Source organism: Ailuropoda melanoleuca, chromosome 3 (genome assembly GCF_002007445.2).
Source record: "Ailuropoda melanoleuca isolate Jingjing chromosome 3, ASM200744v2, whole genome shotgun sequence".
Classification (NCBI taxonomy): domain Eukaryota; kingdom Metazoa; phylum Chordata; class Mammalia; order Carnivora; family Ursidae; genus Ailuropoda; species Ailuropoda melanoleuca.
The window spans coordinates 24,817,791-24,889,097 of NC_048220.1; the positions used below are offsets into that span (position 1 = coordinate 24,817,791).

The following is a 71,307-nucleotide window of genomic DNA, read 5'->3' on the forward strand; positions in this document are numbered from 1 at the left end:
GGTAGGACCCTTTATGGATCTCTGTGGTCATTCACCGATCCTTCTACACTGGGTGACTCCTCCACACATCATCACATTCTTCCATTTCTCCTGGGTGTGCACTAGTTGTTACGGGAGAATCTTCAGAACTATAGCAAAGGATGGAATTGACATATTTATTAAGGATACTGACACCAAAACCAGTTTGCCTCAATTACCCTAAATTTTAAATTAAAAATTAAGAATATGCAAAGACTGAGTTAATTATTCCAGTTCTTCATGTTTCATATATGGTCCCATCTTTCCTGAAAATTACCTTCTTTTTGGTTCTGGAAAATTCAAGGTGGGAGTAGGTCATGGGCTAAACATTAAGGCTGATTTGTTCCACCTAATGAATAAAACAATTGTTTTTATTTATTTTTGGAAAAAAATCCAAAGAAAAGGCTCATTTTCCCCCCTAAACATCAACTTAATTAAAGAAAACCTATTTGGGACTTCAAACAGGGTTTCTCAACCTCAGCACGACTGACATTTTGGGCTATAACTCTTGCTGGAAGGAGGCTGTCCTGTATATTGCGGAGTATTTAGCAGCTTCTCCGGCCTTTCCGGAGAAGAGATGCTATCGGCATCATCCTCCTAGATGCGACAGTCATGATTATTTTCAAACATTGCCAAATGTTCCCCAGGGAGGAGGGCAAAGTCACCCCTGATGGAGAAACACTGGCCTATATTACCCAGAACGATATTTCTTTATAAATAAAGTAAGATTGAGAATTGAAGCTGCTTTTATCGGATTCTCATGGGAGAATGCTAAACTGAAAAATCAGTTTATCTATTTTGATGTCCCACAGAGACTATATCTACTTGTTCAGATCATCCCGTTCTACATTTGTTTTTAGAATCCATTTGATTGTCAAAAACAGGAACTTGCTTACTCCATTCCTAGGGCTCCGGCATGCCAGTTCACTGACGGTTTGATAATTTTTTCGACTATCTAGACATTTAGTGATCTCTCTGATTTTCTATATCCTTTGAGTCTGGGTAATTTCTCCGTTCTTTGGGAGGTATCTTTTGTGCTCTTAAAGTTTCTATTCCTCCTTCTATGTTATCATCTCTTCCAACTTCAGACCTAAGTGGAGCCCACGTAGCGACTCGGGAGAGGTTGGAGTCTCTGGTTGCTTTGATCACTATGTGAACACATATTTCAGGAAACAAAACTGTTGGCTTTGAGATTAGCAATGTGAGCATTCATAGGAATTCTGTAATCACAAATTGTTCCTTGCATAATATGCAGTGACTGCAAGACAGCAAACTGTTTGGGGGAGGATTTTACTAGCTGTTTGAAGTGTAGAATGGCTCTAGTATAGAAAATATTTAAACCAAATTGTTATGTCTTATGATGTTCAACAAAACACTCTGCAAACATTAGTTCTAAAAAAAAAAAGAAAAAGGCACCCTCCAAAGCAGGGTTATGGGCCCTTCTGGGAGTTGTAAACCCATGCAGTCTCCAGAAATATGTGCCTTCCAAGGACTGGAAACTTCTGAATTACCAACAAATAATGAGTGAGTGTGACAAAGAGTTAAAGCACACAGACTTGACTTTCACAAAATTGATGACATAGTAAAGAGGTTTAAGATGTAGACCTGAGACTGCACACCAATGGTCAATGGGCTAAATTGGGACCATGGATTTGTTTTGCTTGGCTTGTATAGGATTGGCCTCCTGAATGTCTGAGAAAGGGAAAAAAGTGAGATAGAATGAAAGAGGTGGCTAAGCATATAAAAGTGAGATTTTTTGCATTAACATCCAGATTTCCAGCTGTTTTTGAAAAATCAGAAGATCTGCTAACACTGGCCCTTATTCCGTTTCCCCATGGTGGCAGTTGGCTGGAGTGGGGCAGCAGCTGCCCCTTTGATCAGAATACGCACTGTCTGGTTCCCCACGTGGCCCACTGCACTTCCTCACCAGGCCCCTGTCCCATTTGAGATGGCCACATCTCATGCAGAGACTTTTGCAACATTTACTTAGTCTTTTCACTGTCGAAACAAACTGTGGGAGCCTGAGCAAAATAGCAGCGGCTCATTTGTGCGAGAGGATGCTGGCTCAGGCCATGGAGATGATGATAGCAAGCAGTGAGAAATCAGATTTGGCATATATTTTGAAAGTAGAGTTGGTAAGATTTCATGATGGATAGAATTAGGCTATGAGGGAGAAGATTTGGAAATGACTCCAATTTTCATTTTTACTTAGATTAATTGACTTAAAAAGGAAAGCTACAGTGGAGTACTGGAAAACCCGTGTTGAACTTTTAAAAATGAGAACAAAATTATAAGTTTTTCTTCACTAGTACTCTTCAAACTGGACGCCCTAGGTGGTACCACGTATCATATCAAATGCTGATGCTTTGGGGGAATTCTGAGGAAAAGAGCAAGGAAAAGAGCCCCAATTACTAAGGAAGAGACAGGTTCTTGCCCCAGGAGGCGGAGGGGAGGGATACCAGCCTTTGGGCAAGTCAGTGGCCTCACCTGTCCAGAAGCATGTGTGTATCTTTAACTATTGGGGTTGATCTCCCCATATAAGGACAGTCCTAATTTGGGGAACTCCAAGTTCAGGCTCTGCCAGAAGGGTTGGGGAGAGCAGAGGCTGCCAAGATTTCCATATGGGAGGGGTCTTAGGGGTGCATCTAGTAAGAAGCTCTCAGAAGTTTGTTTTGAAGCTTGTTTTCATAGAGGATTCTCTTCACTTATATAGTTACTTAAAAAATCAATGAAAGTAGCAAACTTGTGTCTGAAGATTTTTCTACAGTTTTTATATGACTGAGAAAACCTGCCATTGTCTCTATTGAGGGCAATAGTTTTATTTTCTCATAATGTGGGTTGCTTTGGTTAGTGGAGACTACTAGTGGCCATCGTGGCGTTGGGAGCGCACCGAATCCCACGCGTGGGCCTGGCCATTGCCACAAGAGCCTTGGGCGGATCTGAAGCCGGGCTCTGCCGCACGGAGCCAAGCGCGGAGGCTTCCTTCCTTATGGCCCCGCAGCGGTCACTCGACCTCGCGCGCGCATGCGCAGACCCCAGCGGCGTCCTCCCCGGCTCCTTCCCTCCCTCATCCGGGTCCTGGGCGAGCGGGCGCCGTGCGCGTGTCCCGCGGCCGAGCTGCTAATAAAGTTGCACTGAGGGGAAACGCGGCGACGGCGCCGGGGGAGTCCGTCCAGCCGGCGGGTGAGTGAGTGTGGGGCCCCGGGGTGGGCGAGCGGAGCCGGGGGCTGCAGCTTCTTCCGGGACGCGGCTCGCCCTCAGGTCCCGGTGGCTGGAGTCGGGCCGAGGCGGGGGCGTTGGGCCGCGGGCGGAACGGAAACCGCCCGGGCCTGCGGGGCGGGAGGTAGGCCGAATCCCGGCCTGCCGAGGTTCGAGCGGTCGAGGATGGGGCCGCCCGTACGGCTGCGGAGGCCTTACTGCGGTCAGGGGCGTCCCGAGGCAGGCCTTGGTCCCTGCGCCGCCGTTGCCGCCCAGACTGTGGAGGGAGGCGCTCCGGACGCTCTCGGGGCGGGGGGGGGGGGGGGGGGGGGGCTCCCCGGCCCCGCTTGGGTCCGGAGGAGCGGTTTGTTCTGCCTCATCTAAGCGCCACCCTCAGTCACACCCCTGGTAGGATCGCCGTGTCCGGTCGAGCCGTCTGATCTGCTACCCTGCAAAGCTGTCCAATGGCTTGATGAATCCGTGCCGCCGTCGCTTTGTGTTTCAGAGATAAGGATCCACGCTTATCGGTGGGAATTACACTCTGGGCACTTGTGACCTGCTACTGCACTCAACTGGTAGTTAGACCTGGTTTCTGCCACTTACTGTGCGAGTGTTCACCATTGCAAAGATTTCTTGTCCTTTCTTGTGAACTTCTGCATTGGTGCAAGGAGAATGCCAAGCTTTGCCTGTTTGCCGTCATCATATTCGGTCTCTGCCCGGTCTTTTACTTTAGTATCAGCGCTCAAATTCATATTCCGGTCTCTCCCCCTCCCTTTTCCCTCTCTTCCCCTTTCAGCTGCTGTTATTACGTGGAGTTTGGAGCCTAAGCTTTGAAAACTCCCATGTGGCGCCTGTCTTAAGTCGGAGCATGCTCAGTAGCCAAAACCAGATTTTGGTTGCAAAAAGAACTGGGGCGAGGATAGCCCGGGTATTTGGACGTGTGCCCAATTCCTAACGAAATGTTCCAATTCTGGTTTTGATGGCATTGGAGAATGGAGCTGTAGGCCATCCTGGAGGTGAGGAATGCCTGAACACCCTGGGCCAGATCTCTATCTTGATTGCAGAGACATTGTTTCCTGACCAGCTGGAGGTCTAGAAGGGGCGGGGGGCGGGGGGTGGGACATTCCTGGCTGCTTGTGCGTTTAAATGGGTGTGGTGCTAAGTATATCTTGTTTACCTTATCTTTCTGTGGAAAAAGTTTTGAAGTCTGGTTGGATTTGTCACATCATGCGTGTTGCCTAGCACTACCAGAAGTGCTCTTATCTAGCAACAAAGGCTGGTTAGGGGGACGTTGTGGCTTGGCTTCACAGAAGTTGAGAGGAAAGGGTGCTTGAGTTGCTGTTTTAAAAATTAAATTTAAGGGGGCGCCTGGGTGGCACAGACGTTAAGCGTCTGCCTTCGGCTCAGGGCATGATCCCAGGGTTCTGGGATCGAGCCCCACATCAGGCTTCTCCACTAGGAGCCTGCTTCTTCCTCTCCCTCTCCCCCTGCTTGTGTTCCCTCTCTCGCTGGCTGGCTGTCTGTCAAATAAATAAATAAAATCTTTAAAAAAAATTTAAAAAAATTAAATTTAAGTTCTTGAAAACTAGAGTACTTGAATATCCTTAGAGTCCAGATTGCCCAGAGCGAGTTTTCAATTTTAATTTGAAACCTGAAAGGCTCAAAAACTTTAGTCCCAGTAGATTTTGTGACATTGCAAGTACGGTGAAATTTCTGCTAGATGTCAATGTGGTAGTGGTTGTTGTAAGGAAAACAATACCTAGACACAATGTGACAGTTTCACAAGTATTGATCAGAATACTGTTAGGAAATTAGTGTGTTCCAAATTTAGTAAGTACGGGATTATTTACAGATTTGTACAAATTCTTTTCTTTTTCTTTAAGATTTTCTTTATTTAACAGAGAGAGAGAGAGACAGCCAGCGAGAGAGGGAACACTAGCAGGGGGAATGGGAGAGGAAGAAGCAGGCTCCCAGCAGAGCATGGAGCCCGAGGTGGGGCTCAATCCCAGGACCCTGGCATCACGCCCTGAACCGAAGGCAGACGCTTAATGACTGAGCCACCCAGGCACCCCCCTTTTTTTTCTTTTACTCTTTCTTTTGGTAGCTTTTTTTCCCCTCTGCAGTGAACCCCGAGATTACAAGAATAGGGAACGACTCATAAGAGACAATTTAACAAAATTTAACCTTCACAAAGGTGGTACATAATACGTTTTAGATTTTAAAACTTTAATTTTTGCTTTGATTGTTTGCATGATTACATCCTCCTTTCTTTCCCTCTATATTGCAGATCTCTCAGTCAGTGTGCAGTTCTTTTTCACATAGCTGTTTTTATTGCATAAATGTTACCATGTATATTTGTTACAAAAATTCACTCATCCTTTATCCTTCCATTCCTTTCAGATCTGAAATAGCTAAAATAGGCAATAAAAGTTAGGTGAACCTCTTCAGCTCGCTTTCCTCTTAGATTTTAAATGCATCTGTAGAATACAGTCTGGTAAAAAGGAGGAAAGCCAGCAGTGAACTGGGGAAAGAGAAGAATAAATTATTTTTGTAGGTTCTGTGCAGATTTGGTGGTGTTATCTACTTGTCTGGTTCACCTAGGTAGGCGCCACAGAAATGGGTAGATAGGTGTTGCATTTCTTTCCCCTCTGGCAAAGTCAGCTATTAATTTCAGTGGGAGACAGTAGCAGAATGTTGTTACTAATGAGGTTTGAATCAGATTGTTGTTTACTGTTGGTTATGTAACATGTTGCTGGAAGTATTATTAAAAGTTCCCTTCTACAGCAAGGTAGAGGCAAGTAAATTCTGCTTACTCTTCACGGGTTTTAATTTTTGGCTGAACCTGAAGGCACATTACACTATAACCATAATTATACCTGGGCAGCCTGTCTGTTTCCTGTTTTCATCGTGAACCCAAACATTATGATTCGCAGTGATGATCTTTTTTGTCCTTTGCGTTAAACAGAGGCAATATGTTTTCTCTGTCTACTGAAAACAGATTTGTAACTTGGTCAAATCAAAGATACTGGCTTTTTAGTGTTCTGAAGACTAGGCAGTAAAATACCAGTTTTTCATCTTAGTAATTTAAGTTGAAATACTAATACTATCTTAAAAAACATCTGTTTCACACATATTGTTTGATAGGGTTTTATGTAAATTTTAATGTTACAAGTAGTTTCTAGAATTTTTGAATTAAGAAAGCCCTTTTTGTTTATGACTTATCAGTGTTTATTATTACCAGATGTATATGTCGGTTTAGGCACTGAGCCACACATTTGGGTGAATTTCAGAGCCTGCTTGAGTATACTTTAGAATATAGCCACCTTTATTCCTTTGGTTTATCATACTTCACTGTTTTCTTCTAGAGGGTCCATGTTCCCTGTCTTCTCGTGTGTGTGTGTGTGTGTGTGTGTTTCATACTAACCACAAAGAAGAAGCCAAAATAGTTTATTTCTTCCGATGTTACCACTGTCTTACATCCCCTGGGTTTGCTGGTCTACTTATAAAGTCAAAGACATTGACGAAAATTTCCTTTTATAAAGGATAGTGGCAGCCTGAGAGATGATTTTTATCTCTATCAGTCCGAATATTCTGGAGAAGAGAGTTATCTGGAAGGATAGCACCCAAGAAGGCTGCACAGAGGTAGGGTGCTTTCCCACTTAAAAGATGATGCATGACCCCAGGAAGCCTGTCCATGTCTTCTCACACCTTGTTTTTATCCTTCCAAAGCTAATAGAGTAAAAGAATTGGAATCTAGATTATCCAGTTTATTGCCATTGTCTAGAACTGTGAATCTGAGAGGTATGTTTAGTAGTTGGAAGTTTAAGATATACAATTCTTTTTGAAGAATTGTTAAGAAATAGATTGTTGTTAGGACGATATTTCCCATTTTTGTACGTCACCTTCATATTCTAAAATTTTACTATTTTATAAGTTTGAAAAGATAGGGTAATTACATAGTAGGTTTTTCAGAAATAGTAAGCTGGTTCCTAGCTTTTAAGTTTTGGAGGGTTTTTTTTGTTTGTTTGTTTTGTTTTGTTTTGTCTTGTTTTGCTTTGGGCAGCTAGGTGGAGAAATTTTGGTCCTATCATAGTAGAGAGGCAGTTTAAGTGACTTTTCTTCCTGCTTTTATTGTAGTATTCCTAACTTGGTTGTGATAATATTTTAGAAGAAGGAATTCTTTATTAGTTCTCTATGGGCAGTACTATAATTGTAATTGATTTTGGAAGCTAGTGTTAAAGTACATTTTGTAAACAGGTTTTGCTCTTGAATTCTTTGGTATACCAGACTCTGTCTATTACGTATATACAATTTCCAGACTAGTATACTCTGTGAAAATTTGACAGTGGTTTGATGTGTTGTGAGATCCTAACTATATTTTTCCTTTTGATTTCTGTGTGTGTTTTGTTATTGCTGAAAATAACAGTAAGAAAAAAACTGATGTCACTATCCCACCTTTCTCTAAGCATAGCACCCGGAGTTCTGAGAAGTGTCTTACACTTTTCAAATTTAACTATGATCTCAGAATATGGTTGGTGCTTTCAAGACAAGTTTTGTTTTGTCAGTTTTGTTTTCATGATGTGTTAGGATCTGTCTTGCATCCTATCTGGTAGGCTGTATAACCTGAGATCTAGTTATTCTGGTTTGTATGTTCCCAGGAAAGGGGGTACTGTAGAAATATTTCAAAGCTAGTCTTCTGTTTTCTTTCCCTTTTTTCACATCTCTTTACCCACTTAAGCGAGTGCTTGCTTAATTCACTGACCATTTCCACTCTTTGGAGGTGGAAGGGTAAATTAAATGAATGATGACAGGAGCTGAAAAGGTACCCAGAGCCATATTTGCGCCCTTTTCTTCTTTGTGACTTGAACTCTGGGGGGTGCACATGAGGTATCTGGAGAATATCTTCCTAAAGCATTATGTATACAGGTTAGTGCTTTGTGTTCCTGAGACACATTTTACATTGTAATGATTTGGTATCTGCCCTTGACGATTTTATAATTTAAAGGAAAGCACTGTAATGATTGACCAGCTCTGTGTCTATTCCTGTGCCTACAAGCCTGTGCAAGTATACTCAAGCACATCTGGTAGTAATATAGGAAACCTTGCAGGCTCTGTGGGGGTGAGTATACATCTAGATCAGGCTCTGCTTAATTAGAGGACTTAGAAGAGCAGGTGAAGTTTAAAGAGTGATTAAAAACTGGGAAACAAAAGTCTGGATGTGGGAGATAAAAAAATAGAGACTTATGTGGGCACAAAGAGAGACTATGTAAGACTATTCTGTGAGAAGTGTCAGGGAACATGAGTTCATCTCCTGAATGGCTTTGAAATCCACTATGAGCACTTTTAGTATCTTTGGAAATTAAGAGCCATGATTGGGAAAAGTGGAGATTTAAGTTTCTCTACCGAAAGTGTTTTCAATGCCCATTTGATTGTAGCCCCTATTCCTTATAGATGTTCCCATAAAGAATGGGATTTCTGAATCTAGGAAAGCTTGTAGGCAACTTGCCCATGGTTTCTCTCTTCTGCCTGCTGCCATGGATGTGGCTTACTTACATGTTTTAGTAATTGTATGTCTGGATCTGAGATTGGTTTGACACTAGTGGTGCTGATACTTGGTGACTACTATTGATAATAGAAACATAGGGAAGGATTTTTTTAAAGCTTTACCCCCACCAGCCACAAAAAAGTTACCTTGGAGATGTATATATGTGTATGTATATGTGTTTATATATATATATATATATATATATATGTATTTATAGTCTATGTATATATAGGCAAGTGACTTTCCTCCATTGCAGGTGATCCTAAGGGCCCTGGTTCTGAAACCTGCTGCATATTTAGGACTCTTGTTAAAATGGTGGGAGTTAGGGCCCTAATCTCAAACCTAATGAATCTGAATTTTGTGGAATGGTTATAAGAAATTCTTTCTTTAGCATCTCCATCTGTAATTCTTTTCTACAGGTTTGGCTGAGATTTGATGGGTTGTGACCCTCATGGGCTTTTATTTGTGTGGGTTGATGTGCTCAGCAGGTTCTGTTTTGGCTGACATTGTTGGGTGAAATTTTTGGATTGGTTGCTTGCCTTTTATTTTGGATTGAAGCAGTTAGGTGTTGGGGCAGAAAGTGAGGGAGCTGTTTCTATGAATTGTTTTGTCAAGTCTGGGCATGAGCCCTGTGTGTGTCTGTGTCTGGGGAGGAGTGTGGAAGGTGGTTTGTGGATGTCTTTATGGGAGTTGATTAAGAGGTCCTACTCAAGTAGCTTGAGGTAAGAACAGGATCTTTGGATTTTTGATGTTCATATGATTTCATTTGAAATGGAAGCCTGGTAAAGCTTAATAACATTTCATTCATACATTTAATATATGTAAAATGTAACTCCTCATCTTCCTTTAGCTTTGCTATCAGCCTTCCCCCAAATCCTGTTCTTCCAGTAGTCGGTGCTGACACCTTGGAATCATTGTTGACTCTTCTGTTCTCACATTCCCCATATCTCTTCCATCAGGAGACTTACTATTCCCTAAAATGTATGTGAAGTTGTCTACTTCTCTCCACCCACTGCCATCACTCTGGTCTAAGCCATTATCATCTCTCACCTAGCTGACTGCATCTCGGAACTGGTCTCCCACTTTTACCCTTACTATTTATTCTCAACACATCAGCCAGAGTAATTCTTTAGTGTTGTTAGTCAAAACTGTCGTGTCTCCATCAGAGAACTCTCAAATGGCTCCTCATTTGACTTAACAGTCAGTGTCCTTGGGGCGCCTGGGTGGCACAGCGGTTGAGTGTCTGCCTTCGGCTCAGGGCGTGATCCCGGCGTTCTGGGATCGAGCCCCACATCAGGCTCCTCTGCTATGAGCCTGCTTCTTCCTCTCCCACTCCCCCTGCTTGTGTTCCCTCTCTCGCTGGCTGTCTCTGTCTCTGTCAAATAAATAAATAAAATCTTAAGAATTAAAAACAGTCAGTGTCCTTATATGCAGGTGTCTTAACCTGTTTAACCCCGTTTCTTATTTCCCCCTCCTTGTTCATTTTATTCTCAGGCTACACTGGTCTTGCAGTTACCAGAGTGTGCCGGTTATGCTCCCATCTTGGAACCTTTACATTGCCTGTTGCCTTTGCCTGCAGTGATTTTCCACAGAACCTGCCTGGCTTGCTCCTATTTCCTTCAAATTTTGACTCTGTTGGTACCTATTCAAGTGAGGCCCAGTTCAGCCACCCTGTTTAAAATCACACCTCTCCCACAGCACTTCCCATCTACGGTCCTCTGCTTTATTTTTCTCCATAGCACTTTTCACCTAACTATAATAATCAGTTGTTTATTGTCTTTTGTCTGTCTCCCTCTACTAGAGTGTAATGCTACATGAGGACAAAGGTTTTGGTCCCCTTTATTCACGTGTGTGTTCCCGGTGCCTAGAATGCTACCTCAAAAAATATACTTTTCAATGAATTACTTGAATAAATTTAACAAGTTCTCTGAATATGCTTAGTATTGTTTCTTAAAAATTACATTCTAGTGGGAGAGAAAAAATCAAGTAAGTCAACAAATAATTCCACATTGGTTCATAGAGTGAAGGAGATGAACATGGTATTGGATTAGGGATTGGGGGAAACCTACTTTATAAAGGATTATGGGGTGATCAGGGAAGGTCTCTGGGATGACAGCTGAAGCTGAAGCCTGAATGATGAGAGAGCTTGGAAATTAGTGGTTGAGGCTTGAGGAAAGTGGTTCAGGCAGAGAATGGCATTTGTAGAATCTCTGAGGTACAAAAGACATTCCAGTATAGGAAGATAAATGCTTTTGAAAGATGAATTGGGAGCAGAAGGTGTTTGCCCCTTGTTTCTCATTGCTTTTTAGTAAGAATTTTACAATGGCTGAAGTACAGCTGGACTTTGATTTGAAATTTGTTTTTTTCCCCTGACTAATATAAGAAGTATGTTTGTTTTAAGAAGTACAGAGTTGTCTGAAGCAGAAAGTGAGAAGAAGTACCCCAACCCTTCAGCTAAGGTCCTTTCAAAAGCTTTTTAGCACATTCTCTTTCATTCGTTAAAACAAATATTTCTTGAGCATATGTATCACAGGACTTTCAGCGATAAGTGAAAATAGTTATGGTTCCTCTCATTTATAGTCTTGAAGAATTTGCACTCTTTCGGGGTTGGACAGTTAAATGTGAAAATATAGGTATGTTAAGTGCTTCAAAGTAGCATGCTTTGTATATGATACATGCATTAAGTGTATCTAATAGGGGGATTTTACGTACACAGCAGCTAGGTCTAGGGAGGCTTCCCTGAAGAAGGGATGCTTGAGCCAAAATAGAATTAACGTGTGTGTGTGTGTGTGTGTGTGTGTGTGTGTGTGTGTGTGTTGTAATGTGTTAGATCCTTTTGTAATGCATGATCTTTCTTAAGTTTACAGTGTTTCATTTATGGCTAGATACCATTGCTTTTCTTTGTATTTATTAGGTACTCTGCATTATTGTCTCATCAATAGTTGGCAGTTTCTCGGAAGAATTTCTGGGAACTTAACACACGAGAATTTCTTGGTCTTATTGTTACTTTGGTTTTCTTTCTAGCTCTGAGGTCATCAGAGAAATGACAAAATACTTCAGTTGAGAGGGTTAGATAGTCAGGTCTTTGTAAACCAGACGTAGACTATAAAAGGCCAAGGTGATAGCGGATAATAAGTTCATAGTTACATTCTTAAGGACCTCCAGGTTCTGACATAAGAAGTAGCACACATTCCTGCCTGCTCAGTTACTGGCCTTCTGTGCTTGCTGTATATATATTTTACTCTTTATAATTTAATTTAATTATTTTATTTTACTTTTTTATTTAGAGAGAGAGCACTCTTGAGCTAGTGGGGGGCGGGGTGCAGAGGGATAGAGAATCTGAAGCAGGCTCCAGCACAGAGCCCAACACAGGGTTCGATCTCACGACCCTGAGATCATGACCTGAACCAGAATCAAGAGTTGGATGCTTGGGGCGCCTGGGTGGCACAGCGGTTAAGCGTCTGCCTTCGGCTCAGGGCGTGATCCCAGAGTCCTGGGATCAAGCCCCACATCAGGCTCCTCTGCTATGAGCCTGCTTCTTCCTCTCCCACTCCTCCTGCTTGTGTTCCCTCTCTCGCTGGCTGTCTCTATCTCTGTCAAATAAATAAAAAAATCTTAAAAAAAAAAAAAAAGAGTTGGACACTTAACCGACTGAGCCACCCAGGCGCCCCCCTCTTTTTTTACTCTATTTTAATCCCCCATCTTTGTTGGTTATCATATGGAAACAGAGCTAGAAGAAAATTAAGTGTTGTGCTAACTAGCATATGAAGTTCTCCATAGTACCTCTTCTTTTTTCCATTATTCAAGATCTCTGAGATTACAGATAGTGTTTTTTTCAGCCTGAGTTTCTGGCTTATTAAACCCAGTAAATTGTGAATAAATGAAATACCTACTCTCATAGATTCACCTTACTTCTGTTCGTTTGATCCTGCAAATCTACATATTGTGTCTCTCTTGAGCTTTAATTTCACATCTCCTTGGAGGTGTATCAGTGCTTACGCCCTTAGAGCCAGCCCTTCACGAGCACTTTCTTGCCTCATCTTGCCTATAACTAGAATTGCCCTTTTTAGCTTTTAAACCTTTACCTTTCTTACTTGCCCTTGTTTCTCTTGTAGGTGGTCACCAAGTCCTATTGATTGTTTATTTGTAATGCCCATCACAGCTCTTCATTTTCTGTCTCTACTGCCATCACTGTCATGGTCTGTGTACCCCTGAGCTGGTGTGCCTTCCCATCATAGTTGGATTTCTACCGTGTTTTCCCTCTACCTTCTCTACCCCCTGGATTAAGTCTCTTCCTTGGTTATTTCTGACTTTTTGAATTCCTCTTGAAACATATCTTTCTGCTTAGAACTCTGCACTGCACATAGGGTTTCTTCTAGCAGCCTGGCTGTAGCCTCATATTCATTCTTCCCTGTTTGGCATCCATTCTTTGGTGGTGCCTTTCCCTTTTGTTTCACAGACTGGCTAAGTGTCGTCTTGCCTCATTTGGCTTAATGATACTTGGTTTTCCTTATTCTTGTCCTTTATTACCAACTGTATTGTGAGTTATAGATCGTCATATTCGTATTTTGATCTTGTGATAATTGTTCCCAAAATTTGTGCTAAAATGATGAGCAGTTATCCACACCTCATCCTTAAGGCATTTCTTCCCCTTAGTGCAGTGCCTGTGGTTGGAGGGGAGGGACCTGGAGCTAGGCAGAGCTATGTTTTTTTGTACATTGGCTAAGCCTTCCACTTTGTCACTAGCCATTTGCAGCCCAGTTATTTTTTTCTTCAGCAATCTTATTCACAAGTATGTAATCGCTTTACCTTTTCCCCCTCACTTCCTGTTTTCCAGTTATATTGGGATAATTCCTCTCCCTTTCTGTTATATTTATGATCCCCCTAAATCTCAGTTTGAACGTGTTTGATCACTAGATTTAATTATTCACTCAAACTGCAATATTGATGAGAATTAAATGGCTCACCTTACACAGGTTGTCCCGTGTATTTCCTAATGGGATTTTAGATTTTGGGGGAATCTCTGGTTTTAAAGGTAGAAATAGAAATTCCCTGAAACGTATTTTGGGTATGTTCAGTTTAGTTTCTGTTTTTTGTTTTATTAACTAGCCCACACTGCATTACCCTAACAAGACTTGGCTTTTAAGGAAAAGGCTCATTTTGACACTTAGAATTGTAAAAGGTTGGTTTAATGTGGCCTCAGAGCAAAAAAAGAGAAAACAGAATTTGTCTTACATCCCTGACTATTTTATACGGCTTTACTATTTGTAAATAAATATTAAAATGTTAAAAATGTTAAATAAATTTATCTGTTATCAGTTCGAAACAGCTTTTTAGGGATGTTTATTGCAAAAGAAAATAATTCCCTGGTTTTTTATTTTGTTTTTTTTTGTTTGTTTGTTTTTAAAGATTTATTTATTTATTTATTTTTTTGACAGAGACAGCGAGAGAGGGAACACAAGCCAGAGGAGTGTGAGAGGGAGAAGCAGTCTTCTGCAGGGCTAGATCCCAGGACCCTGGGATCATGACCTGAGCCGAAAGCAGACGCTTAATGTCTGAGCCACCCAGGCGCCGCAGTAATTCCCTGTTAAGTTCCTTAAAGTGTCCTTGCTTTCTTAGGAATTAAATATATCACCTTTAAAACATAGCAAATATGTATTATTCCCAGTGGTGTACCTTAGGATAGCTTCAGTGTGTTAGATGGCCCAGGGTGAGGATGGCAGAGGCGCGAATAGAATCTGCTCAGAAGCCAGGTCTCACGTATCTGGCCTGTCAAATGCATTTTCCTTTCTACTTAGAGGAGAGCACAGAGGGAAGCAGTGAAGAATGTGGGAGAAGCTATGAGGAATGAAGAAAGTGGAGGCAGGAAAGAAGAGTCAAAGGAATGAGAAGAAAAGAGAAAGGAGGGTGACAGATAACTGGTGGGAGGTGATGGGGAACAGGAGATGGGACTTTGGGGGAGGACAAAAGAAAAAGCTGCATTATCTCCTTATTTCTTCTAAGGTGTAGTTACATTTTTTTCACCTTATAACATCTCTGAAATTGGGATGTGTCTTATATTCGATGGTATTTGAGTGTTGGTTTTGGCCAGGTGATAGTTGTGATTAGTTGTCATTGTGTGGGCATGAACTCTGCCTTTCTGTTCCTGTTGTTGTCATTTCTTCCATTCACAACCTTTGGGAAGATGAAGCAAGTATCAGATGAAGCACCAGTGTGAGAACTTGCAGGATGGGTGTCTGGCTTGAGTGACGGTCCTAGAGTAATATTGGAGCACTCTTCAGACCTACAGTCTTGTGGGCAGAAGGATGATAATGTGAAGAAAAGTCTTAGGTGATAAGAAAGCACTGTATGATAGTTTAATTTGCAGCTTGTTCTTCCTTCAAGGTTAATAAAATACTAGTAGATGGCTTTGTATATTTGTTGAAATAAAGTAGCTCAGCTATATTTTAAAAATCTTGGTCTGATAGCAAGATGTTTATGATTATTATAACAGTAGTAACTGCAGTAGTTACTATGCCAGGCCCTGAGTTAAGTGTTTATCTCATTTAATTCTCGGAACTGATACTTACTATATAAAATAGAAACAGAGGTTTAGGGGAAATGTTAGATGCATGATGTGATTAGACGTCAAATCTGGTGTTTTTATGTGTTACAGTGCATATATTATTATTTTTTTTTTAAAGATTTTTTTATTTATTTATGTGAGTCAGCCAGCGAGAGAGGGAACACAGCAGGGGAGTGGGAGAGGAAGAAGCAGGCTCCCAGTGGAGGAGCCCGACGTGGGACTCGATCCCTGAACGCCAGGATCACGCCCTGAGCCGAAGGCAGACGCTTAACAACTGCGCTACCCAGGCGCCCGAGCGCATATATTATTATCCCTGTATAGATTAGCCTTACTGTATATTTCTAGCCAGTTCTTTAATACTACCGCCTATGACTAGCAAACTGAATTTAGTATTTTCTCATCCTGGTAGATAAAAACTCAGATTTTGTACCTTTACCCACAGTTGCTTTTATGCCTGTGATAAAGCTACTTCACCCATCTTGTCTCTCCTCCTCTTCCCTTCCCCAAAGGGCCATCCCCTACATTTCTTTTACCACTTTATACACCCTTAGGGCATCTGCCATTCTCCATTGTGTATTGTAGATAGGTATGGGCATATTTTAATTATCAATTTGTAATTCTTTTAAGTTTGGGTCTGGGCCTGATTGATCTTTCAGCCTTTTAGCTTCTGGTTTAGTGGTTTGCCCTTTTTAGGTGCACTCAGTAAATGTGTGTTGTGTAAGTAAGACTCTGAACACTGGTTATATATGTGCCTCAGTAGCCTCCGAAAGCTTTGTAGAAAGGGAACACACAGGAGGACCACGTTTAACTGCCCAGCGATATATAACCTCTAAAGACTGAAGTTATTAAATCGAGCCTTTTGGGACTTTTCTCTATTACTGGGATAAGTTTAGAGGTACTATGGAAAGAATCCTATGAGTGGTTATGTACACAGCTGACTGAACTGAGAATAGGTGTTCATTTTATATAGTGAAAGGCAAAAAGGCTATGAAAAATTGAACCAACTTTTCGATAAGAGATTCAAAATGAAACCTTTTGGTCACTGGAAAACCTGTTTTCAAAGGTATTGCGTGTTTTCTTGGAGTTCACATAATATATGCTAATATATACAGGCTAGAAAAAGTATAGTATCTTACCCTTTTTTTTTGTATACATAATGAGAAATTTTTTCGTAACCAAGGACTCAAGTGAAGATAGTGAAATGAATCTATTGCTATACCCCAAGCACTCTGATACTTTCATTTCAATGTGGATCAAGGTGTTATTTTGAATCTGATATATCCTATGAGAAAGTTTACAGGAGAAAATTGATCTATCATATGGGTACAATAAAACAGTTTTAATCCCAGTATAACAATTTTATTTAGAAATCTAAATGTTAGGGGCGCCTGGGTGGCACAGCGGTTAAGCGTCTGCCTTCGGCTCAGGGCGTGATCCCGGCATTCTGGGATCGAGCCCCACATCAGGCTCTTCTGCTATGAGCCTGCTTCTTCCTCTCCCACTCCCCCTGCTTGTGTTCCCTCTCTAGCTGGCTGTCTCTATCTCTGTCAAATAAATAAATAAATAAAAATCTTAAAAAAAAAAAAAGAAATCTAAATGTTAAATATTAAGAAAGTGGATGAGTGAAATAGAGTTGGTCTGTTAAAAGTGTGTGTGTATAGTGTGTACATATGTGCGCACACACAGACATATGCACACACATACTGTCTTCTAGTGATTACTGTGGCAAAAATGTCCTAATGAAAATTTAAAAAGCTTTGGACTAAGGCTGCCATAATAAACGTAAATTTTTACAATAGTAGTAAACAGTCTTTCATACCTATTGACTTAGCTCAATTGAGAAAAGAGAGGGTTAAAGTAGATGAAGAAATTAATAAGATATGTTAAGTGGTACAGAAAATCAATTTGAAAATGAGCGTATTGAACAGGATTATTCTTGGTCGCTGAAACTGTATAATCTTGTGATAACATAATGATTTGAATATTTTGGAGAAGTCAGAGTTATGGAGAACAATAGAAAAGATCTTTAAAGAAAGAATATTCCTTGGTGGGAGGCTTTCTTTTTAGGAGGCAGCGTATATAGTATCTAAGAGTGTGGGTGGAGCAGGACTGCTAGGGTTCAATTCCTGGCTCTATTTCTTATCTATAGAAATAAGCAAGTCACATTTAATTTCCCTTTGCCTGTTCTGTCATCTGTAAAATGAGAATAATGTAATTTACCTGATATGGCTGTTTTGAGATTTTAATCATTTTTGGTCTCTCAGTGTAAGGTCTTAGGTGCTTCACATATTGTTCAATAAATGTTAGTAGTTTATTACTATTACCATCATTATCATCATCATCAAAGGAACTGATTTTTAGAAAGGAAGCTGTTGGATTCCTTGAAATAGCTACATTCTTTTAAGAAAGCCAGATGTCCAGAAGTTTTCATGTCTATAAGTAACTTTGCAAGATCATTGATGCACTTTTGTCTGTTTAGTTGGTAACAATGCAGACCATGTCCCGTGCTTTGTACAGAGAATTTCCAGCACAGCGGTGGAGAGATTCATAAGGATAACTAAGTCATCAAGAAAAGGTCATTGTCATGTGTAGGTTTTCCTGAACTGATGATAATTGGTTCTAAAAAAGCGCATTTAAAATTAAACCATTTAGGGGCACCTGAATGGCTCAGTTGGTTAAGCAGCTGCCTTCGGCTTAGGTCATGATCACAGGGTCCTGGGATTGAGTCCCTTGTCTGGCTCCCTGCTCAGTGGGGAGCCTGCTTCTCCCCCTCCCTCTGCCTCTCCTCCTGCTGGTCCTCTCTCTTTCTGTCTCATATGCTCACTCTCCCTGTCTCCCAAATAAATAAAATCTTTTAAAAAAATGAAACCATTTAAAATTTGATCAGCATTTTAAACTAAATTGTGAATAATTGGTACTTTATCTTCAAAAATTAAAATTTTAGAAAAACATTAGGTTATAATTGTAAACATGTATTCTTACAATGAACAAAGAATGAATCAAGTTTGATGGATAGGCCTATATTTAAATTTTTTTTTTGTTTGTTTTGTTTTTGTTTTTTGAGAGCGCTTGAGCCGGAGGTGGAGGTGGGAGCGGGGGTGCAGAGGAAGAGAGAGAATCCTAAGCAGGCAGGCTTCATGCACAGTGTGGGTACTGAGGCGGGGCTCGATCTCACAACCCGGAGTTCATGACCTGAGCCAAGATTAAGAGTCAGACACTCAACTGACTGAACCATCCAGGCACCCCTAATAGGTGTAATTTTTTTCACAGTAATTTAATAGCATGATAGGGCATCCTTTATGTTTGTCATTTGTGCTACTAACATAAAGAGCATTTGAATTTTTTTACAAAAATATCCATAAAAAATAAACATTGATTTTACTAAGGACCAGTATTAATCCTTTGGTAGTGAAGCTGTTCTCTTTCCACAAAGAGAGGCTTGCTTAATGTAATAGTGGTGAATTCCCCAGCTCATTGTTCCTCATCACTGCAAACTCACTGCAGGCATACCGTCCATCTTGGCCATATTTCATCATTCCCGTGCCCATGGGTCTCTTGGAGGGAAAGGGAACCACAAATCTGAGGCTTATGCTGCTTGCTGTGCTATGAGTGATAAAGTCCTTTGTCTCTGGCTCAGGAGTCTTGTGGCCTTTGTCAGAACTCATGAAACAGTTAACAGATTAATTTACTTGCTTGGGGGGCTGGTAGGGTAAAATTAAATCCCAAATGCTACATTGTTGGGCACTATTTTAATAAACTTTGTGAAATCTCTTTTTTTTTTTAAAGATTTTATTTATTTATGTATTTATTTGACAAAGAGACAGCCAGCGAGAGAGGGAACACAAGCAGGGGGAGTCGGGGAGGAAGAAGCAGGCTTCCAGCGGAGCAGGTAGCCCGATGCGGGGCTCCATCCCAGGACCCTGGGATCATGACCTGAGCCAAAGGCAGATGCCTAAGGACTGAGTCACCCAGGCGCCCCTAAACTTTGTGAAATCTTAACCATATTTTGCAAACCTCTCACTTTCACTGGTGGTTTTAAGTAGTTATGGTGAAGGAGATGGTAGTGAATGGGAACCACTTTTTTTAAGAGATCAGTTCACTAACACTTTTTTTAAAGACTTTTTTTTATAAATCTTATGTGTATAGCTGAGTGAAGTTTTACTTATGTGTACATCTGTGTCTCGTCATCCAAATCAAGTTGTGGAATATTTCTTTCTTCCCAGAAGGCTCTCTCTTGTCCCCACTTAGTAACTTTCTTGTCTCTGATGACATAGATTTTTCCCTGTTTTTCAGAAGGAATGATATAATGTGTAATCTTTTATATTGGACTTCTTCATTATTTTATCTCTGTGATATCATGCCTATGCGACTCCTCCGTGTTTTTCATATGTTAGTTTGTTCTTTGACATTGCTGTGAAGTATTCTATTCTTTGAATTTATTACTATGATTTATTGTCCCACTCCACTGTTGATGGATATTTGGGTTATTTCCAATTTGGAGCTAGTAAAAATAAAGTTGCTCTGAACATGTACTTGCTTTTGATGACAGTAGCACTTGTTTTTGTTGGATATATCTGGGCATGGAATTGCTGGGTCATAGGGATTTATGTGTAATACAGTGGTATTTCACCGTTTTCTTTAAAAAAATTTTTTTTGATAACTAATAATGTTGAACCCATTTTACCATCTAATGGCCACTGTGATATTTTCTTACGTGAAATGCCTGATCAGTTCTTTTGCTTATTCATCAGTGAATTCTTATGATGAATTTTGTTCCTTTTTTTTTTTTTTTTAACTTTGTAAGGTAGGACTTAGATAATGAGTACTTGGATTGCTTGCTCATACCACTTACACAGTTTGCAAAGTTATAAAATATTTTTGGAAAGAATACCATGAGAGGTTTCTAAGATTTTTAATCATTTAAAGAGTTGAGTACATGGTTTGTGCCTCCTTTCCCAGTGCTAGTTTTAAGAAAACATTAATATTGGGTCTTAGGTTTTTGGACTCTCACCCATTCTTTTTTCTGAAACTGGTCTCTTGAGGTTGAGCTAATGACATCCTCATTTACCAGTCATTGACCTTTTCTTTTCTTACTCTTTTTTTTTTTTTTTTTTAANATCTTATTTATTTACTTGACAGAGATAGAGACAGCCAGCGAGAGAGGGAACACAAGCAGGGGGAGTGGGAGAGGAAGAAGCAGGCTCATAGCAGAGGAGCCCGATGTGGGGCTCGATCCCATAACGCCGGGATCACGCCCTGAGCCGAAGGCAGACGCTTAACCGCTGTGCCACCCAGGCGCCCCTCTTTTCTCACTCTTTTTAAGCTCTGCCTTGTGTTTGATATTCTGCAGTACCATTGTATCTAATTCTAAGCTCCTCCTTTTAACAATACTTCATTGGTAACTTTTTTCTCTTCAGTACTAGTCAGTGTTCCCTAATATGCAGGTGTTAACGTGCTGCCCTTTTCTTTCTCTTGAACCTATTTTTTATTACTGTTTCAGCTCTTTGTGCAAAATCTTAAATCTCTTTCTCATCTTTTCCTTGCTAAACCTGTATCTCCAGTCATGACCCTTTTCCAGTAGAGTTAACCATCTTTTCTGCTGACTAAACTACTTTCTGAGTGTCCTTAATTCTGCTAATGGAATTATCATCATCTTAGTCACCTGGGTTAAAATTTGAAGTTATCTTTAATTTCAAGGTACAGTTGATAGAAAAATCAATGACCATTCATTAAATACTTCTTTAGTATGTGGTATGATGCATGGAATGGTGCCAGGTGCTGAAGACTTCCCTCTGGAAGGATTTTGTATTCCCTTTGCAAAGTTAAGATATGTTGTTATCACTGTCTTATTAATATTTATGATATTCAGTGACCATAGCCTTTTTAGAATCCAGTGGTAAAGGAGTTCTTCACCAAAGGGGGTGGCCTTGAGCTTATCGTTAAGGATGACAGAGATTTTTCTTTGAAGACCCAGATGGGCAAAAGTACAGGAATTTGGGGTGGATCAGAACGTGTATATAGTGGTATAGTGGTGGGTATGTTAGGTTCGTACTAGATCCAGGCTTTTTTTTTTTTTCCCAAGAGAGGGAGTGGGGAGGGGCAGAGGGGGTGGGAGAGAAAGAGAGAATGTTAAGCAGGCTCCATGCCCAGTGTGGAGCCCAATGCAGGGCTCGATTCCACAACCCTGAGATCAGGACCTGAGCCAGAATCAAGAGTTGGGTGCTTAACACATCCATGTGCCCCAGATCCAGCCATTTTTTTGAGTCTTGATTCTTCTTCCTTTGAATAACTAATGATCATAATTCATGTTTGAATAGTGCTTTTAATTTATAAAGCATCTGTTGTGTGTGTGTGTTTACACATATGTGCACACATATTTTATTATTCTTTAAAAGATTTTAGAGAGAGAGGATGTGTATGTGAGCAGGGGGGGTGGGCAGAGGGAGAGGGAAAGAGAATCTTAAGTAGGCTCCACGCTCAGCATGGAGCCTGGTCTCCGAGATCTCATGATCCTGAGATCATGACTTGAGCTGTGAAACCAAGAGTGGGATGTTTAACGGAGTCACCCAGGTGCCCCTACATATTTTATTACTTCAACATTTCATTCACTTAGGAACTATCATCCCTTTTTTACAGAAGAATCAGACTTAGAGTGATACCGGTCATGGTCTTGTACCTTGTAAAGGACAGAATCTGATCATTTTCTCTTTTCATCACACTACTTTTTAAAAATTAAAAATTGTGAATATTTTGAGTTACGAAGTATTTTAACATAGAGAAGAGAGAATATAACAATGACGTGCCAAATATTTTAAAACCAAATTTGGTTTTAAAACAGCTGAAGTTTGGGCGTGATCCTGGCGTTATGGGATCGGGCCCCACATCAGGCTCCTCTGCTGTGAGCCTGCTTCTTCCTCTCCGACTCCCCCCTGCTTGTGTTCCCTCTCTCTCTGGCTGTCTCTATCTCTGTCGAATAAATAAATAAAATCTTCAAAAAAAAAAAAAAACAACAAACAAAAACAGCTGAAGCTCTTCCATTCTTCATCCTTTCCTTAGCAGTGGCAACAAGGACTCTTTGTCCTGAGATTGATATGTATCATTTTTACCCATGCTTCTGTTCTCTTACCATATCTGTGCATATCCATAAATACAATGTTTTAACTTTCATACGGTTGCTCTGATAAAGGAATGTATATTTTTCTGAGTTGCTTTTCTTTAGTTCACTCACTCACTACTTGCTTGCTCACTCACTTAATAAATAGGCACTATTCTCAGTCCAGGGGAATTTGATGATGGATAAGGAAGATGAAGCTACCTGCCTACTAACATTTCAGTGAGGAAGACGTATATTAAGTAAATAAAATTGATATGTTGATCGGGTTAGGATAAATAGCATGAAAGAAAAGTGAGCAGGATCAGGGAGTAGAGAATGATGTGGGAGTGTGATGTATGCTATTTTAGATAAAAAGTGGCCAGAGAAGTCCTTTTTCAAAAAGTGACATTTGAACAGCTGAATTAACTGAAAGAGTAAGCATGTTAAATAAGATCAGGGAGAATTCCAAGGGAGGAGACATCAAGTGCAAAGGTATTAAGGTAGAAATGACCTTGGAGCACTTGAGAAATGGAAAGGAGTGATTCAGTGCAAAGTTAGGTAGGAGAATGGTAAGAAATTACTTTGAAGGAAAGGCCAAAGGCCAGATCTTGTAGGCCCTATAAAGTGATGTTAAGGAGTTTGGATACTAAGTGTAATGGGAAGCCACTGAATAATTTTTGAGCAGAGGAATAATTTGACATATTTGTAAGATTACTTTCATACTAGAATTCTATATAGTAGAAAAGAATGTGGAAGCACTTTCTATATTGGAATGGGAAGATCTTGAGCATATATTGTTCATATGTTTTTCCGTACCTTTTTCTTTTTAGAATACCACTGTGGGAAAAGAGGTTTTATGTATATTTGCATTTGTTTGTATTTGTGTTAAATTTCTCTGTAAGGACATGAAAGACAGTCACAAAAGGATTACCTGTGAGAAGGGGAATTGATTGATCATGGGGAGAAAAATGGGAAGGAAACCGAGGAAATTTTGTATATGTCCAGAAAAAATTTTAAAATCATGCAGAAGTGTGTGCACATCTTAAGTATTCCACCAGCTGAATTTTCACAAACTGAGCTTTCCCGTAGAGTCACCCAGAGGAGAAGCAGAACTTTACCAGGTTGACAGAAACTTAGGTTTTTTTTCTAGTTAATACCCTTCCTTTCAAAGGGAAACCACCATCCTGACCTCTAATACAGCATGTGTTAGTTTTACCTTGTCATTGTACTGTCACTCGTAACTCTGTGCTATTCACAACAATTTGTTTTAAATTATTTACTATTTTTATTTTAGTATTATGCAAGTAATGCATTAATAGATTCCCTTTGTGAAGAAGTTAATACAGAAATACATAAAACAAAACACAAGGACCCCTTTCTCTTGCCTTTCCCCATTCCATGCCTCTCCCCCATTCCATGCCTCTTCCCAAAGGTAACTGCAGTTACGAATTCAGTATGTAGCCTTCTAGTCCTTGTTCTTTGTGTACACGCAGAAGTAACTTTCCCCTTTTTTTTTGGTTAATACATAGTATGGTTAGTACTTGATGACAACGATGAAGATAGTGGGATTAGTAATTAACATATATTAAGCACCGTCTAGTGGTTAACTACAGTCTGGTGTCTGGTCTTCAGAATTTTCTCCTCTTGTCCCTTTCCTCAACTTATTCTCTCCATTGTTCATATATTCTTTCTCCCACACACATGGCGCTATCCTGTCTGGTCTGCATTATGTTCCGTGTTACTGGATAAGTTAGCCAGAGCTGTCTATTCTCTATTTTAGGAAATGCTCTAGTCATGTTTGCTTACATATTTTTTGGTGGTTGTTGTGTCCCTGTGCCTCTGAAATTTCTCTTGTTTTAGGCAAGTCAATGATATTTTGGTTTACTTTGTTACCTTTACTGTCTGGCCCAGATGGCTTTTATCCTATATCCTTGATGTAGCTCCAGCTGAGCTCAGCTCTTCCAGCATGTAACACTTCACAGTCTATGACCTGTTACTGATAAATACACTTCCAGTCTTTCCTTATATTTCTTTAATTTTGCCTGCCTGGTAAAAATTATCCCAAGTAGGGTTGGGAAGTCCATCCACACAGGAGTATTACTTTACTTCTGCACACCTTTGCACCCATGGTTCTAGGTTCTAACCATGGTTCATAGCAGTCTGGATAGCCAGTGCTGGTTGATCAGTATCCAGAGCAATGCTTGGCACTTCTAGGTCTCAATAAGTGTATGTTGAGTGAATGAATCTGTTGGGTCTTAAGATGAAATATAATTCGGTGTGACTTTTTTTTTTTTTTTTAAGCACCATCATGGCAGTTCACAGGGTATGGCACATAGCAAGCAATTAGTTAGTATTGGTTGAATTTAACTCAGTTTTATTTTCATTTATGTTTACCTGGGTTTTAACTGAACATACATATTCTTTTCTGGGAAGATTGATCCCAATCCAGAATGGTCTTGATGCCAGAGTTTGGTAGAAATTGTTAAAGGCAGAGCTGCAGCATTATTTGCAATTTTAGGCACAAGAAAAGAAGCCTTTTGGCTTCCAATTTGTTACTGACATCCTTTTTCCAAACATTACTCCTGCTGTTTCACTAGCTGCTCATTGTCTGTAGTTGGCTGTGTAGTGACCACAGGGAATTGTACCCATTCTTATCAGTGCAGTGCTGCTGCACATCACTTCCTCTTGTCATCATCTCCAAGAGCTTCATAAGCACGCAGCGGGGCGCTCTGCTGAGAGCAGGCTCTTTAACTTAACAGGCCTAAAATAGCAGAGAAGGCAGTACGGATTATAAAATTACAAACTGTCCTTTTCTGGGTTAAACTTTGAATTTATTCTCTTTAAATCTATTCAGCATTTTTAGTTTTAAAATTAGATACTTCCCATTTTTCTGGCAATTATGTGTGCTATGATTTATCTGAGGATCTGTTATCTCTTATGAAAAAACTGATACAAAGCTTGATAAAATTTGCATCTAATAATGTGTCTTAAATAGGACTAAAGCTTTTCCCCAAACCTTATAAGTCTGTGAAACACTTTACGGAGAATAATGACCTTAGAAAAGAGATTTCTCTGAAGACTTTTGTTAACATTAGGACATAACTGTGTTCAAAATTGACATGGCATGTGCATGGGTTTCAGTGAAGAGAAGTACTTCAGAATCAAACCTTAGAAGGGCGTTTGGGGGCTTATTGGCCTGAGGAAAGGAAATGAAAGTCTAGAGGCTTATTTGTTAGGAAAGTATGTAGGAGAGGAGGTAGAGCAATCTGTTTTTGCTTTTGGTAGTTGTTTGGCATTGCCAGTGAGTTATTTGTTCATGTTATGGAGAAAGGAAGTGAGTGGTCACAGGACTTTAGGGAATATTTCTCTTTCTAGACTTAGGCTTTTGTTTTATTTTGTAATGTTTTTCTACTCTTATTTAAAAATAACATACCTTCCGGTTATATTGATTTAGATGTATGTTAATTGCATTCATTTAAGTTAGGGGTCTTATCCTTTTCCCTCTTTCTTTTTCAGGACTTGAACCAATGAAAGAATCTTATGGCGCTTATGAAGATAAATGTCACTCCTCCCTTTTTAATTGGAACTTCTGCTTAGAACCTGTATGTGACTTTTCATCTGTGAGCTGTTCTTTGAGTGGCCACTGACTTTGAGTTGCAAGAAGGTCTCTGAAGATTTATATCAAATGACGTCAATGGCCAGCTTGTTTTCCTTTACTAGTCCAGCAGTAAAGCGATTGTTGGGCTGGAAGCAAGGTGATGAAGAGGAGAAATGGGCAGAAAAAGCAGTCGATGCTTTGGTGAAAAAGCTAAAAAAGAAAAAGGGTGCCATGGAAGAACTGGAGAAAGCCTTGAGCAGTCCAGGACAGCCGAGTAAATGTGTCACTATTCCCAGATCTTTAGATGGACGCCTGCAGGTTTCCCACAGAAAAGGCTTACCCCATGTTATATATTGTCGTGTTTGGCGCTGGCCTGATTTGCAGAGTCATCATGAGCTAAAGCCATTGGATATTTGTGAATTTCCTTTTGGATCTAAGCAGAAAGAAGTTTGTATCAACCCATACCACTATAAGAGAGTGGAGAGTCCAGGTAGGTTTTATGTTGAGAAGAATTACAAAAACTTGTCTTTTCCTGATTTACATTTCAGTGGATTTAGTAATTAAAAAGCTGTATTAGCCTTGTGTTTCCTTCTTAAAAATTTTAATCTTGAAAAAATAGTGGATTTTGAATTTAGCTTTTTATATATAGATAAAATAGCTCCCAAGTAGCTAATTCTAATTCATGTTCACTGTAAGCAGTCAGTCATATGTCCACGAATCAGTTGGTCGGTTGTATGCATGCTGTGCCTTTCCTCTGCATGACATGTCTCTGTTTTATCTAAAACCTAAGCTCCATATGTGTGCTCCATCCCACTCCTTTTTGTCTACTCAAGAACTTTGTTCATACAATTATCACCCCTCTCCCTAGGATTGCATTTTCCCTCTCTGTTAGACTGTTTCTGTCAGCACATAAGCATGTCATGCTACTGCCCATCCTAAAACAGAAGTTAAAGAATTCTGGTCCCGACCCCATTCACATCCCCTCACCCCCAGTCTCCTGTTTCTTTGAGTCCTTTTATAGGAGTCTCCTTTTTTTTTTTTTTTTTTTAAATCTTTACGTTACTTTCCTCCCATTCTTTCTGGACACCCCACTGCTTGGTCTGTCTTCTCTACCATTTGACTTGTCAAGATCACCGGTGACTGCCTTCTGGATGGAGGGGTCATTCTCAGTCTTCATCTCACTTGCCTTTTCAGTGTCATTTGAGACACTTGCTCTTCTTCTCTCCCACTCACAACGTTTGCTTTATTGGCTTCTGAAACATGGCACTCTTCTGCTTCTCCTCCTCCACAGGCTCTTTTTGCTGAGTCTCTTTACTGGCTTATTTTCCTGTTTTCACATGACTCAGTCCCTAGACCTTTTCTACATCTATATTTTTCCTCTGTGGGCTCTCATGCTGTCACGTGTCATAAAACTAAGCTCATGCTCACATTTTGAACTCCAGAGTGAACTTCTCCTTTGAGTTTAGACTTCTGTATTCAGTTGCCCTCTTGACATCTCCACTTGAGTGTCTCATAAACATACCAGATATAATATGTCTAAATAGGACTTTTGATTTTTTCTTCCCACCAAGTCCTCTTTGCCTCCAGTTTTCCCTGTTGAAGTAAATGGCATCAGCATTCATGTAATTGCTACCAAGAAGTCATTTTTTATTTCTCCATCTGAAGTCCTCATTTAAATTATGAGCAAATGCTGTTTGCTGTACCTTCAAAATATATCTTAATAATGTCCCCTTTTACCATCTCTGACATCACTGTTCTAGGACAGACCATCATCATCTTCCACCTTAAGCAGTGTCCTAATTGGTCTCCCTGCCTCTTTTCTTTCCCCCCAATCCATTCTGTTTTCTGCACAGCAGCCAGAGTGATCTTTAGAAAATAGCAAATCGTGGGGCGCCTGGGTGGCTCTTCAGTTAAGTATCTGACTCTTGGTTTTGGCTCAGGTCATGAGCTCAGGGTCGTGAAATTGAGCCATGTCAGGCTCCATGCTCAGTGGGGAGTCTGCTTGAGATTCTCTATGTAAAATAAATCAATCTTAAAAAAAGAAAAAGAAAAAATACCAAATTGACGTCTGTGCCTGCTCAAAACACTTAAGACTTTTATCACAGTTAGAACAGATTTCTACAAGCCCCTACATAACCTCTCTTTAAACTTCCTCTGTTCCGTGGACTTGCCCTACTCCTGCATCTAGATTTTTTTTTCTTTTCTGTTTTTTTCTACTTAACTCTCTCTCTTAATCTTTTCATGGTACATTTTCTCACTCCATTCAGTCCTTGCTCAAATACCCCCATCACTACTTGATGCCGTGTTAGATATTTATTTTATTTATTGACTGATGTAAGCAGGAACTTCCTCTGTCTCATTCTATACTGTATCACCAGTACTTAGAATAGTAAGTATTACCTGGCACTTAGTAGGTGGTGCACAGTAAATATTTTTTTAATGAATGAATTATGTAAACTGAGATACTAGTTGGGTGTATTAGTTATCTTTTGCTGCATAACAGATTAAGTAAGTGGCTGAATACACATTTATTATCTCACAGTTTCTGTGGGACAGGAGTCCAGACATGGCTTAACTTGAGTCCTTTGCTAGGCTGTATTTAAGGTGTTGGTCAGGGCTTGGGTCTCATGTAAGGCTCAGCTGGGGAAGGATCTGTTTCCCAGGTCATGTGATTGTTGATGGGATTCAGTTCCTTGTGGGTTGTTGGACTCTTCTTGCTGGTTGTTGACTAGAGGCTGCCTTCATTTGTTCGCCACCTTTTTCATAGGGAGCTCACACTCATGGCAGCTTACTTCTTCAAAGACAGTAAGAAGAGAGAGGGTCTTCTTGATAGAAGGGCATTATATTCTTATACCATGCTGTCACCTTTGCCATGTTCTGTTGGTGAACAGTCAGCCAGAGATAATACCTTGAAAGGGAGAGGATTATGCAAGGGTGAATACTGAGAGGCAGGAATCATGGTGGCCACCTTAGAAGATGTCTCCCATGCTGGATTTCACATGGAGATAATAAAAGCCTGGTATGGTGAAAAGGCTCAGGAAATAACATTGGATATGGAGACTAGCTGAAAGAACGGCCGTGATGGTGCTGTCAGGGAGAAGAGACCCATGCATGAAATTTTAGTATATCATGGTTAAAAAAGAAGATTCTGAAAGTTCCCAGAGAGAAAAAACAGGACATATAGAAAGGACTGGAAGTGAGAATGTTGGGTTTCTCAGAGCAGTTCTGGATTCTAGAAGACAGTGAAGCGGTACCCCTAAAATTCAGAGAGAAAAAGTTTATTCTGGAATCTGCAGACAAACAAAAGACAAGGTATTTTCATATATGCAAGGACTAAAAATTTATCTTCCTTTTACCCCCCCCCTTTTTTAAAAATTCTTATTTATATGAGAGAGAGAGAGAGCAAGCGAGCAAGCAGGGGGAGAGGCAGATGGAGAGGCAGGGAGCCTGATGTTGGGTTCCATCCCAGGACCCTGGGATCATGAGCCGAATCCAAGGCAGACATTTAACCGTCTGAGCCACCCAGGTGCCGCCTTCCTTTTACCCTTCTTAGGGAACTAATAGAGCAGAAGGTCCAGAAAATGGGTTCCAACAGGAGAGAAGAGAAGGGAAGTCTAAGGACTTGAGATTTCTAGGAGACTTAAGGGGAGCTACCAGTCTAGATCATAGAAGGATGAAGGGTCCAGGGGAAAAAATGAGTTAATAGATTGTTTATTTGTGGCATCTGGAAAATAGTAGGAGTTTAACAAACCTGTTAGACTTCTGGAAATATTAGTGGTGTGTACTTAAGATTAAGCAAATGAAGACAAGTCAATAATCAGCTTTACTTAAAGCACTGTTCAAGAAAAAAAATATAATCATAGTACATACTTGGCTCAGGAATGAATAATATTTGTACATATAATAAACACCAGATGTTGATTTAACCAACATTTTTTATGTAAATTTATTGAGGGGAATGGGAATGGGAGTGGGGTAGAATGACATAGGAAAACTGTTCATTTGCCACAATAGCAAATCAGTAAGTGATGTCTTGGCAAATTAATAATAGCAATATAAGCATATTATTTAGCAATGCGCAAAGTAAATATCAGAAGAGGTGGCTAAGAATTTAAATTTGTTGTCTCTGGAAGCAGTATGGGAGGAGGCTTAGAAATTGCCTTGTTTGTTATCTCTTGGAGCATCTGTCTTTTTAAACTATGTATTTTGGATTAAAACAGTCTTTAAAAAGTGATGTGTGTAGATAATAAGAAGTCAGTGATTTTAGCTCTGCCCCTAAAAAAAAATAAAGGTATTACTGGATTATTCATTAGTTATTTCACTTCGTCTTTCAGCTTGCTAGCCAGCTAAACATAGAATTCTTATTGTCTTATGCCTACTATCCAATGGCAGCTGTCCCATCATTCTGTAAAGGGAACAGCAGTTGGTAATACACAGTAGAGTGAAACAATTGTAATCAGATGTTAACCACATAATTACAACACCGATTCAGTACGATGAAAAGAGACAAAAAACAGTACAAATACTGACATAGAGAGCCTCTCGTTCCTCAGGTACATCCCTAGTTCAGGCAGGGAAGTATGACCTAGTTAACTTAAAAACATTGATTTTGTTGCTGCTGAGTGATGTCCGAGTCAAAGTGAGATTTTTGGAAGTAAAATTACATTGACAGATACTGAAAAGTTGTAAAAGAGATGAACTGATACAGTTAAGAGTTTAAAGAAATTATGTTTGTTTCAACTTCCTTAGGGAGGGGTGGTCAGATATTTCTATGTGATTGGTTGAGTCTTCAGAAAAACTGAATGTTTGAATAAAGTTAACCTTTTAAAAAATAGGTCTCTTAAAATATTTAGGCTTTGTTGGATATATTTTCATTATGACCATGTTTAGAAAACTGATTTTGAATGGAAGACTTCTACATAGGAAATACTATTTTCACTAGGGAAAACTTGACTGAAGATTCAGCATAAAATGTGAAATCTCTTAAACTCAGAAGAAATGTTCAAAATTGGAAACACAGAGGCTTTCTGGGCATTTTAATAGCTGACCTCAGCGTCACACTCTAATCTCAGCTCCTAGTTCAGTGTTCAGGCCAACTGTGAATATGCTTTCTTATCTCCCTCCTGGAGTCTCCCCATCTCCTGCTCTACTATCCCTGCACCTGGTACTCCCTGTTCTTTAATGTCCAGTCAGATGTAATCTTTTCCAAAGTGTTTTGTTTGATTCTTGCTAGCTGGAAGTGCTCACCTCTGTTGAACTCTCACTACATTAAATTCTCTGTGTTATGATTGTTTTTAAATATGTCTTCTTTCCTGAATAGGAGAGGTATCTTTTCTGGATTTTCTGTTTTCCAGAGCTCTTTATACAGGCCTAAATCCTTAGAGTGCTTTTGGTTTAGTTATTATGTAAATACACATTGAAGGTTCTACAAAGCAGCCCTTCTGAAAGTAAATTGGTTTAATACGTTTACAGTTTTACTGAATCCTTTCTATCTACCCTTGAATGTGTATGGGATATTTGCTTTAGTCTTTGCTGACAGATGAATTCTGATTTTTGTCTTTCAGTCTTACCTCCAGTATTAGTGCCTCGTCACAATGAATTCAATCCACAACACAGCCTTTTGGTTCAGTTTAGAAACCTGAGCCACAACGAGCCGCACATGCCACAAAATGCAACGTTTCCAGATTCTTTCCACCAGCCCAACAACACTCCTTTTCCCTTATCTCCAAATAGCCCTTATCCCCCTTCCCCTGCTAGCAGCACATATCCCAATTCCCCAGCAAGTTCTGGACCAGGAAGTCCATTTCAGCTCCCAGGTAAGAATTTATTTTGTTGATTTTATTGATTAATCAGCAGTTGTTTTCATACTGCTGGCCCTCCGGGTGAATTGTTACATGCTAGGAGGTAGCTATTTTTGACTCTGTGTTCTTTGGTAATTATTTGATTTCCAGAAGAGTTGTGGATTTCATTTTGCCATGTACCATATGTTTTTTAAAAACGGAAGTAGCCGTATTTTTCACAGCAATAGAAAAAAACAATCCTAAAATTTGAATACAACCATAAGAGATCCAAGAATAGCCAAAGCAATCTTGAGAAAGAAGAATCAAGCTGGAGGCATCACACTGCCTGATTTAAAACTATATTGCAAAACTATAGTAATTTTTTAAACAAATTTTTAAAAATATGAAGTATAATTAACTATGATTTTAAAGATACCATAATTAAAACAGTGTGGGATTGGCATTAAAACAGACCTGTAGGTCAGTGCAGCAGAAGAGAGAGCCCAGAAATAAAGCCACACTTTAGATAAAGAGTTAATTTATGACAGAGGAGCTTAGAATATACACTGGGAAAGGACAGTCTCTTCAATAAATGATGTTGGGGAAATTGGACAACCACATGCAAAAGAATGAAGCTGGACCACTATCTGACACCATACACAAAAATTAAGTCAAAAGGGATTAAAGACTTGAACATTAGACCTAAAACCATAAAACTCTTGGAAGAAAACATAGGCAGCTCTTGACATTGGTCTTGGTGCTGATTTTTTGAGTTGATCCCAAAAGCAAAAGAAGCAAAAAACAAACAAGTGGGACTACATCAAAAAGTTTCTGCACAGCAAAGGAAGCCATTAATAAAATGAAAAGGCAACCTACTGAATGGGAGAAAATATTTGAAAATCATATATCTGATGAGGAGATAATGAGCAAAATACATAAAGAACTCATACAGCTCAATAGCACAAAAACAAACATTCCAATTAAAAAGTGAGGACCTGAAAAGGCTGCCTTCCCAAGAAGACATACGCATGACCAACAGATACACGAAAAGGTGCTCTGCGTCATTAATCATCAGGGAAATACAAATTGAAACCATAAATGAGTTATCTATCACCTTATACATGTTAGAGTAGCTATTATCAGAAAGACTAGAAATAATAAGCGTTGGCAGGGATGTGGAGAAGAGGGAATCTTCATGCGGTTGGTGGGAATGCAGATTGGTAACAGCCACTGTGGAAAACAGTATGGGAGTTTCCCAAACTGAGGGTTGATGACAGGGAAGGGCTCGGAGGTAACTGGGTGATGGACATTAAGGAGGGCACGTGATGTAGTGAGCACTGGATATTATATAAGACTGATGAATCACTGACATCTTCCTCTGAAACCAATAATATATGTTGATTAATTGAATTTAAATTAAAAAAAGAAAAACAGTATGGAGTTTCCTCAAAAAATTAAAAATAGAAGTGCCACATAATCCAGTAATTCTAGTTTTTGGTACTTATCTGAAGAAAACAAAGACACTAACTTGAAAACATATGCCAGTCCCAGGTTCATTGCAGCATGATTTATAATAGGAAATGGAAGCAACCTAAGTGTCCATCGATGGATGAATGGATAAAGAAATTGTGGTGTATTCAGCCATAAAAAAGAATGAAATCTTGTCATTTGTAACAACATGGCTGGACCTTTAGAGTATTAAGCTGAATGAAGTAAGTCAGGGAAAGACAAATACCATATGATTTTTTTTAATATGTGGAATCTAAAAAAAAAAACAACAAAAAACCCAGATCATAGATACTGAGAACAGTTTGGTAGTTGCCAGAGGCAAGGGGTAGGAGAAATGGATGAACTGGTTTTGTTTTTTTTTTTAGTTGAAATAATTTGAATGTTCTAAAAACAAAACAAAAAAAACACAAAAAAACCAAGCATTTTTGGAGAGATGATCCTTTAAGAATAATAAAAAAAAATACACTTTCTCTTTTCATCCTGTCATCTTTCTCTCACTGCTTGATTTTTCTTGATATTCTATATTACTGTCCAACGGATTGTCTGTATTTATATTTTGTCCTTTCCTTCTCCCTATCTTGACTATACACTCCACGAAAAAGGGAATTTTAGCCTCTTTTTTTTTTTACTGCTACATCCCCTGTCCCTGTATCAGAGCCTGGTATACAGTAGACCCTCATTAAATATTTGTGAAATGAATGGGTAAACTTACAGAAATACATACATTTATAACCAGCTATGCAAAGTGGCTGCCACTGCAACTTGAGAGGGAAGCCAATGGTGCTAACTTGAAAGGCTTCATAGGGCGTCCTATATATGTGAAAGGCAGAGTGTTCTAATAAGTTATCAAAAACCTGAAGACAAAAAGACTGTGTTTGATGGTTATGACGTGGAGTAGGTAATCTGGAAAACTGGAAGTGTATTTAGGTATCATTGAATCATTTATTGGCCCAAACACCTAAATTATGTACTTCCAGGCATTAAAAATAAAAGTTCTACCCCCCCAAAAAAGAAGTAGCCATATTTGACTTAAATATTTTCAAATAATTTATAATATGAAGTACCATTTATTGAGTGCCTTTTGTATAACTGGTACTGTGATGAAAGATACCGCATTAAATTTAATCTTCAGAACAACCATGTGAGATAGATAGTACTCCGATTATACTGGTGGATAAAGAAAATACTCGCTTCAAGAGTTTAAGTACCTTCGTGGGGTTTCTGACCTAGGTTTCTCTGACTCTAAAGACTGTGCTTTTTTAAACTTTACTGCTTGTCACATCACTATAGACTTTGGAAAGTTAAAAGGCACCCCAGTTATCTTTAATTAGGTAACCGATGAACTGGTTTGCCTGGAGAAAGTTCATAAGTAGATTTTATAAGGTGCCCAGATTTTGTTATGGGCGTGTCATATATGGATGCATCATTATGTTACTTTGTCAAGAAATATTTGAATGCCTACTGTTGCAGGTGGAGTCATATGTCAGTATATTGTTTCTGGTTTCTTTACTGCATCAGTTGATTTTTTTTTTCCCAAGAAGAATTAAGTATTGACTGTTTAACTTGCTGTTAGGTATTTTTTCCAAAACTAATTTTCATACTTTGCCCTAGATTCAGTCTGATTACAGTTCTGTGTCAAAATAGACTTTGTACAAACCTTGGAGTGAAAGGTAGATATTATTCAGTGTTTATAGTTACTGAGACAAAGAAATATAGCTGTAGCTTTTGCAAAGGTTTTTTTAACTATGAGTGCTGGAACTCAAAAAGATTTTCTAGTTCACATTCAGATTTCCTAAGAATTACCAATCATTGTAGTAGGGCATGGCAGCTATTTTAGAATGTTGAAAAGAGTTAGACGCCTAGCTGCTGTTCATGTTGGTATGTTTTGTAGGAGTATAGCTTTTAATCTCCGGTGTTAATTAACAACATACAGTGTGTGATGATGGTGATAATTTAAAAGTATCTCTGTAGAGATACACTCAAACTAGGATAATCTGTGTCCTGCAGATTGGTTTGTAGTTGTTGCAGTTTCTCCCAGCTTATGATTCTAAGCACATAAAGACAAAATTCTTGACCTTGAATTCTATTTTAGTGAATTTTAGCACTGATCTTACTATCCTGGATTGGACCGAATACATGAGGACCTTTAGCATGTTTTCACTAACTAACGGGTGTGCTGTCTTTTCTCCTTTTCTCTTGCCTCAGGTAGCATCCTACATTTTTGTTTATCTATAATGCTCAGTGACAAATCCTGCTGGTGATCTTAGGAGCTTTTTAATGCTTTTAGAATACATTAAAGCAGGATGAAGATATTAACTATTCTTTTGGGACTTTAACTTGTCTCATTTTCTTCTTCTTAGCTGATACTCCTCCTCCTGCCTATATGCCACCAGATGATCAAATGGGTCAAGATAATTCCCAGCCAATGGATACAAGCAATAATATGATTCCTCAGATTATGCCCAGTATATCCAGCAGAGGTAAGAGAAATTCTCATCATAATTTGTTGTTGCTGCTATTTTGTTTGTTTTTTAACTTCTTACCACTTCTTAAAAACAACTTTATTGAAGTATAATTTATAAACCATAACATTTATCCATTACAAGTGTATGAGTCAGTGATTTTTAGTAAATGTATAAAGTTTTGCACCGTCATCACAATCTAGTTTTAGAAACTCTCACAATCCTTTAAAAAGACACCTTGTGCATATTTGCAGTCCATCCTTGGCTCCTGTCCTCCTGTCCTGTCCAGTTCCAGAGACCCTCTAATCTGTTCTCTGTGTATACAGATTTACCCTTTCTAAACATTTCACATATGTAGAATCACATAACATGTCGTCTTTTGCATCTGGCTTCTTTCACTTAGCGTAATGTTTTCAAGGTTCTTTCATGTTGAAACATGTGTCAGTAGTTTTTTCCTTTTTATTGCTGAACAGTTTTCCATTGTATGGATGTAGCACATTTTTTTTAGCCATTCACCAGTTTGTGGACATTTGAGTTATTTCTAGTGTTTGGCTAGTATGACCACTACTGTTAGGAACATTTGCATATAACTCTTTGTGTGGGTTTTGTTTTTATTTTTCTTGGGTAAGTACCTAAGAATGGAATTTGTGAGTCAATATGGTGAATTTAACTATTTGAGAAAAACTGCCAAATTTCTCCAAAGTAGCAGTGCTGTTTTATATTCTCTAACATCTGAGGGTTCCATTTTCTCCACATGCTCTTATTTATTTATTTTAAAGAGATTTTATTTACTTGAGAGAGAGAGAGAGAGAACACAAGCAGGGGGAGCAGCAGAGGAGAGGGAGAAGTGGGCTCCCTGCTTAGCCCAACGAGGAACTTACTGAGCCACCCGGGCGCCCCGTCTCCACGTGCTCTTGATACTTGTTGTTATCAGTCTTTTTGAATGTACCCATTTTAGTGGGTATGAGGTAGCGTCTTATTATGGTTTTAATTTGCATTTCCATTTAATTTGCATTTAATTTTCCATCATTTTCTTAATGAGTAATGATGAGCATTTTTTTTTTCTAAGATTTTATTTATTTATTTGACAGAGAGACAGCCAGTGAGAGAGGGAACACAAGCAGGGGGAGTGGGAGAGGAAAAAGCAGGCTCCCAGCGGAGGAGCCTGACGTGGGGCTCGATCCCAGAACGCCGGGATCACGCCCTGAGCCGAAGGCAGACGCTTAATGACTGAGCCACCCAGGCACCCCAATGATGAGCATTTTTTATGTACTTACTAGCTGTTCATATATTTAAATCTTTTGCCCATTTTTAATTGGGTTGTTTTCCTATTGAATTGTAAGAGTTCTTTATATATTCTAGATAGAAGTCCTTTATTAGATGTATGATTTGCAGATCTTTTCTCTCAGTCTGGATTGTTGTTCTTTTTCTTAATGTCTTCTGAAGCACAAAAGTTTTCAGGATTTTGTTTTGTTTTGTTTTTTGTTTTTTGTGGGTTTTTTTGGTACACCTTTATTTTCTCTTAAGTTGAAATCCTTGAGGGGTGCAGTATCACACGGATTCTGTGGCAAATGGCTTTAGCAGGAAGGTTGCTTGGGAATTTGGCGCAAACCATGCTGCTGTTTCCATGAGCATGAGTTACTTTTCCCCACATTACTCTGGTTTTGTATGGTTTGCCACAAGGAGTCACTGTATTGTTCTTTGCTTTGTACACAGAAGCACATCTCTTGCCTAGAAAAGAGTTCAGTTTCATTTCGAGCATAAACACCTTCAATTTTAAGAAGAGTTGTGTGCTCCCTCTAGTTCTGGAGACCTCACTTAGAGCCAGCAAAAATGGTGCTGGACCACAGCCTTCCAGACGTATTTGTCATTTTAGGAGTCCTGTTCCCAGCAGGCCTCTACAGGCTACAAGATGGCCGAAAGAGCTGAAAGTTTTTAATTTTGATGGGGTCTGGTTTATCACTTTTTTCTTCCCTTGTTCATGTTTTTGGTGTTGTATCTGGGAAATCTTTGTCTATCCCAAAGTCATGAAAATTTTCTGTTTCGTCTTCTAAAATTCTATAGCTTTAGCTTTTACTTTTAAGTCTGTGATTTATTTTGAGTTAAGCTCTCTGTATGGTAAAGATCTAAATTCGTCTTTGTGCATGTAGACATTCATTTGGTTCTAGCACTATTTTGTTGAAAAGAGTATCTACCATTTCTCCATTGAATTGCCTTGGCATGTTTTTCAGAAATCAATGGAATAAATGTAAGAGTTTATTACAGGACTCTCAATTTGTTCATTGATTGGTATGTCTATACTTCATAGTCTTAAATACTTCCTAAAGCTTCATATTTGAAAACGAGAAGTGTTATTCCTCCAACTTTGTTCTTTTTCAAAATTGTTTAGCACTTCTTCATTCTTTGCATTTGCGTATCATTTTAGTATTGGTTTGTTAATTTCTGCCTCCCAAAAATCCTCTCCTTGGATTTTGATAGAGATCACGTTGAATCTCTAAATCAGTTGGGGAGGTTTGCCGTCATCTTCATCAGTGCACAGGTGTGGTATGTCTTTCCATTTATTTAGATCATCCTTTGTTCAGTGTAATTTTTTTATACCTTTGCTTCTCTTTATAGATGTATTCCTAAATGAATGGAATTTGGTTTCTTCTTAATTAAATATATTGAAATACTGTTGATTTTCATATATTAATCTTGTAACCTGCAGCCCTGCTGAATTCATTTATTAATTCTAGTAGGGATTTTTTGTGTGTGCGTGTTTATCTGGATTCCTTAGGATCTTCTAAATGTAAGAACATGTCACTAACAAATAGCATTTTTTTTTTCCGCTATCCAATCTGGTTGCCTTTAATTTTTTTTTTTTCTCTCTCTCATTACAGGGCATGTATCAAAAACCTATAGTTATCATCATCTTTCATGGTAAAGACTGAATTACTTTTCCCTTACAATTGGGAACAAGAGAAGGATGCTTCCTCTCACTACTTCTGTTCACCATTGTTCTGGAGGGTCTAGCCATAAACTATTAGTTCTATTCCTAGTTTGCTGAGAATTTTTACCATGAATGGATGTTGGATTTTGTCAGAAGCTTTTTCTGCATCTGTGGAGAGGATCATATGAGGTTTTTTTTTTCTAGTTAATAAGTTGTATTACATGAACTTATTTTCTGATGTGAAACCAGGCTTGTATTCCTGGGATATTCCCACGTGGTCTTGGGGTATAATTCTTTTTAATGTATTTCTAGATTTGATTTACTGATACATTGTTGAATATTTTTGCTTGTATATTTGTGAGGGAGGGATAGTGGTGTGTAGTTTTGTTGTGATGTCTTTATTTTAACATTGGTATCAGGGTAATAATGACCTCATGGAGTGAGTTGGCAAGTGTTCTTTCCTATTTTTGGAAGAGCTTATTTGTATTATTTCTTCTTTAAATATTTGATAGAATTTAACAGTGAAGCCGTTTGGGCTTGGACTTTTCTCTGTGGGGAAATTTTTAATTACTGATTCAGTTTCCTTAGCTGGATCAGTCTATTCAGAGTCTGTTTTTTCTTGAGTCAGCTTTGGTAATTTGTGTCTTGCTAGGAGTTTGTCCATTTTGTCTGAATTGTCTAATTAGCTGGCATAAAGTTTTTCATAGTATATTTTACAATATTTCTAATTTCTGTAGGGGTTAGTGGTGATGTCTTCATTCCTGGTTTTTGTATTTTGTATCTTGGTTTAGCTAAAGGATTGTAAATTTTGTTGATCTTTTGAAAGAACCAGTTTTTCTCTTTTTCATTGATTTCCAAATCCATTCGCTATTATTTTCTTTATTCTGCTTACTCTACTTTTAGTTTGCTTTTCTTTTTATAGTTCCTTAAGGTGAAATCTTAGGGTATTGGTTTCAGTTGTTTCTTCTTTCTAAGCGTAGGAATTCAAGACCACTCCTTTAGCTGCATCCCATAATTTTGGTATGTTTTGTTTTCATGCTTAATTAGTTCAGAATATTTTTAAATTTCCCTTGTGATTTCTTACTTTGACCCTTGGATTATTTAGTAATACATTAATCAGTTTCCACATATTTTGGGATTTCCCCAGTTTTTTCTGTTGATTCCTAATCTCATTCCCATGTGGGATTACAAAGCATTGAAATAACTTTGTATGATTCCAGTTCTTTTTAAAATTTATTGAGAATTGTTTTATATGTGTGTTTTTGTATAGCCTGTGATCTAAGAATGGTTTTTAGATTATTAAAGAGTTGTTAAAGAAGAAGAATATGTGACAAAAATAATATGTGGCTTGTAAAACCTTAAATACTTGCATTCCAGTTGGTCGTGGTATTTAATCCTTTTTATATGTTCCTGGATTTGGTGGACAGAAAAGGTTTGCCAACTCCTGGTGCAGCAGTGGTCTGTTTTAGAGACTATTCCAGGTGCATTTGAAAAAAAAAAAACACCTGTGTATTTTGATACTGTAGAGTGTCATAAGTTCTGTGGATTTTAGTTAGATCAGGTTGGTTGATAGTATTGTTCAAGTCTTGTGTATCATTGCTTATTTTCTTTCTAATTGTTCTGTTAGTTGTTGAGAGTGTGACGTTGCAAGTTGGGATATCCCCAGCTGTTATTGTTGGATCATTTATTTCTACTTTCATTCGTGTTGGTTTTTGCTTCATATACTTTGGGGGCTCTGTTGGGAAAGTGAACAAACAACTCAATATCATTAAGTACACCCACAGTGTCTTGCAATCATCAATCACCAGTGTCCGTTTCCAGAACTTTTCATCATCTTGTATGGAACTCTCTACCCATTAAACAGTAACCCTCCTCCCCTTAGCCCCTTGATAACTACCATTCTAGTTTCTGTCTCTATGAATTTGCCTATCTAAGTGGAATCATACAGTATTTGTCCTTTTGTGATTGGCTTTTTTCACTTAATCTTCTCAAGGTTTATTCATGTTATAGCATGTATCAGAATTTCATTTCTTTCCAAGACTAAATGTATTCTCTTGTATGCATATACTACATTTTGTTAACCCATTTGTCAGTTGGTGGACATTTGGGTTGTTTCTACCTGTTGGTAGAAGAGTGAATAATGCCATCATGCACATTGTTGTACAGGTATTTGTTGGACTCTGCTTTTTAAATCATTTGGTATCCTATGCCTGGGAGTAGAATTGCTGGATTCTGTGGTAATTCTCTTTAACTTTTTGAGGAACTACCAAACTGTTTTCCAAGGCAGCTATACCATTTACACATTAACACTAGTAGAGCTTTTTTTTTTTTTTTTTTAATTAAAGATTTTATGTATTTATTTGACAGAGAGACAGCCAGTGAGAGAGGGAGAAAAGCAGGGGGAGTGGGAGAGGAGGAAGCAGGCTCCAGCGGAGCAGGGCGCCCAATGTGGGGCTCGATCCTAGGACCCTGGGATCACTCCCTGAGCCGAAGGCAGACTGAGCCACCCAGGCGCCCCAACACTAGCAGTGCTTTAGAGTTCGATTTCTCTACATTTTTGCCAATACTTACTAATTTCCGTGTTGTTGTTGTTGTTGTTTTTAAATAGCCACCTTAATGGATGTGAAGTGGTATCTGGTTCCAAAGTCACTGTTGGTTTTTTTTTTTTGAGATTATGTTTATTTATTAGAGAGAGCACCAGTACGCACACATGCACAAGGGTGGGGGGGGCAGAAGGAGAGGGAGAAGCAGACTCCCCGCTGAGCAGGGAGCCTGATGTGGGGCTGATCCCCAGACCCCAAGATCATGGAAGGCAGACACTTAACTGACTGAGCCATCCCCCAGGTGCTCCTAAAGTCACTTTGCTTTGAGACTTTAATCTTTTTAGTCTGTAACAAGTTAAGGAGAAGTAAGGTACTGCCATTTTATACATGTCTTAAAAGAATGATGTTTTTGTGTGCTTGTGATGATACTGAAGGAGTGAGTATTTGTCATACTTTGCTTTCCCGGGAGCCCCACATTTCTAAGAACAGTTAAATTTCAGCCCTCCCTAGTAATCTTGTTAATGTGTCAATACTGTCTTTGCTTTTTCAAGGTCTAGAATTTATCTTAGGACTTTTATCATACTAATTTTCTGATAATTCATAGAATCTACCTTAATCTAGAGCAAAATGCGACTAGATGTGAATCCCTGTACCTCTCCCTGCTCACTTTGCAGCCTCAGGTAGCATTTAAAACCTCTCTGCTCCTCTTTCCCCATTTTGTACATTAAACAGAAGTTTTATACAGGAATTATTGGTTGTTGATTGGATTAGACACTATGTGTAATGGCCAAAGCTTACTGCGTATCAGGGAATAACCAGTAAATGGTATTCTCATTCTTCTTCTGAAACTTGGGACTGGATTTACCTCCCTTGTCATCTTCCTTACCTTCTTTGTCCTGGCTGTCCAGAGATCAGAGTGCAGCTTCGTGGTGCTGTCTGTTAGGCCCTTCTTGCACTATCATTTGTTGTAGCCAAACAGCTGAGTCCCTTTAGGGAGACTTGGCACTCAAGTCTTCTGACCCTCGTTGATATCTTTTTTCACCAGAGTTTCCTCTCGTTTCAATTCTATTTTGTGTTTTTTCTGTCTCTTTTATTTTGACAGAGAGGTGACAAAAGGGACATCACAGTTAAACTGCAGCGCCTTGAATTGCCAGTTGACAATATGTCCTATGCTTTGAGCAGAAGCAGAGCTCTTTTTTTTCTTCTTTTCTCTGAACCAAAATTGTCTTTTTAGTTTTGCTTAGCAATTTTTTCTTGACAGGCTTCTGCTCATTCTTGGCTCAAGCTTTCCTGACACTATTCTTATAACTGCTTGCAACTCATTTGTATGTGTCTTTGGTTGTGGGCCCCTCCCTGTTCCATCTTTTATATAAACTTCTTTATATTGTGAGCCCTTAGGACTTCTCTTTATGGGTCCACATTCGTTTATTTTTTCTGTTCCTCCTTATCTGAATTCTTTGCAATGGAATAATCAAAACTGAGTCTTAAAAGTTTATCAGTTATTTTGTACTGCCTACCTAGGCCACATAGCCATTCTTGAGGGTTTTTTGGACATTTTTAATTTCTGCCTTTTTTGAAAAGAAACTTGAGGGTTCCTGACTTTTCTTTCTGATTTCAGCCCCAAGAAAGATAATCTACCAGCACTGGGTGGAAAATTTACATGTGTCCTTCCCATCCATTACGTCCATTATGAATTGTTAACTTTACAATAATAAGAGTTTGGCCGGTAGTTTATTTTGTGTATATATCTTTTTCCATAGACAGTTCTGGTGCTTAACATTAGAATGTATACCACCTTTTACCCAAAGTTCATGCTCACTTAGTTGTGTTTTTTTTTTCTTTTCTTTTAGTTTTTGTAAAACAGACTTTATTTTTTATATGAGTTTTAGATTCACAGCAAGTAAGAGTGGAAAGTACAGAGAGTTCCCATGCACCCCCTGCCTCCTCATATGCACAGCCTTGCCAGCTACCAAAACCCTACCCTGGAATGGTACATTTATTACAGTCTTACCTACCTTGACACATCATTATCACCCCAGATTGATGGTTTACATTTGGTTCATTTTTGGTGTTGTACGTTTCATGGATTGTAACAAATGAGTAATGACAGGTATGTACCACTATAGTACTGGTGGGATACAGAAGTGTATCTACAGTATACTGAATAGTTTCACTGCCCTAAAAATCCACTGTTCTCTGCCTGTTCATTCCTCACTCCTTCTAACCTGCAACCACTGGTATTTTTACTGTGTCTATAGTTTTGCCTTTTCCAGAATTTCATCTGGTTAAAATCATACAGTATGTAGCCTTGTCAGATTGGTTTCTTTCACTTAGTAACATGCGCTTAAGTTCCCTCATCCCTTTTCGTCTTGATAACTCATTTCTTTGTAGAGCTGAATAATATTCCATCATCTGGAATTTCCCACAATTTATCCATTCACCTGCACAAGGACATCTTGGTTGCTTTCAAGTTTTGGCAATCACAGATAAAGCTGCTATAAACATCTGTGTGTAGGTTTTTGTGTGGACGTAAGTTTTTAGCTCCTTTGTATAAACATTGAGGAGCATGTTTATGGATTCTATGGTAAGAGTATGTTCAGTTTTGTAAGAAACCACCAAACTGTCTTTCAAAGTGGCTGTTCCATTTTATATTTCCACTAGGAGTGAATGTGAATTCCTGTTGCTCCACATCCTCACCAGCTTTTGGTGTTGTCACTCTTGATTTTTGGCTGTTCTTCTGGGTGTATGGTGGTGGTTTATTGCTACCTTAATTTGCATTTACTGATGACACATGATGTGGAGCATGTTTTTTATATGCTTATTTGTTATGTATATATCTTCTTTGATGCGGTGGCTGGTTATGTCTTTGACCCATTTTTTAAATTGGGTTACTTACTTTCTTGTTGAATTTTAAGCATTCTTGGTATATTTTGGATAATAGTCCTTTACCAGGTATGTCTTTTATACATGTTTTCTCCCAGTCTGTGGCTTGTCTTCTTAATCTGTTGATAGCGTCTTTTGCAAGCAGAAGCTTTTAATTTTTTAATAAACTCTGGCTTATCAGTTCTTTCATGGTTCATGCCTTGGTGGTGTATCTAGAAAGTGATTACCATATTCATGGGTCATCTAGATTTTCTGCTATTTTGTCTTGTAGAATTCTTACAGCTTCATGTTGTACATTTAGGTCTATGATTGACTTTGAGGTTATTTTTGTGAAGGGTGTGACGTCTGTGTGTAGATCAATTTTTTTGCATGTGCATGTCAGTTCTTGTAGTATTTGTTGAAAAGACTGTCTTTTCTCCATTACTGCCTTTGTTCCTTCATCAGAAATTGGTTAACTGTATTTATATGGGTCATTTTCTGGGCTCTGTCTTCTGTTCCTTTGATCTGTTTGTGTATTCTTTTTGCCAGTACCGTACTGTCTTGATAACTGTAGCTTTATGGGCAGTTGAATAGTGTCAGTCTTCTGATTTTGTTCTTCTTCAGTATTGTGTTGGGTATTCTGGATCTTTTGCTGCCCCAAATAAACTTTAGAATCGGTTTGTTCATATCCACAAAATGATTTGCTGGGATTTTGATTGGGATTGCATTAATATCTGTAGATCATGTTGGGAAGAACTGACTTCTTGGCAGTATTAAGACTTCCTTTTCATTAACATAGGCTATCTCTGCATTTATTTAGTTCCTCTTTGATGTCTCTCTTTAGGGTTTTATAGTTTCTTCATATAGATCTTTTACCTGTTTTGTTGGATTTTTACCTATTTCTTCTTTTGAATGCTAATATAAATGGTGATGAATTTTTAATTTCAAGTTTCACGTGTCCATTCCTGATATATAGCAAAGTGATTGACTTTTGTATGTTAACCTTGCATCTTGCAACCTTGCTATAATAGCTTTATTAGTTCCAGGAGGTTTTTTTGGTCATTTTTTTTAGATTTTCTTTTTTTTTTTTTTTTAAAGTTTATTTATTTATTCAACAGAGATAGAGACAGCCAGCGAGAGAGGGAACACAAGCAGGGGGAGTGGGAGAGGAAGAAGCAGGCTCATAGTGGAGGAGCCTGACGTGGGGGCTCGATCCCATAATGCTGGGATCACGCCCTGAGCCGAAGGCAGACGCTTAACCGCTGTGCCACCCAGGCGCCCCTTTTTTCAGATTTTCTATGTAGACAGTCATGTCATTTGTGAACAAAGACAATTGTATTTCTTCCTTTCCAATTTTTGTACTTTCTATTACCCTTTCTCTTACTGTATTATCTAGGACTTCTAGTAAAGTGTTGGAAAAGGAGTGGTGAGAACATCCTTAACTTGTTACTCATCTTGGCAGGAAGTCTTCTAGTTCCTCACCATTAAGTATGAAGTTAGGTGTAAGTTTCCTGTAAATGTTCTTTATCAAATTGTAGAAGTTACCCTAGCCTGCCTGAGAGTCTCACTTGGTTTTTTAGTTCATAGTTTTGTTTAGAATAATTTTACAAATACTGGTATAGTTAAGTCTTTCAGGGTGCTGATACAGAGGCTTGTTTTACAAATTTAAACCTTGATTAGATTGTGGAAGAAAAACAAAATGTTAAAACACACCTGTTGAAAAACTTAGGAGCACAGCAAAAGCAGTTCTAAGAGGGAAGTTTATGGTAGTGTGTGCCTACTTGAAGAAACAAGAAAGATCTGAAATAAACAATCTAACCTTACATCTAAAGGATCTAGTAAGAGAAGAACAAACAAAGCTCAACTTAGTAGGAGGAAGGAAATAATAAAGATCAGAGCGAAAACAAACGAAATAGAGATTTTTAAAAGACAATAGAAAAGATCATTGAAACCAAAAGTTGGTTCTTTGAAAAGATCAGCAAAATTGACAAACCCTTGGACTCATGAAGAAAAAAAAAAAAAGAAGAGGCCCAAATAAATGAAGTCAGAAATAAGAGAGAAGTGACAGCTAAAACAACAAGAGAGAAGTGACAGCTAAAACCACAGAAATACAAAGGAATATAAGAGACTACTATGGAAAATGGTATGCCAACAAATTGGACAACCTAGAAGAAATGGCTAAATTCCTAGAAACATGTAAATGACATGTTTCCAAAACTAAATCAGGAGGAAGTAGAAAATCTGAACAGACTGATTGCTAGTAATGAAGTTGAATCAGTAATCAAAAAATTTCCCCAACAAAGAAAAGCTCAGGGCTAGATGGCTTCAGAGGTGAATTCTATCAAACATTTAAAGAAGAGGTAATACCTATTTTTCTCGAACTATTGTAAAAATAGAAGAGGAAGGAAAGCTTCCAGATTAATGCTACAAGGCCAGCCTTTCCCTTACACCAAAACCAGACCAAGACACCACAAAAAAAAGAAACCTGTGGGCCAATATCCCTGAAGAACTTAGATGCACAAATCCTAAACAAAATATTAACAAATCGAACAGTAAATTAAAAGGATCATTCACCACAATCAAGTGGGATTTATTCCACGGGTGCAAGGGTGTTTTAGTATCTGTAAACCAACCAGTGTGATATATTACCTTAGTAACATATGAAGGATAAAAACCATATAATCATCTCAGTAGATGCAGAAGCATTTGATGAAAATCATTATCTATTTATGATAAAAACTCTGAACAAAGTGGATTTAGAGGAAACATACCTCAATATAGTAAAGACCATATATGACAAACCTACAACTAACATCATACTCAGTGGTGAAAAGCTGAAAGTTTTTCTTTTAAGATTAGGAGCAAGAGGGGCGCCTGGGTGGCTCAGTAGCGTCTGCCTTCGGCTCAGGGCATGATCCCAGGGTCCTGGAATCGAGCCCCGCGTCGGGCTCCCTGCTCTGCTGGGAGCCTGCTTCTTCCTCTCCCACTCCCCCTGCTTGTGTTCCCTCTCTTCTCCTGGCTGTCTCTCTCTCTCTGTCAAATAAATAAATACAATCTTTAAAAAAAAGATTAGGAACAAGATAAGGATGTCCGTTCTTGCCCCTTTCTTGCATTCTACATAGTACTGAAAGTTCTAACTGCAGCAATCAGGCAAGAAAAAGAAATAAAAGGCACCCAGATTGGAAAGGAAGAAGTGAAGCTTTCATTATTTGCAAATTACATGGTAAAATCTTGAAGAATCCACCAGAAAAACTACTAGAACTAAAAAATGAAATCAGTAAAGTTGCAAGATCAACTTTAGATCAGTTGACTAGGATAGAGAGCCCAAAAATAAGCTCACACTTATATGGTCAGTTAACGTGCGACAAGGGAGGAAAGCATATGCAATGGGGAAAGACAGTCTCTTCAGTAAATGGTGTTGGGAAAACTGGGCAGCTACGTGTGAAAAATGAAACTGGACCACTTTCTTATACCATACACCAAAATAAACTCAAAATAGACTAAGGACCTAAATGTGAGACCTGAAACCATAAAAGTTCTCGAAAAACATAGAGCCGTGATCACTTGGACATCAGCCTTAGCAACGTATTTATGGGATATGGCTCCTCGGGCAAGGAAAACAAAGGCAAAAGTTAACTGTTAGGACTACACCAAGATAAAAAGCTTTGTAACAGTTAAGGAAACCTTCAGCAAAAGGAAAAAGCAGTCTGCTGGATGTGAGAAGGTATTCGTAAATGGTATCTCTGATAAAGGGTAATATCCAAAATAAATGAAGAACTAACACAACACCAAAAAAACCCTAAACCAAACAATTTGATTAGAAAAATGGGCAGAGAACCTGAATAGGCATTTTTCCAAAGAAGACATACAGGTGGCCAGCAGACATATGAAAAGGTCTTCAGCATCACTCATCATCAGGGAAATGCAAATCAAATCACAGCGAGATGCCACCTCACACAAGTCTGAATGGCTAGTATCAAAGGACACATAACAAGTGTTGACGAGGACATGGAGAAAAGAGAATCCTTGTGCACTGTTTGTGGAAGTGCATATTGGTGCAGCCACTGTGGAAAATAGTATGCAGATTCTTAGAAAATTAAAAATAGAAATACCATATTATCCAGTAATTCAACTACTGGGTATTTACCCAGAGAAAACGAAAACACTAATTTTTTTTTTTCCTAAAACACTAATTTGAAAAGATATATGCACTCCTGTGTTTTTTGTAGCATTATTTACAGTAGCCAAGATATGGGAATAACTTAAGTGTCCATTGATAGATAAGTGGATAAGGGAGATATATACGCAATGGAATATTATTCAGCTGTAAAAATGAATGAGGGCTTCCCATTTTGCAACAAGATGGATGGACCTAGAAGATATTATGCTAAATGAAATAAATCACACAAAGACAAGTGCCATATGATTTCACACATATGTGGAATCTAAAAAACCAAGCAAACGACCAAATAAAAAACTGGAAACATAGAGAACAAACTGGTGGTTGCTGAAGGGAGTAGGTATACGAAACAGGAGAAGAGGATTAAAAGGTACAAAATTCCAGTTACATATTAAATAAGTTATGGAGATGAAAAGTACAGCATAGAGAATAATACAATATAATAATGTATAGTGTTGTTTGGTGACAGATGGGAACTACGTTTATCATGTTGAGCACTGAGTACTGTATAGGAGCATCTAGTTTTTGTGTTGTACGACCTGAAACCATTATGGTATTGAATGTCAACTCTACTTCAATAATAAAAAGTTTAAAAGAAAAATAAAAAAATAAAATAAATGTGATATTGCCTATCCTTGTATTTCGGTAAGTTTTAAAGTCATCATATTCAAGGCATTACTGATTTTTTTTTTTTTAAAGATACAGACTCAAAGCCAGGGAGGACAGTGAGACTTAAGTGAAATAGCTGAAAATATTTTTCATGGAGTGCTTGGGTTGGCTTAAAGGGAAACACATAAAGAATCTGGGGCTTCTAATTCACTCATTAATCGTTTTTTCTGTCTGGTTTGTTTATAGACGTTCAGCCTGTTGCCTATGAAGAGCCCAAACATTGGTGTTCAATTGTCTACTATGAATTAAACAATCGTGTTGGGGAGGCTTTTCATGCATCTTCTACTAGCGTGTTAGTAGATGGATTCACAGACCCTTCGAATAACAAAAGTAGATTCTGCTTGGGGTTGTTGTCAAATGTTAATCGTAATTCAACAATTGAAAACACGAGGCGACATATTGGAAAAGGTAATTTTGTCATTTCCCTGCATTCAGTTGAAATCAGTCATTTATTGTGCTCGCTCTGTACCGTGAGTTGTGTAAGGTTCTGGAGAATACCATGAACCTGAGGCGTGGGCTGTGCACTCAAGTTGCAGGTGCTTGAGAATGTATTAAGTCAAGACCTAATCAGTCCTCTTTCCCTTATCCTGCTTAGTTTTTCTTCATAGTACTTAGGATCTGAAGTCATACTATTTCTGTTTTTATTTTTTGAGTGCCTTCTTGACTAGAATATAAACTTTACAGAAATTTGCTTTGTTCACAGCATTATTTTCAGCAGCTAGAATAGTGCCTGGCTCATAGTAAATACACAACAAATATTTGTGGAATATATGAATGCTGGTGAAGGATTAGAATTTTTTAATTATGGTATTTTGAGTTGAGGTGCCTTGTAAGAATTTCTGTTATGTTGGAGGAGCTGGGTTACAGGTAAGAAGTCCAGTTTGAATGATAACAAGTCTCCAGTGGCTTCACCACCACCCCTTCTGCCTTTTAAATTCAGGTAACTAGGTTTTATTTATATTTCATCCCGCAAGACAGTTGCCACAACAAACGAGGAACTTTTCCCACCTCAGTGAAATGTCTGAGTCTCATGCATCAAGTGGTCAGGAAGGAAACCTATCCCAGGTAGAGTATATTGCCTGTCTTGTAAGTTTAGTTTTTGCCACTTGCTCTGTTTTGCTTCTTGGACTTGAGAAAGTCTTAGTCCAAGTTAGAACAAAAGGTACACTTACACCTTTTACCTACAAAAGGTAAACTATACTTGCACCTACAAAAGGTACAATTATAATTGTAATGTGATTTCTTATAGAAGAGATTCAGCAAAATACTATGGCCAAAAATAAGTCGAAAAGAAAGTTTCTGTTCTTTTTTGACTCTCTTGCCAACTTGGCATTGATTTTGTAGGTGAAATGCCTCACTTCTGTGTATTGGTTTTCCCACTACACTGATTTAAGAGAAATCTACCTGGTGAATTCTTAAATTCTGGAATCTGTTTTCCCATTTTTCCTAGTATCCAGTTCTACGATCCCTTCCTCCATGGGTCATTTTATTTGCTCATAAACAAAACATGGTTTTTGTATCATAGCCTAATATAAGTCTTTGACTCACATGTGTATGAGGTATGAGTGTACAAGAATGGTCTTTTTAGCACTGTTTGTGGTGGTGAAAAGTTGGAAGTAAGTTCAGCTTTAGCTATAGAATTTGAAGTTTTAATATTGAAACTGTATTTACCAGAACCATTCTTTTCAAGGGAAGTAAAATAAGCCTGCCGTTTAAAGTCTCTTCCTGTGACCTGAAATTACATAAGTGACTTAGGGTCTTTTTTAATGCTCCTGTACTCTCCATTAGTAAAAAAGAGTGCAGAGCATTTTGCCAATTGACTGTGATTGTTAACTTAGCACCAAGTGTTCCTTTGAAAGGATTCATCCTAGGTGCTTTTTTGTCTTTTTGCCTTCGCTTTCTCTCATAGAGATCATAAATGATTGTTGGCAAAGAGAAACCATCCTAAGAACTGATAAACCTAGTAAGCTACCAACCTGAGGCTTAAGTCTTCATTATTTAAGGACCTCGGGAGACCGCTTGATTATCTTCAGCAGTGTAAGGCCCTCTAGTGGTAGCTTTTGTCTGCAGGCTGCTGGGCGTTTGCTGTAAGGTAGTGGGTATTCTTGATTGTACCTTTTACAGCCTCTCTGGTTTCATCGTACTGCTGTGTTAAGGTGAGTCTTGTAACGCTCATCTTTGTAGGTGTTCATCTGTACTACGTTGGCGGCGAGGTGTACGCGGAGTGCCTCAGTGACAGCAGCATATTTGTTCAGAGTAGGAACTGCAACTTTCATCATGGCTTTCACCCTACCACGGTCTGTAAGATTCCCAGCAGTTGCAGCCTCAAAATTTTTAACAACCAGGAGTTTGCTCAGCTTCTGGCTCAGTCGGTCAACCATGGGTTTGAGGCCGTGTATGAGCTCACCAAAATGTGTACCATTCGAATGAGTTTTGTCAAGGTGAGTGGGTTGTAACCTGTAGCTTAATTAGAGTTACCGCAAATATGTATATTATATTTCTCTAGGTTATGATTTTAAAATGTCTTTGTGAAATGAAAGTTGTTACTTACTTTTGACCTGACTTAATAGGCTTTTAAATGATATTCTTAAATTTCAAGCTTTACAACCACACGATAGTCTAAGTTTTAATTTTATAATCCAGACATTATAAAATGCATGGTACTGATACGGATTTTGATATTGAATAGGAGCTGAGTTTATGAAGAGCTTCGTTTAAAGACTGAATTGATAGAAAGCATTTAATATTAAAATTGCTTCTGAAGTTCCTTAGCTTCAGCACTTTCAATTATTATTAGATCCCCCTGGAGCGACTTAAAAAATTCTTTAGAAGACTAAAATTATCTTCCTTGCATTTAACCTCTGTTACTAAGGATTTGCAAAATTGAAAGAACTTTCAAATTTATCAATTTGCTCTTGGCCTGATTTTACTGGCCTTCCGAAGATGATGGTTTGTGGGTAAAATTAGGGAAGAATTTTAGTGACACATGTAAGCATCCTGTACTCAGTCCATTTGGTCCTTAAGGATTTAACCAAAGAAGAACAATTGTGAAATGCTTTGAGTGGGCTTTTTCTTCTTGGCATTCAGACCTGCAGCAGTGTTGCTTTGCTGCTTTGCTATTGGTCTTTTCTGTACATCAGTTTATCAGTAGCCCCAAAGGCATTCCCCCTCCGTAGAAACATAACTTTTTTTTTTTTTAAGATTTTATTTATTTGTTTGAGAGAGAGAGAGAATATGGGAGGGGGGAGCAGAGGGAGAGTGAGAAGCAGACTTCCTGCTGAGCAGGGAGCCTGACTATGTGGGGGATGCAGGGCTCAGTCCCAGGACTTTTACCAACTGTGCCACCCAAGTGCCCCAGAGATATAACTTATATGTTTAATCTCTACTCCCCCATCTCCCCCCCCGCTCCGAAGCCTAATTTTTCTGGGCCAACACTACCATAAGCTGTAAAGCAGAGAGCTTGATGAATCCAGGCAAATAAAAGTGAAAAAAATTTTATTAAAATCTTTATCTAGAATTTTAGGCTACATTGTTCCAGCTTAATTCATCTCAGCTACTTTAATTACAGTTGCATGCATTGATCAGATCTACAGTGTCTTACATGATAGTTAAAAAAAAGCCCAAACCTGAAAACCCAAAACTTTTTCATACCAAAATCTGATATGAACTTATATGAGGCAGTTGTGGGTTTTATTTATCCCATTAAGTGAGAATGTATCTCACTGCAGAAATAATAGTGTTTTCATTATGAGATATTGTACTGTATTAACTTTCTAAACTTCAAAAAGAAAAAGAATTCTGAAACATACCGTGCTCCAAGGGTTTCTATTAAGGGAATCCTATCTCTTTCAACACTGTTGCTTTTAATTCCATGGTGAATCCTGAGATTGGTTTTGTGGTCTCCACTGTTAAAGTATTTCTTTGTTAGTATGTTAAAATTGTTTTAGGCTGGTTGACAGTTTAAAGAGGGATTTGCTATGACATCTTTTTCTTTTCTTAGGGCTGGGGAGCTGAGTATCACCGGCAGGATGTCACCAGCACCCCATGTTGGATTGAGATTCATCTTCATGGGCCTCTTCAGTGGCTGGATAAAGTCCTGACTCAGATGGGCTCCCCTCTGAACCCCATATCTTCCGTCTCATAGTGCAGAAGTAGTCCTTTCGATTATATTATTAGTGGACTTGTTTTAATTTTAGGGAAACTTTCAGTACAGATAACTGTGAGCTTACATGGAAAACAGATATTACAGCTTATTTTTTTTCTACATAATTGTGACCAATACATTTGTATTTTGTGATGAATCTACATTTGTTTGTTATCCATGTTCATGTGATTAACTCTCAAAAGTGTTGTAAGAAATACAATGTAAGTGTTGTACCCCAGTTCACAAGTTTAGCATTGATCTTAAACTGGGTCATAATTTTTCCTTCTTGTCCCATCCAACTTGTTATTCAATTTTTTAAAAGTAATACATCACATGATGACAAATTATAATAGGTATGCCATGAAAAGTCTTCCCTTCTCCTCTTAACCCTACAGACGCTCTACTTTTACCAGTTTCTTTGTCCTACCAGTGTGGAGAACGTGTAATTCATTGTTTTGTAAAAGCATATGGTAGGGGCCGAAAAGAAACTATGAAAAAACAAACCCGCCCTTTTATTTGAAGGAACAGTATGCACTGCTCTAACCAGTCGTGTTCAGTAAAAGCAAAGTGATGGTTTTCTAGGTGATGTCATAAAATTTACATTTAATACAGCTAAATGTTTGTCAGTCTGTTGTAACTTCACTCATTATATCTTTTGTAAAACATTTCCTTTTTTAAAAAAAAATTATTGTAAACAACAGATCTTCAGTATATGTCATTTACTCAGAATCTGTCATAAGTACTACTTTATAGCTAGTGACAGTGCACGCACGGCCTTGTTCAGCTTTGCTGCTTTTGGCCAGTGTTGCAGGAACTCTAGTTTTGACATGCATTAATCTTTTATTTTGCACTTTGATGGGTGACAGTTTTTAGCGTAACCTTTTGTGAAACACACTCGAGTGACTTGGACTTGGTTGCTCATCCTTACTTCCTTGGTCCCCTTTTGTATTAACAGACACTGCAGTTTATAGATTTCAGTTGTAGGAGGTTATACTTTTTCTAGCATTTGTTGTATTTTCAACCTAGGTTATGAGACTGTTATTCTGTAGCTCCAACTTAAGGTGCCTTTTTAATTCCCTACCGCTTTATGGGTGTTACTTACGTTGGAAAATCATATACTTAATCCCGTTGATCTTAGTGGCGTCAGTTGCCCTGAGCAAGGAAAGGACCTGTGTACTGTAGCCAGAAGAGCCTCTTCAGTCTGGCCCCCAGTTGAGGCTCCTAGTCTGGTATTTGAATGAATAAGCAGTGGTTGTGGAGATAGTTGACTTTAAAATATTCACATATCAAAGACTGCAGACTGTTCTGTCAGTTACTGCATGCTGGTTTTTTTCGTTTTTTTGCACCTCTGTGGATGCTAGTCTCCCAGAACACAGTCCTCAAGAGAGGAAAGACATGAGCCCTCAAAAATACCCATTCAATCTAGTTATGCTTGAAGTCTCTGGGTAAAGAATTTTTGACCTCTTTTTCTAGAGAGCAATTGACACTTTGTTATGGCATGAGAACAGAGCCATTATTTTGGGGGGGAAAAAAAGACCTGATTTACCTATCGGAGAAAGCTATTTTCTGGTGCCTTTTGAACATACATGGAGCCTTGTCAGTCTTCTATTTAAAATGGTAGTTTGGCTTGACTTTCTACTTTGCCCTTTCTGCTTTTAAAAGAAAAAAAATGCATATTTTTGAGGAAAGGAGAATGCAGTTCGTTTTGTTTTCTGTGCCATTATTTATTGCTTTTACAAAGTGCAGCCAGTGGATGGCTTTAGTTCTTTCAGGTGAGGAACCCTATGTGTTTCAGCTTGCAGTCCTTTGCTGGGTAAAAGGATACTTTCTGACCGTCACCTGAGCCTTAAACATAAGTTTTACATGACATGCATTCTTCATCTTCCAGAGTTGTGTCAGCCACACGAAAGAGAATTATTTGCTTTGTGTTCGAACCTAGCTACTTACAGTATTCTTTTACTTACCAGGCTTATGGCACAATCTTTGGAACAAATTTATAGGAGAAAAAACCACCTGGGTTGAATGACAGATGCATGTAATCAACTTCAGTGGGCTTGAACTGGTGGAAACTATTTAATTGTTTATTGATGTTTTCAGTTGAGTTAATTAAAAATTGTTTTTATTCATGTTACGGCCTTTAGAGTTGGCAGGGTTTTATGTGATTGGCGTTTTCTGTGTTTTCCCTGAGGAATTTTATCTCATGAAGGGCAGTACTGAAGCTCATAACTGTTAAGAGTTTCATGGAAAAGTATAAGCCTGTTGTATTTCCTTAAAGTGATGAACTCTGCATCTGTGGATTTTAAGTGAAAATTGTGTTCAGTGTAGCTGCTTCTCTAATTCCCGAGGGTGTCCAAAATCCATGGATGGGAAATAAAAATTGCCAGTGACCAATGAGAAGAAGACACTTCTGAAAGAAACCTTTTCAGAAAACTACAGTTTTAAATTTTTATTTAATCTCTAGAATGGTTTATAGTCAGATTTATGGAAACATCAACACCACTGGAACAGACACGTTTTATAGCTTGTTCAAGATATCAACGTATGTGAGCTGAAAAGACTAGAGTCTGGAAATAATAAAATGACAGCCGGTTTGGTAGATGCAAAAAGAGAAATAGAATCAAAATTAATCTGAGTAATGAATTAATGCCACAGAAAGATGATTGGGGAAAAAATTAAGAGTTGCCTTTGATCAGCATCTCTACATAACAAAGTATTATGGTCTTTTCAGTATTGCTTGGCTTAAGTTATGGAATGTCAACCAGTAGGCATGTTATTGATCTACTGAAGCTAACACTTATTCTTTACAGATTAAAGAAGACATCAATCAAAATGTTAAGTCATATATATCAGAATATGAATCAATTTTTCACATTTTATTGTTATATAAGGAAACTGTGGTAATCGAATTGGCTGGGTCTCTGAGTTGAAATCCACAGTAGGATTCCTAGGTAGTTCAGTGAGCTGTACACCTCATAGTGCAGAAGGAAGCTGTAGCCCCTTTACACTCCCGTAACATTCGAGAGTAAAATATCCTTTAAGCCATAAAATGGTCAGTTAGTGTTCAGATCTGAGTAATGAATTAATGCCACAGAAGATGCGAACTGGGGCTCACATTTATAAAGCCCTCAAGGGTACCTCCTGTAGTAGTATTCTGGTGAAGGAGGAGGTTTATACAAAAAGGAAAATCCTACCAGTAGCAGAGACCCTCCCAAAAGTCTGATGTGCCTGCTGAAGCACTGTCTTCTGTTACAGAGAGCATCTAATACATCAGCTTAGAGCATTTCTTTGTATTCTCTGTAGTCGTTTGCTCAGCATTACTTTGGATTGTTACCACTTTTCCACTTAAAATATATTAATATCTTTCGTACTTACTGAAGAAGGAAGGCTCTTCTGATAATTTTGAATTCAGCTTCCAGCGATGACTTCAGTTTTGGATCTGTTAACTTTTAAGAGGGTCTGAGCCCCTTCTTTGTCTTATTAGTTAAATCCTCACTCACTCTCAGATAGGAATATGAATATGTGTCCTCATTATACCAATGGGCTAGATAAGCAAGGATCTTTTAAAGAGGTAGCATGGTGGTTTCGGGCATGTTTGGTGATTTTTATGGGAGGGAGGTTTTCTAAACATTGGTTTATGGGTGGTCTCTTGAGGTACTAGCTACGGCAGCTTTATGGGGGTGATCTCAGGTGGGATTTGGGGCAGGTTTTCTTCTCACAGAGGATGCATGTATGGAAAGTGACAATTCAAGGCATTTCTTCTGCATCAACAGTTGTGCCCGCTGGACAGTTCTTTGGAATTCACTGGATTACAGTTTAGCATTTCCTGATTACCAGAGGTAACAGTATTTATCAAGCCTTTGTTATATTGGATGATTCATAATAGAAATTTATCTTCTAAAATACAACTGCGTTATAACTGAAGTGTTAACCTGAAATTGGATGGTCTACAAAAACCAATAGGAGGGATTTTACATAGCAAAAAAAAAAAAAAATTTTTTTTTTTTTTTTTTTTTTTAAAAAAAGAGCTTATGGTATAATACTTATGGTAGCAGTTGCTGTAAAACAGGTGATGGGATGTTTTGGTGAAAAGATCCAAGAACAGGAGTCTTCTGTCATTCAAGGCAGAGTGAAAAAGGTGTGTGTGGTTCTTGCCCAAATAACTCAATTCTGAAAATTCTTGCGATCATCATAAACCGTTGTCCTTTAAGGATTCATTTGAAGATGGTGTTCTTAAAAAGTTCAAAATTTTGTGTACAGGTAGGTTCTTTTCCTTCATTAATAAGTAGTGCCTTATTGATACTAGCTGGTATTAACTAAAATAAAACTACAGTGAGGCCAAACAATTCCACATTCCTTATAAAAGAAGAAATTTTTTAGAATCAGATTTTCCCTTCTCATATCATTGGAGATGATGTTGCTTTGATTTATTCATGAAGTATTTTATGTGTAGGGACTCTTGAAGCTAATAGTTGGGCAAGTGATTTTCTTATCCGGTGGGTTAAAATTGCATTTTGAAAATCACTTATTTTAAAATTGGTTAGGATTGTAATCAGGAAAACTGGATGTTTGTATGTACCTGCCCATCTTAAAAAGGTATTTCATATGCAGATGAGAAAGAGCCAACCAATGGCTGCACTATAGATCTTCTATTTGTATTTGTTCTGCTTCTGTTTATGTTGTAGAAAATGAAATTCTAGCAACATGCTTCAATTCTGTTGCCTTTTTGATACTTATAAAAATGTATTAGGTTTTACTATATTGTGCTTTTCAAAGCCATAACTCTTTAAGAACTTTGTTTTTGCATATTGTTTGCTAATACTTTATTTTAATAAATCTCAAAACCTGCTCAGTTTGTGTGTGGGTTTTTTTGTTTTTTGTTTTTGTTTTGTACTCTCTTTTGACTTAACGTGTTTCAGTGAGTGCAGTTATGAAAAGGATGAGATGACCAGTTGCTGTGACTGGCTGTGTTATCTGTGCGTGCGCGGGCAACGGAAAGTGGATATACCATGCCTTCCACTCAGCAGGAGATTTGCTCAGAGTGATCAGTGTTTTTCCATTCTGTTTGTAAGAGAGTTGATGTATTATTCTTTGTTGTTGAGTTTAATTTAGTTGTGTTTTGAAGGAGTAGATCTAGTCTGGGGTATTTTCGCTTAAACACTGATTTCTCTCAGTCTGTCTGTAAATGAGTGGTGTCGACCTGATGATTAAGAGAGAGAGTGGCTCTTAGTAGAACTGGCTCTGGGTTCTGCCTGCCTCCACGAGGGTGCTGGGCCTCATAGCTCTCTTAGCTCTGTGCCCTTCCCTTCGGCACGTTGCTTAACTCCTCTGTACGTCAGTTTCCAGTCTACTTCAGGGTATTTTGGGGAAGATTAGATAAAGTCATACAAATAAAGTACTTAGGATAGTGCCTGGCACACAAGAACTCGTTTTTATTCTTACTGTCTCTTGCATTTCTTCTGCTTCTTTGAGAGGAATTATTTCTGATGCTGCTTGACTTTAGGAGATCTGCCCTCGATTAGTTTTATTTTCTCCTTAAAAAAATTTTCCTTTAAGTCACAGATTAGTTTTATCAGCCCCACCAATTACATGCTTTTACCACTGCTGTGTTGTATATGGGAGAAATACAAACTCATTCTCATTAGGAAGGGATGGTGTAAATCTCTGTGCTCCCCGCTAGAAAAGGAGGAAGACCCAAACTAAATATTTTAACCGAAAAGTGTGAAAACTCTAATTATTCTTTTTGGAGACAAGACTTCATGAAAAGAAATCAATTTCTGCCAATCAGTTCCTTCTTAGGCCTTTTTATTTTAAGTGTAAGGTATTCAGTAGTGGCTTCGGGGCTGTTTTATTTTTTTTTTTATTTATTTTTTTTAAAGACTTTATTTATTTATTCGACAGAGATAGAGACAGCCAGCGAGAGAGGGAACACAAGCAGGAGGAGTGGGAGAGGAAGAAGCAGGCTCATAGCGGAGGAGCCTGATGTGGGGCTCGATCCCAGAACGCCGGGATCACGCCCTGAGCCGAAGGCAGACGCCCAACGACTGAGCCACCCAGGCGCCCCCAGGGGCTATTTTAGAAGCATATTTTAAAAAAATATTTGTCCTGACACAAGATTTCAGTACACAGAGTGTTGGCTTCTCTCCGGTTTAAGGTGATGTGTTTTCAGATTGCTGTAGCCCAAACAGTTCAGGTGATGAGGGATCAGCCGCGACGTCTGCTTCGGTTTTCTCTCAGACGAGAGACTCAGTAGCTAATGCTCCTCCACATCCCAGCAGTCTTGAGGCAGCTCAGGGTTTTTTTTTGTTTTTTTGTTTTTTTTTAAGATTTTATTTCTTCATTTGACAGAGACAGCCAGCGAGAGAGGGAACACAAGCAGGGGGAGTGGGAGAGGAAGAAGCAGGCTCCCAGTGGAGGAGCCTGATGTGGGGCTCGATCCCAGAACGCCGGGATCACGCCCTGAGCCGAAGGCAGACGCTTAAGGACTGCGCCACCCAGGCGCCCCCAGCTCAGGTTTTATACATACTTACAAGAAGGCTGTCAGCAGGCTAGGGCACGCTTTTAAGAAAGGACTTCTTGAGAGCTCTGTAGTATATATGCTTCAAAGAAGGAAGCTTTTTTTTTTTTTTTAAAGTTCCTCCCTTTAACACGTTAAATATTACTGTGTTTTTGTTGAATTTGTAAGCCTATCGTTAATACAGACTTGATTTTTAAAAAAAAGGTGGTGTGTCTTCTAATGTAAATCACTTTGTGATTGTAGTTAAAGAGAGGAGGATGAGACTATAGGGAAAGTATAGGAAGAGTTGTTGGTAGCTTCCTTAACTATTGTTGTCTTAAATTATGTGGGATGAATGGAGGAAGGGGCATTTAGACTCGTATTACCCATATCTTATTAAGTGGCTATATGTAAAAGTTCTGCGAGAGGCAGCTCCTGGGGCAGTGTTTTGATGTTTGGGGATGGATTTTGAAAGCATCCTTATACTTTTGTTTTAATCTGTTACCCCCTTCCCTATCCAGTAAAAATTTCACATGTTATTTCATTTTAAAGAATACTTTTATCTGAGCTAAATGCCGAGAATTCTAATAGTACAGAAAAGGATAAATGAAAAAACCCCAAGCCACTAGCTAACCATTAAACATTTCCGTGTGTAGCGTGTGTTCCCTTCTAACCTGGTGGGAGAGTTGCTCTGCATTAGTCCTTTGCTTTCTTTGACAAAAATTTAGCTGATTAGTAGGAGTGGAACTATAGCTCCTTTTTTGAAAGCACTCAGAGAAATTGGTTCCAAGTGTTTCTTGGATTTTATATACCCGAGAGAACGTTGTCCTCTCTTTAGTATCTTCTTTTGTCGAATGGCAGACTTTCCAAAATGTGCAACATCAAGCCTGGCTATACAGCTATTTTAGTGAGATTGCTGAAGTGACAAAGCCAATTGGGATTAATCCGAGAAGGCTTTCAGGAAGAAGGAAAAAAAGACCTTGGAAATTAAGGAGAAGGGAAAAGGTTTTCATTCTTTATGGCATTTATCCCCACCTGACATACTATAGATTTTCTTTCTTTACCCCATTTACTGACTGCCTCACCTCATGGGAATGTAAGGTCTCTGAGGCCAGACCTGTGTTCCCAGTGCTAGAGCAGTTCTTGATAAATTGTCAGCACTCCAGTATTTGTGGAATGAATGAGACGACAGAAGTCAGATGGGATTTGTTTTTATACTAGAACTCATCTTTTGAGTTCTGTACTATGGTAGTTCTTAGTTGGATGGTTTATAGCTCAGCACTTTAAATATTAGATCTCTTTATTGCATGCCTTATCGGAGAAGAAGGGGAGACTAAGAAATTAGGAGACCAATATCTGTTCTTTCTCCTTGAACTTTTAGATCTTTGCCTTGAAGTTATCAGGTTCCTGGAATTGTTGGTTAGAAGACCTACAAAATTGACAGCTTTAGCCTGTTGGTGTTCAATATTTTCCTCAGAGAAAGTCAAAGGGCACAGTTTACTTGATACGTTTGACCAGAAAAAGAACCACAAAGTGCTTACTTCCTAGCTTGCAGGGGTGGTGGTGTTAAGAGCCCTGCAGTCAGAGTCAGTTTGACTTTAGCACCCTGGTTTTCGGTCTCATCATAGCATCCCCAGTTGTGCATGAGAGCCTTTAACTGCATTCGGGTAGGGCACCACTAGTGACGCCTTTGAGAGACAGCATAGTGACTGCGTTTGTGCTTCCAAATACAAGATGAATTCTTCCGAAGAGCGTGTGTGGAATTGTTGTGGGTAAAAAAAACACAGAGGAGTTTGAAGGGCTATCCCAACGTTTGTTAAGAAGATTAATAGTCGACATTCCCTGATTGCTTTCTCTTCACGTAGAATTCTTTACGTTTTGCAAAATTTGCTTTAGCCTACTTAGTGATAGCAGCGAGCGGGAAGGTGGTGAATGCAAACACAAACTAGTTATGTACAAACGGGAAGACAGGTGCTTTGCTTTTATTGTCTGTGTAAGGAACTGCTCGAATTTGACCAGTAGCCACCCTCCCCTTCCTTAATTACGGAACACGTACGTGCAGCTGCACACCACACTTCCAGCCTCCCTTTCCCTAGATAATGGTCTTGTGACTAAGGATAGGAGCAGAAACAGGTGCCATTTGGCATAATGCTCCAAAGAGGAATGTCCATGCCTCTGGCCCCTTCCCAACGGCTGGAGTGCAACTATGGCGGCAGGAACTGGAGTAGCCGCTTTGACATGGACGTGGAAGGCCGGGGATGGGGATGACAAAGCTCTGCTACTCTGGGAAGGTGATGTGAAAAAGGAGCTCGGCAGCGGGGAGTGTTCTTTGTTAGGACAGTTCAGACTCATTCCCTCACTCTTGCCCACTCTTCCCTGAGTGCTTACCCCAGGCCGAGCTTTGAGCTGTGGCAGGGCCGGGAGCTGGCCTTGTGGAAGGCAGAGCTAACAGCTGAGTGTTTTTGACCCCTGTCCATCTAGTTGGGGTTATCCGATCAGTGTGGAAGGTGGAGAAGCAGCAGAAGTGGAGAATGGAGACCTGAAGCAATAGACTCTGCTGCTGTTTTCTTGAATGCATTTTGTTTTCTGGTGTGGAGCAGTATCCAGGTGGTTTGCTCGTTCGTTCAGCTAGTATTAGATGTCAGGCGTAGGGTAAAGGGAATAAAACAAAAGTTCTTTCCTTCAAGGATCTTCATTCTGGTTGATGGAGACACAGAACAAGAACAATAAAATATATAGGGTAGTGGGAAGTTTTAAGGAGAAAATGTAGGAAAGGGAGTTTTGAAACATCCAGGGTTGGGGGAGGAAGATTGTTGACGTTTTAGATCAAGGATCCAGGGAAAGTCGCATTGAGAAGAAAATCTTTGATCCAAATTCAGGAAGAGGTGAGGAAGTCAATGTGTGAAGCAGTGATTTAACTGCTTCTTAGTCAAGACAATCCAGAAAGCATGAATGATGCTGCAAAGATCTCTGCTTCCCTGAAGGAAGAAGCGTGATTCATGCAGTAATAGTTAAGTGTACAAACTTAAATTGCATGTTCTTTCGTCTCTGCGGGAGACACAGTAATAACTGAGGTGTTACATAGATGGAGACAGGAAATGTCAGTTGCTAACAACTTTGTGGATTACCACCTCCAGGAAAGTGGCCACTTGAAGGGCCAATCAATAAGGAGAGTTCAACTCAGTATTTTATCTGATACAAGTTTAGTTTAAGGCAGAAAATCAAAGGCAAAGCGTTCAGATGAAGAACCCACAGGCAAGTTCACCTTAAACCTCTAGCTCTGTCTTTCCACTCTATTTTCATTCAACCAAAACTCAGTGTCTCTTTTGTGTTTAACACTTGGCTAGGCATTGGGAAAGCAGCAGTGACCAGGATGGATGTTGTCCCTGACCTCATACAACTTACAGGCTAGGAGGGGGAGAGGCATTAGGCTCTGAATTGCACAGTTATTTAATAGTTATGATAAGAGAGCTGACTGGGGACTGTGGCCAAAGGGAACTGATCTCCTTTTGAGGAGGAGATCTGTCAGACCTGAAGGATGAGAAGGCACTAGCAGGATGCGGGAGGGGAGACAAATAGCTCAAGCAGGAGACCTTAGGGCTTGAAAGGCCAACGTGACTGGAACTTACATCAAAAACTAGGCATGTACTGTATGGTGACTAACATAATAAAAAGATATTATTAAAAAAAAGAGAAATAATCTAAAAGGCCACCATTACTAGAGCCTGGGGTACGAAGGAATGTGAGGAGGTGAGGCTGGAGTGGTTGGTGGGGGCCACATGGTGCTGGGTGTTGAAGGCCAAGCTTAGGGCTTTGTTTTAAATCCTGAGGGCCAGGAAAAGCCATCGGAGTATAAGCTGGAGCTGGAAGCACGTACTAGGCTCGGAGGTTGCTTTGGAGAGAGGCAGAAGTGAACGTCGGGCTTGGAATCCGGGTGGGAGTGGTGGAGCTGGAGAGGCGTAGATGCGGTTGGAGTGGAGTCTGGCAGGTGATGGATTGCATGTGGGAGGATGAAGAGTTTGGGGTCAAGAACGACCACCGCGGCTTTGACTTTGGGCCACCAGATGCTGGTCCAATACTGAGCTGGTGGGGACTGGAGGAAGATGTGCTGTTTATCGAAAGGTGATGATTCTCAGACGTGCGGAGTCTGAGGTTTCCCAGGAGCTGTCCAAGTGGAGATACCAAGTGGGCCCAGGGATAAGGTCAGGAGCAAGTCATTTGAAAAGCCCCTGAAGCCATGAGAGTGGATGAGCTGGTTTACCAAGACTGCAGAGAGAGAAAAAACCCAGGACAGCTGCCCTCCGACCCTGGGCGGGACTGCCAGAAAGGGACAGGCTTAGGGACTGCAAGTCCTTGGGGGGAGCTGTTACGTTAGTGCTGCTGCAAACACCTGGCACGGTCCTCCTCGTTAGCAATAGGGAGAGCTCCCATCCAGAGCGCTTACTGTGTGACACGCATGAGCCAAGCACATCACCTGCCGTGGCTCACACCATGTTGAGAACCCCGTGAGCCAGGTGCTCGCCATTTCATAGGTGAGCAAAGTGAGGCTCCCAGAAATCCAGGAACACAGTCAAGGTGTAGCGTGGGTGGCCCAGGTCAGGTTCCCACCCAGGGGCAGGAATGAGGCTCTCAGTCCCTACACTCCGCTGCTTCTTCCTAGTTCCTGGCTTCTGCAGCCACCTTCCCTGATTTCCACCCTCCCACCCCGAGTCCCCATCAGGGAGGTGTGCTCGGCCCGCTTGCCTGCTCCCAGTGGCTGGTTATGGCGGAGCAGCCCCATCGCCTGTGTCGTGGGTCCTGTTCTTACTTTTAGCCTGTCCTGTCCAGCTCACTCCAGAGGCGGCTTCAAGGGTTCATGGGATTGTTGGAAGAACAAAGGACAGAAGGATATGTGTGTATGGACCTACCTCCCTGCTTCCCCCATCTACGTGTCCATTTGCCACATTGTACTCCACTCACCCTGCCCATCAGGAGAGGGTAGACATGAACTCAGCCACATTCCTGCTTTCCAGGGAAGAATCGGGCTAGGTCCAACATGAGAAAGGCCTGTTACTGCTCAACTAGTCTGACACTGACCTAGAGAAGGGAATGAAAGTATTTGGGGTTACAGTGCTGGCAAAAGCAGCGCCCCAGTCTAGTTCTTCTCACGGACCCCGCCTGGTTCCTAGAGTCCATCTCTGCTTAGGCCCTGTTACCTAAGAGTTTATTTCAAAAGGAACTGTGTTTTTGAAGTGGCCAAGCCATTGGCTCAGGTGGCTGAAGCGGCTGCAAGCCTGCAGACACACAGAGAGATGCTCTCCAGGCTGGCTCCATCTTAGCACTGCTCAGGTTCCACCTCTTGAGGCCTTGGGCCAGTATGGTACCAAGGGATCTCAAAAGCCTCCTGTGTCACTCGGGCTTTAGCTGATTCTGGCCCAGGAACCACAGGTGACCTCTGAGCCGGTCATATTTCCCCCTGCAGGGCCCAGCCTTTGCATTGGTTTCTGGTCACCGGAGACTGAGCCCTAGTGACAGCACGTCCTGTTTGGGGGTCAGCTTCGCCTTTCCGCATGGCTGCCTCCAGCCTGAGGCTCAGAGTAAAAGCTAACATTTGCGGGCTAGCGAGCCAGCATGTTACATTTGTTACCACGTTTCCAACCTGTAGAGCTGGGTGACAGAATACCCATTTCACAGACGAAGCAACCTGGAGTCGCACAGCCAGTGAGCAGTGGCACTGGGATTTAAAGCCGTCCGACTCCAGAGCTTGTGCCTTTAGAGCTGCCCGTCGGGAGATGTGCGCAAGGGGTAGTCTGTCTCTTCATAGTCTCCTACTTCTCGCAGCCCCCAGATCAAGGCCGAAAAAGGGTCCCCCTTATCAGCAGTGTGCTATTTCATTACGCCAGCCAGGGGGCCTCGTATTTCCTTACATTTGTGTCATTTCATCTCTGCAGCCAAGGGTCATGCAGATGAGTGGGGTGACCATTAGGAGAAGCTGGAGAGGTTTGGCTACGTTTCCGAAGACCCAACTAAAATGTTCTGTGAGGTCTTCATAGAATGAGCACCATTAGCACAGAACGAACACCGTCAGTGTTAGCTTTCCAAGACCTGGTTAATCAGGCCCAACGTGAGCCCTTGTCTCCTGCTCATTCGTCCTGCTTCCTGGGATAGGCGCCAGGAGGGAATCTCGGGCGCTCACTAGCTGAGGTGAAACAGCGCTGGGGAGCCCTGGCCTAAGACTCCATCCAGCCCCAGCAAATCCCTCCCCTTCCCCCTTGGCTGGGGTCCGTAGGCAATCCTTATTAAAGGTTTGCCGAATCCTGTGTCTGTCTGCATTTGCCCTGATGCAACATCCTAGCATCTTCAGATTCTCAAACCCCGAGTGACCCTCAGGTGGTTTAGCACTACTGAATTAGATAACCTACCACATCATTTTTTAGCAACACATTCTCTAAGCTCTAGTGCCCTACTGAGCCAGGTAACTCCTGAAACTATTTTAAACCCCCCTAAAGTAGACTCCCTAGGATTAGGTTAACTTTGAAAATGGTCAAGGTTATCACAAATCTTTGTTTATTCTCTCTCAGCTTCTCTTCAATCACCCCCTCATAGGTGGCTTTATTCACACACTGCTTTCTCCCCTGTGCTTTCCCGAGCTGGCTTCTGCCTACTTTGGGAAGAAAAGCTGAGCAGCTGATCCCATCGCTGGACCCAGGTCCTTCCATCACCAGATAGTTCTGGCCCAGAACTGGCTCTTGGTAGGGCTCAGGCCCAAGCGTCTCTGACAGCGAGAGAGAGGACCGGGTGGAAGGAAGCGCCTGTAGGAAGGTCTCCATGGAGCCTTCACAGGGAATGTATTTTAGCAGATGAGGCAGCAGTTCCTCTTTGAGACCAGCTCTGAAAACACTTCCCCAGAACAACTGACTGACTGAGGCTGGGGAAAAGCTGGAGAGGAGGACGTAGCATTAAAACTGACCTGGGTCAAGGCCAAGTAGGAGGCAGATTGCGCTTGAGGGTCCCTATACCCGCTCGCCAGGCCCTAATCCCCCTTTCCAAAGTGGCGCAACCAAAGACCAGAGCGTTCTCAGCACTGCGTCTAATTTGGTGAGGTTTTATTGTAGAGTGCGGGACGCGGATCCCCGACCACCGGCTGCTGCAGGTGCGGCCCTGTCCTCTAGACCAGCTTCCCCTCCGCCCGTGCCCACAGAGAAATCAGAGCCCTTGGACCCGGGCGGGACCTACTGAAACTCGGCATCCCCTCGCTTCCCCCGGGCGACGCAGCCCCCAAAAGGCATCTTTTCCAAGTCCGGCTGAGTTTACGCTCGGATTCTGGGGCGGGGGGGGGGGCGGTCCTCGGTGCCAAAGAGAGGAAGAGGCGGCAGTAGCTGCGGGAAGACAGCCGCGGGGCCAGGGAGTCCGGACAGGCAGCTCCCGGCTAGTTGCGCCCTAGCCGAGCCGTGCCCGCCCCTTCCTTGTGCAAAGCAGGGCAGTCGGCAGGCTCCTGCGTCCTGGCTGGCTAGCCGTCTTTCAGGAAGGCAGCCGGGCTAGACCCGCTGTCCGGAGGGAAGAAAGACTCCGCTAGGGGATCGGAACCCTGGTAGCCCGCGGCCGCTAGGATCACGCCCCTGCGCAGCCTGCGAACGCCTCCGGCTCCCTTTACGCCCCGGTGGCCGTTCGAGGTCGCAAAAGGTCTTTGGGTCAGGGCGCGGCTTTCCCCGGGGCCAGCGACCCCGGCCGTCCGGCTCTCCCGGCCCAGCTCCTCCCGGCGGCCGCCGGTGAGACGGGGACACTGCGGCTGCCCGCCCTGGCTCCCCCCGCCGCTACACCGGCCGCGACTTCCAGGGCGCGCGGGCGTCGCGCAGCGAACGGTCGTGGGGCAGCGCGGCGAAGGCCGAGTGGCGCAGCTGGCAGCCGATGAAGAGGACGACGAGAGCCACGGACAGCAGCAGCAGGAAGAAGAGCAGCAGGTAGGTGGGCAGGTCGGGCTTTGTGGCCGCGCCGTCCCGCATGCCGCGCGCCGTGGCCAGCTCCAGCGGCAAAGCGCCCTCTGCCTTGACCGTGGCTGCCAGGGCCAGCGCACCGCCTCCAGCCGCCTCGGGGCCGGCCGTGGCGTTGAACACGTCTCCGTACATGGCCCGGGGGGCAGCCGACCCAGGTCGGACCGCCTCACTTGGTGTCTCGCCGACCAGCGCCGCCGGGCGCCTCCATGGCGCGCTCCTCCCGCCCTGCTGTGCGCACCTGACCCGGAGCTGGTGCCTTCGGGTCAGCCCGGGCCGCGCCGCTCCCTCGCCTCCGCGCTCAGCTACCGTCCCCGCGGGGCGGCGGGCCCCGGGGCTCCGAGCTGGATGGCCCCGCGCCCTTGACCCTCGGGCTTTCCCTGGGTCCTGCCGTCGCCCCCCGCGGTGCCAATTACCCGGCTCGCGGGTTTGGAGGCGCGCTCTGGGCTCCGGCCCCCAGCTCCGGTCAGCTCCGGGCTCGGGGCTCCCCTAGGCTGCAGCGGTGGCGAGAAGTGCCCGGCGAGTGCGGCCGCAGTTCGGGGTGACTGCTGAGCGCCCGGACGCCAGATGCACCGAGAGCGGGTGGCGGGGAGTTCTCCTGCGCCGCCGTGGCCGCTGCGTCGCGGAGCAGGCAGTCCTGCAGCCCCGAGTCCCCGCTCAGACGCCTGGTGTGAGGCGAGCCTGTCCCCACTTGCTTTGGCTGCTGCGCTCCTGTCTTGAGCAGGAGACTGCGCTCGGAGGCGGCTCCGAGCGCGCTCAGATTCCTCAGCGGNGGGGGGGGGGGGGGGTGAGGGGGGGCGGGACTGACAGCGGCTGCCCCCAGGGAGCGGCTGCCAACCAATGGGGCGAGAGAGGACATGCTGCGACTGCCCTGGCCTGGCCTCACATCACTTAAGGCCAGAGGGACACAGAGAGAGAGGGACGGAGGAAAAACAGGGTTACAGAAAGACTGACTGATGGACAAAGAAATGGTTACAGACCTATGAAGAGAGACGTAGGCAAAACAGAGACAGCCGACCAACTCAGAGGCAAGGCTCAGCAGGACATGGACACCTGCTTCCATTCTTCTCCTTGATATTCTCCCTCCTGGCATAGCCAGGTTGGCACAGAGCCCCACTGGCTGCTGGGTAGCGCAGGCAGGACACACTGCCTCCAGGGGTGTCGGGGGCAGTGGCAGAGGCACTCCCCGACAAGCTGGGACTGGTGCCGTGGCCTGAGGCTGCATGTGCTCCCCCCACTGTGAGCTCACTCACTCTGCTCCCCTTGCCTGGTCTGTTCTGGCACAGGGGGCAGGAGTGGGGTGTGGGGGTGGTGATGGCCCACCTGACCTGCCAGCCCTGGCAAAGGCTAGGTGGCCAGAAGAGAGGTGAGCCGTCAATGGGACAGAGGGTTTCTCCTGGTCCAAATTCTTCCCTTCGTTTGAGAAACCGTCTAAGCCCCCCAGACTAGACTAGGAACTGCTGCCCCGGCTGCCAGAGCCCCTGCACCTCTTCGGAAGCATTGACCGCCCTGGACCATCACTGTCTGACCGGGCCAGAGCTGGGGGACCTCGGGTGAGAAGCCCAGGGCAGGAAACTATGGAGGCCCTCGCTTTCGGGGTCCTGCACTTGCGTAGTCGGAGCTGAGTGTACCTCCTTCCGCTTTGCACCCTAGATACCTCACCCCTCCCCGGAGTCTCAGTTCTGTGGCCCGGCCACTTGTCTGAGATCCCTACAGGGTCAGCCATGTTCATAGCTGTGTCTCTCACCCCGTCCTGGGGCGCAGTGCATGGGGAGAGTTTGGTGAGCCCTGGCTGAGTGAACAGAAGGAAGAGATAAGTGAGTTCTTCCCCTTGCCCTGACCACACCTGGCCACAAGCCTAACATGACCAACCGAGGTGGGCAAGGCCAATCTTGGCCAGAGCCCATTCCCACAAATCCCATCTCAGCCCAGGAGAAACACCTGTGCAACCTCTTTGTCTAACACCAATGTTAGGGTCCAAGGCCTGACTCTCCAGAGTGTTCGACTGCTTGCCAAGTGAGGCCTCCAGCTCTGCAGGTCCTGGGTGGTGCTTTCCTCTGGGTCCCACAAATGGGTGGAGGGGGCCCTCCCCAGGGAGATGGATGTGTGTGGATGGCGTGGACAGCAGGACCTGGCAGGATGGAGCACGGCCTCCTCTACCCACCTTAGTTCTGGGGAGCTGCCCGAGGTGCTTCTAGGGCACAGGATGCTGAGCCCCGATGCCTGGCTGATGCTTAGGCCAACCCCTCATTTTCCTGGAGGGAAAACTGGCTCTGAGAGGAGCAAGGCTTACGCATGTTAGCACAAGACAGCCACCACATTAAGAGTGTTGAGGTGGCCATGGGAGGGGGCTGCTCGAATGGGGGAGGTAGTCCTTTCTCTGAAGGCCTGACCTATTTTGGACAGCATTTTTCTCAGCCAGCAGGATCCCAGGGAACATTATGCGAAATCAGAGCAGGCTTCCTCCCCGACGCCTGGAGCCTGGGGGAAGGTCAGCACGCGGCCTGGATGGAAGAGATTTTGTCCAGGCGAAGACCCTGCCGTCGCGGTTCCCTGGGTCTTGGTGAGGCTAGAACGGTAGGGCTTGAGTAGCTGGGGTTGGGATTTTGCCTGGGGTTTCCTCTTTGCTTTGAATGGGGAGTCATATGGCCCTGCGCTCTCTACGTCATCTCTGCGCGACCCATGAGTTCAGGTAAGACCCTAGGTGAGGGCAGGAAGCCGGGCGGCTCAGCTGGGCGGTCGTCAGTGGAGTCTGGGGTGGCCTCCAGCCCTTTGGGCTCTAAAATGAGGGATTGTGGGAAGTGAATTCTGGTCATGCTCTGGAAACATGCCATAAGCATCCAGGAAGTGGGCACGGAGCAGGGGAGCATGCAAAGCTTTTGGTGTGGATGCAGGGTCCCTGCAGTGCCCTTGCTCCTGAATGGGGGAGGGGACATCTCCTTGGCGCTCTCACCCCTTCCCCCCAGCTGCTGCTCTTCAGCATCAGATTGCATGTTGCAGAAGTGACCCATGCAAAGGCTTATAGCCTGTGAGCGGCGGAGCTGAGGCTGGAACCTAGGCAGTCACGGCTCCGGAGGCCATGCCCTTCACCACGACCATGACCGCGTCCAAGGGCAGAGCTGCCACTCACGGGCTTCTTCCCACAGGTCAAGCTCCAGCCTGGGCTTCAGCGTGGTCTTTCTCCTCACAGGGACGTGGGAGCGAGGCACTGCTGGGTCCTCCCTCTCCCCAAGGAGGAAGCCGAGGCCCACACAGCTGGGTCCCGAGGCAAGGGAGCCCAGATCCCGCAGCCTGTGCTCGTCCGCCCCGTCTCCAGCTGCTGCTTCCCGGGAGACACCAGCCAGAGAGCGTGTGGTCCAGCTGCCTGGCATTTTGGTCAAGTTGGAGAAGGTATCTTGCCCTTTTTTGGGGGTCTTTTGGTCTCGAAGCGGGGAGGGCACTGTTTCTTTTCCGAAAGATATTCAGAGCCCTGGGAGGGCAGTCACGTTCCCCGAACGTCCCCGGGCGGGAAAGTAAACAAGGCCGGTGCTGAGTGAATGCAGAGATGAAGTTTACACAGCTTGTTACACAAGCCAGAGCGACCTTCCATTAAGGGAGCTTTGTGTACTCGTACATTTAAGTCTTGGAAAAGATTATAAAGGGGCTCTGAGTTGGCTTTGACAGGCAGGGGTCACGGGGCCAGGACCCCAGAGCGACCTCGTCCCCATTACGTGGTTGCTGAGCGACACGCGCTGCCCGCGCCCTGGCCT

General features: G+C 41.2%; 2 protein-coding genes and 1 pseudogene across 5 annotated transcripts; 1 reads left to right on the forward strand and 2 right to left on the reverse strand.

Moving 5' to 3' along the window:
* Nucleotides 1–3,050: 3,050 nt before the first annotated feature.
* On the forward strand, nt 3,051–57,941 carry SMAD5 (SMAD family member 5). 4 transcript variants are annotated; one of them, XM_034656046.1, is made up of 9 exons: nt 3,054–3,201; nt 4,013–4,232; nt 6,759–6,858; nt 25,936–26,507; nt 31,582–31,833; nt 35,667–35,786; nt 49,138–49,359; nt 51,136–51,392; nt 52,952–57,941. In XM_034656046.1, the coding sequence occupies exons 4-9, from the start codon at nt 26,105–26,107 to the stop codon at nt 53,093–53,095; spliced, it is 1,398 nt and encodes a 465-aa protein (XP_034511937.1). In that variant the 5' UTR covers nt 3,054–3,201; nt 4,013–4,232; nt 6,759–6,858; nt 25,936–26,104; the 3' UTR covers nt 53,096–57,941. The 4 variants fall into 4 exon arrangements, with proteins under 4 accessions (XP_002912974.1, XP_034511937.1, XP_019654907.1 ...); XM_019799348.2 differs by lacking the exon at nt 6,759–6,858; XM_002912928.4 differs by lacking the exons at nt 4,013–4,232; nt 6,759–6,858 and having other exon boundaries at nt 3,051–3,201.
* LOC109489570 lies at nt 37,291–37,639 on the reverse strand (annotated as a pseudogene).
* An 8,666-nt stretch (nt 57,942–66,607) lies between the features above and the next one.
* On the reverse strand, nt 66,608–68,026 carry SMIM32 (small integral membrane protein 32). Its single transcript, XM_034655683.1, has one exon. The coding sequence runs from the start codon at nt 67,691–67,693 to the stop codon at nt 67,382–67,384; it is 312 nt and encodes a 103-aa protein (XP_034511574.1). The 5' UTR covers nt 67,694–68,026; the 3' UTR covers nt 66,608–67,381.
* Nucleotides 68,027–71,307: the final 3,281 nt, after the last annotated feature.

Bases quoted from the DNA above. Each gene is read 5' to 3' on its own strand.
- SMIM32 (XM_034655683.1), bottom strand. From the start codon at position 67,693: ATGTACGGAGACGTGTTCAACGCCACGGCCGGCCCCGAGGCGGCTGGA.
- SMAD5 (XM_002912928.4), top strand. From the start codon at position 26,105: ATGACGTCAATGGCCAGCTTGTTTTCCTTTACTAGTCCAGCAGTAAAG. The intron at 35,787-49,137 runs GTAAGAGAAATT...GTTTGTTTATAG, and splicing joins GCCCAGTATATCCAGCAGAG to ACGTTCAGCCTGTTGCCTAT. The intron at 49,360-51,135 runs GTAATTTTGTCA...TCATCTTTGTAG, and splicing joins GAGGCGACATATTGGAAAAG to GTGTTCATCTGTACTACGTT.